General features: G+C 43.5%; 7 protein-coding genes across 8 annotated transcripts; 4 read left to right on the top strand and 3 right to left on the bottom strand.

Moving 5' to 3' along the window:
• Positions 1 to 58: 58 nt before the first annotated feature.
• LOC115457156 (olfactory receptor 5V1-like) lies at positions 59 to 994 on the bottom strand. The gene has a single exon (XM_030186580.1). The coding sequence runs from the start codon at positions 992 to 994 to the stop codon at positions 59 to 61; it is 936 nt and encodes a 311-aa protein (XP_030042440.1).
• Positions 995 to 4,361: 3,367 nt separating this feature from the next.
• On the top strand, positions 4,362 to 8,763 carry LOC115457985 (olfactory receptor 1102-like). 2 transcript variants are annotated; one of them, XM_030187724.1, is made up of 2 exons: positions 4,362 to 4,395; positions 7,841 to 8,763. In XM_030187724.1, exon 2 carries the CDS (start codon positions 7,963 to 7,965, stop codon positions 8,761 to 8,763), a length of 801 nt encoding a protein of 266 aa, XP_030043584.1. In that variant the 5' UTR covers positions 4,362 to 4,395; positions 7,841 to 7,962. The 2 variants fall into 2 exon arrangements, with proteins under 2 accessions (XP_030043584.1, XP_030043585.1); XM_030187725.1 differs by lacking the exon at positions 4,362 to 4,395 and having other exon boundaries at positions 7,819 to 8,763.
• Positions 8,764 to 16,225: 7,462 nt separating this feature from the next.
• Positions 16,226 to 17,158, top strand: LOC115458154 (olfactory receptor 1020-like). Its single transcript, XM_030188006.1, has one exon. The coding sequence runs from the start codon at positions 16,358 to 16,360 to the stop codon at positions 17,156 to 17,158; it is 801 nt and encodes a 266-aa protein (XP_030043866.1). The 5' UTR covers positions 16,226 to 16,357.
• A 6,963-nt stretch (positions 17,159 to 24,121) lies between these two features.
• Positions 24,122 to 25,054, top strand: LOC115458155 (olfactory receptor 1020-like). Its single transcript, XM_030188007.1, has one exon. It carries the CDS (start codon positions 24,254 to 24,256, stop codon positions 25,052 to 25,054), a length of 801 nt encoding a protein of 266 aa, XP_030043867.1. The 5' UTR covers positions 24,122 to 24,253.
• Positions 25,055 to 32,770: 7,716 nt separating this feature from the next.
• Positions 32,771 to 33,703, top strand: LOC115457864 (olfactory receptor 5I1-like). The gene has a single exon (XM_030187527.1). The coding sequence runs from the start codon at positions 32,903 to 32,905 to the stop codon at positions 33,701 to 33,703; it is 801 nt and encodes a 266-aa protein (XP_030043387.1). The 5' UTR covers positions 32,771 to 32,902.
• A 2,145-nt stretch (positions 33,704 to 35,848) lies between these two features.
• Positions 35,849 to 47,953, bottom strand: LOC115457715 (E3 ubiquitin-protein ligase TRIM39-like). Its single transcript, XM_030187274.1, has 6 exons — positions 47,537 to 47,953; positions 46,187 to 46,282; positions 44,668 to 44,898; positions 41,723 to 41,745; positions 39,527 to 39,642; positions 35,849 to 37,200 (listed from the first exon to the last, which is right to left on the bottom strand). The coding sequence occupies exons 1-6, from the start codon at positions 47,945 to 47,947 to the stop codon at positions 36,593 to 36,595; spliced, it is 1,485 nt and encodes a 494-aa protein (XP_030043134.1). The 5' UTR covers positions 47,948 to 47,953; the 3' UTR covers positions 35,849 to 36,592.
• A 5,469-nt stretch (positions 47,954 to 53,422) lies between these two features.
• LOC115457817 (E3 ubiquitin-protein ligase TRIM39-like) lies at positions 53,423 to 70,094 on the bottom strand. The gene is made up of 7 exons (XM_030187438.1): positions 70,054 to 70,094; positions 67,233 to 67,648; positions 63,840 to 63,935; positions 59,315 to 59,545; positions 58,377 to 58,399; positions 56,642 to 56,757; positions 53,423 to 54,913 (listed from the first exon to the last, which is right to left on the bottom strand). The coding sequence occupies exons 2-7, from the start codon at positions 67,644 to 67,646 to the stop codon at positions 54,141 to 54,143; spliced, it is 1,653 nt and encodes a 550-aa protein (XP_030043298.1). The 5' UTR covers positions 67,647 to 67,648; positions 70,054 to 70,094; the 3' UTR covers positions 53,423 to 54,140.
• Between the last annotated feature and the right edge of the window lie 388 nt (positions 70,095 to 70,482).

Genomic DNA, 70,482 nt, shown 5'->3' with positions numbered 1-70,482 from the left:
CCTGATGGTTCACAATGCATCAGAATCCTACAATGCGCCTTGTTGTATGCTTTTATTATTATTTTGTCCATACTCTTCTCCAAGATATCTTGAGTGCTCTTTTTACTTCATTATTTCTCAGAGTATAAATGATGGGATTCAGTGCTGGTGTCATCACAGCATAGAAAACAGACACCATTTTGTCCTGCTCCATGGAGTAGTTAGATGTTGGACGCATGTACATGAAGCTTAGGCTACCAAAGAATAAAGTTACTACTGTGAGATGGGAGGCACAGGTGGAGAAGGTTTTTTTCCTTCTATCCACTGAACGAATCATGAGTATGGTGGAGATGATGTGAGCATAAGAGACGAGGGTTAGAAGAAAAGAGCCGAGTCCTATGGACCCACCAACTGTTAGAACCAGTATCTCATTAAGAAAAGTGTCACCACAGGCCAGCTTCAGTATTGGTGGAATGTCACAAAAGAAATGTCTGATCACATGGGAAGCACAGAAAGACAACTGAGCTGCAAAGATTACGTGAATGATGGATGTTAGGAAACCAGTGACCCATATACATACCGTCATCTGTAGGCAAACTCTATTTTCCATGATGATGGTGTAGCGAAGAGGGTTACATACGGCTACATAGCGGTCAAACCCCATGGTGGATAGAAGAAGACACTCAGTACCACAGAAGGACAAATAAAAATATAGTTGAGTAAGGCATCCAACATAAGAGATTGTACTGGTCTCTGTAAGTAAGCTAGAAAGCATTTTGGGAACTGTAACAGAAGAATAGCAGATATCTAGGAAGGACAGGTTTCCAAGGAAAAAATACATAGGATTGTGAAGATGGTGGTCAACCCATGCAACAAAGATTATTATAATGTTCCCCAGCAGTGAAACGAAGTACAAGAAAAGAACCACCAAAAACAAAAGAACTTTAGTATTTGCATCCTGAGATAGTCCAAGGAGAATGAACTCTGTCACTACGGTCTGGTTTCCCATTTTCATGCATTAAAACCTCAATTTCTAGAAAGAAAGGAAAGGAAAGTAAGTCCTTATTTGTTCAAATATTGAAGATGTTGAACAGTTTCAATATCGGGAATGCTAATGTCATGGAAAAAAAATAATACTTAGGTAGGTAATGGCAGGAAAAGACCAATGTGCACAGTCACTGTCCAGCTTGACCATTTGTCAGTTATCACTGCTTATAAAAGTCAATGACATCCATGTATGATGTTATACTTAATCTATTATGAAATGGGGGGTGGTTGAAGACAGGGAAGTAAATTGCAGAGGGGTGGAATTAAAACAAAACTGGATTATCAGTTTAAGATTTTATTATATTTATGTTTTTGACATGTTCATCATAATTTACCTTGCACACACATCTTGGAATTAAAAGATCTATCTATCATTTCTTTTCTCCAAATGTTATAATAATCCATGCATAATCCATACAACCACCAAAACTAGTGATTTTTGTGGCCTACATGTCATGCCTTCTTGACCCATCTAGGTGGCCAGCACACTGTCATTAAGAACCTGCTAACATTGACCTGATTGATTCCTGGAGAGTTGCAGCCTGCTGGTAACGATGTAGCTATGTCATGGCCTGTAGTGTCTTTTATGTTGGGCTTCCCTTGTTGTATATTAATTTAATTTAATTCAGTAATTTATATTCTGTATTTCTGATCAAACAAGCAAAGCATATCTGTTTCGTCCTTATCATCTCTGCCCAAAGTGGAACGGAACGTGGATTGTTTGTAAAACCACAACCTCCCAATCCTCTTCCTAACCCTGACAACCACCAAGGGTCTCCGAGCGGGAAGCGGTTGTTAAAGACTGGGCTATTGGTTTGGACTGGCAGGCTGGAGAGGCCGTAAGATATTTTTCTGCCATCATTTTCTATATTTCTGATATCTAGAAAGGCTTTCTCTCCATTTTATGACTAAAAGAATTGCTCTCTTTAAATTAATCCACTTCCAATTCTGTTCTGACTTAGATACCGACCTCCCATCTTTCTCTTCTCCATCTCTCCTTACTTCTATCTCTCCTTACCCCTTTTCTCCCAAATCATACTATCCTATCTTGTCTAACCTCTCTTTTCCTAGTCATATATTATCAAGCTCAACTTATCATACACTACCAAGCCCAACTTTACATTGTTTCACTACTGTTTTTGAAATTTCTATTCTATAACTTTGTATTGCAAATTACTATGTAAGTCGCATTGAGCCTGCATTGTGTGGGAAAGCGCGGGGTACAAATGTAATAAATGAATAACACCCTACATGTTTATTTGAGTTTACTCACACTTCTGAACACCAGGTCATACTCACAGCTGTTACTGCACTGGAGAAAGAGAACAGACCTTGCAGAATAAAAATTAAATCCAATAATACGGAAAGATGTATCAAACTGCTTTTTTTATACAGTACATCAATATCCGAAGAGCTGCCGCTTTGCATCCCCAGAGTGCTCTTGCTAATACATTATGATGTGATAATTGAGATGTGCAGAACACCTTGGTAAATTGTTTTGGTTGAACAGTTTGCAACTTCCCTAGTCAGAAATTTAATGACAGACCTCTGAGGATCTTTATCTATTCATTTACTTATTTATTAATGTATGGAAGTATGTATGCATCCATTCATTTATTTATTTAGAGACCCTTTTGCTGAAACTTAGGGGTCCTTTTACTAAGGTGCACTTAAAAAATGGCCTACGGTAGTATATACGTGTGTTTTGGGTGCACGCAGAATTATTTTTCAGCGCATCTACAAAAAAAATGCCGAAAATGGACATGCGGCAAAAATGAAAATTTCTGCGAGTCCATTTTGGGTCTGAGACCTTACCACAAGCCATTGACCTAGTGGTAAAGTCTCACGCGGTAACCGGGCGGTAATGGTCTACGTGCATCAAATGCCACTTGATGCGCGTAGCTGCCGCGCATCAGAAAATGAAAAATATTTTTGGGATGCAAGTGGCAGATGCGCTCCAAAGTTGAAATTACTCCAAGGGCCATGAGGTAACCAGGCAGTAGCCATGAGGTAAATGGGCGGTAACTCTAATTTGGCGCATGTTGGGTGCGCGTAGACACCTATCCAGCTCATTTTCGAAAGAGAAGGGCACCCATCTTCCGACACAAATTACCGCAAGAGCCACACGGTAGTCGGGAGGTAACTCCATTTTGGCGCACGTTGAGTGAGCATAGATTTTATTTATTTCTTGCATTTGTATCCCACATTTTCCCACCTATTTGCAGGCTCAATGTGGCTTAAATGATACCGTGATGGCGATCGCCAATTCCGGTATGAGAAATACAGAGTAGTTCTTGCATTTAGGATCAATAAGTGAAAGGGTACATTGGGTAGTCAAGGAGGAAGGGTTAAGGTTTGTCCAGTTCTTGTATGAGTTTCATTGTGTTGTGTGGTTCCGGTGTTTAGGTTGGGTCATTGTTACGTCTGTGCTTTCCTCGCCCTCTGGTGGCCAGTACAGGTGGCTGCTATGTACCATCACCCGTTCCAGATTTTAGCTGAGTCCGGTCCGGATCTTCCAGGCTGCCAGGTTTGCTTGCTTGGATTGAGCCTGCACAGCCACCATAGCTTCCTGGTGATTGCTGCAGCTGAGTCTTTCCTGTCTGGGCTTATTAGCCATTTTGAAACTCTCTGGCTTTGCCTTTGCATTGCGTCTTAGGCTCTGGTCGTGGGTGCTTGTGCACTTCTGCCTGAGAGACTTTGTCTGGACCTGTTTCTGTGTTTGCTGGTTTCCTGCCTTTTGAACCTTGCCTGATCCTGGACTTTGTTTTTGCTTGCAGCCTGCCTTTTGAACCTTTGCCTGGACCTGGACTTTGTTTTTGCTTGCAGCCTGCCTTTTGAACCTTTGCCTGGACCTGGACTTTGTTTTTGCTTGCAGCCTGCCTTTTGAACCTTTGCCTGGACCTGGACTTTGTTTTTGCTTGCAGCCTGCCTTTTGAACCTTTGCCTGGACCTGGACTTTGTTTTTGCTTGCAGCCTGCCTTTTGAACCTTTGCCTGGACCTGGACTTTGTTTTGCTTGCCGCCTGCTTTGTGAACCTTGGCCTGGACCTGTCTTCTGCTTGCTGGCTGACCGCCAGAGACCTAGCCTGGATTTGCCGGTACGTCTGTTCTGCCTTGCTTCTGGTGTGGGGTGGTTTTGCCTGCCACTGCTGCTCCTCAGCAGTGGCCCAAGGGCTCACAAACCCAGTTCCTGTTTAGTGAACGTGACAGTCATTATGGTATGCCTTTTTGAGCAAATTGGTTTTTAATAATTTCCGAAAGATTGTTAGGTCGTGCTTTGTTTTCATGATGTTTGGTAGTGCGTTCCGTAGTTGAGTTCTTATGTAGGAGAAGCTGGATGCATAAGTTGATTTATATTTTAGTCCTTTGCAGCTGGGGTAGTGGAGATTTAGGTGTGTGCGTGATGACCTTTTTGCATTTCTGGTTGGTAGGTCTATGAGGTCTGCCATGTAGATCGGGGCCTCGCCGTGAATGATTTTGTGAACCAGGGTGCAGATTTTGAACGCAATTCATTCTTTGATTGGGAGCCAATGTAGATTTTCACTTAGGGGTTTGGCCCTTTCATATCTCGTTTTTCCAAATATGAGTCTGGCTGCGGTGTTTTGGGCAGTTTGTAGTTTCTTAATAATTTGTTCTTTGCATATATTGCATTGCAGTAGTCTAGGTGTTGCTTACACAGCTTAGTAAAAGGGGCCCTCAGTGAGGTAATGAAATAACAAAAATACTATAACACATGCCCCTCTCAAGTTCTGTCTACCCCCCCCCCCCCCATTTACTAATGCTGACACAGCTCATTCAGTTTGAATTGGTTGCATCGGCATGGCCACGTGGCTTAGTAAACAAGTGTATTCCCCTTTGCATTTCCACACTAAGAGCTTCTTTTACTGAGGTGTGCTAACAGATTTAGGGCCCTGTTTTCTAAGGTGCGCTAGTGTTTTTAGCGCGCGCTAATTTTTAGCACATGCTCAAAGTGCTTGCACACCTACAGCGTGTCTTAAAACAGGGTCTTTAGTGCATGCACTAGCATGCACTAAAGGGTGAATTCTATATATCACGCCAAAAAAATCAGCCATGCTTAAAGTTAGGCGCAGTTTACAGAATATTCTCAGGACTTGCACCTAACTTTAGGAGCCAACTGAAACATGATGCAAATGTACGTGCCTACATTAGACGTGTATCCCTTGTATTCTATAACAATGCACGTAAATGCCTCCGTTCTTCCTAGGACCCTCCCATTACCACACACCATTTTTTTTTTTTTTTTACTTTTGTGAAATTTAGGTGTGGATCCTGCACTTCAATTTATTTATTTATTTTTGAACATTGATACCCCACTTTTTTCCACAGTCGTGCGGACTCAAAGTGGCTTACAATGTGCAGAATAGGCCAAATTACATCGGGAGAATTACAAATCTCAAAAGAATAATAGACGGAAGAGGGATGAAGAAAAGGGGGAAGGGCTAGAAAGACGGAAAGTAAGATGAGGTGATATAGAAGTAGGCGATCCAAGACAGGCCAGTCAAAGGTGGAGTCCAGGCGCTGAAACGACACTGAGTGTCTAGAACAGCTTCCAGCAAGGCAATCCAAAAGAGGGCAGATGAGATATCCAAGATCGACCAAGAAAAAGAAGCAGCATGTGTAAGTCCCAATTAAATCTAATAAGTGGTAATAATTGCTTGTTAAAAAGCCAATTATTGATGCTAATTAGCTCACTGTTCAATCAAATTGTGTGCACAATTCTTGGGGACTTTTATAGAATTAGAGGGTAAATCCATTAGCGCACCTTTGGAAAAGGACCCCTAAAGCACTTACGTGCTACCTTCTAGAATAGCATATAGTACAATCGTGCGTGCAAGGGTTAATTATCTTGGCACTTACACAAGGTGGATGTAACTGCTGGTACCCAGGTATAGAATGACCTTGCCAATGTCTGTGTTTATAATCTAAGTAGAAATCAGGTTTATTAAGTTCAGCAAATGATCACATCCTGAGACCTCAAATGTAGCAATTACCTCAATTATGCCTGACGACTACATGAAATAACTAGAAGGCATTCCCTTGCTGATATCCATCGTCCCTGGATTCAAAAGCATCTAGACTTTACAGTGTGTTTCTCTTATATAAGCCGCAAAATGCCCCAACTACGAACACAGTTGCTTCAAAATCCCTAACAAAAGGACGATACCACACCTGAATTAAGTAGGAAATTGGAACATTTCTCCTTGACGCACTTTTGGCTTTCCGGAGCATCCAGAAAAGGATAAAGAGAAGCTATGTAAAGAGAAAGAAATATATCCCATTACTATTATAAGGTGAGCTCTCTGTCATGCCTAGCCTCTGGCAAGATAAGGGGTCCTTTTTCTAAGCCACGGCAAAAAGTGGCCTGCAGTAGTGTGGGCACGTTTTTGGCATGCGCTGGGCCAATTTTTACTGCGTTTGAGAAAAAGAACTTTTTTTCAATGGGCCGGGAAAAGGGCCCGCGGTAAAACTGAAACCAGTGCTTGCCCGAGCCCTTAACATCACCCATTGATCTAGCAGCAAGGGATCACGCGCTACACATGCGGTGACCAATTGGCATTCGCCAACTGCCGAAGAATGCCGGAAATACCACGCAGGGTAGGAAATAAAAAATATAAATTGTCCCAGCGGTTGGGGCAGGTGCCAAATCTGAAATTACTGTCGGGGAGATGTGCTATCCTGTCAGTAGTCTCGTTTTGTGGTTCTTTCACTAAGCTGACTTTCATTGACGCAAACTACCTGATTAGCACAGTAGCCCATACTAACTACAAAATAGGCGGCAGTGAGGGCTCATGTGGTAATCTTTTTTAATGGCCGGGTGCTAACGAAACATTAGCGTGTGGCCATTCAAACAAAAATTCAAAAATCGGCCATTTTACTGCTGCGTTAAAGATGACCTTAGTGCGTGGGAAAGACCCGTGTAAGGACACGCTTTGGTCACTTTTTAGTGATGCTTGTAAAAGGGACCCTTCGTATGTAGCTAAAAGTGTCTGCAGAATGCAAGAGCCCATGGTTATTATAACCTTTTTGCCAAAGGAAACACAAGTTATTAAGGCTTACATTCTGTTATTTTCTGTGGGATATTTTAGACCTTCTAGAATTGAAAATTAAAGTTTGTATTCCATGTATTATGAGCTCTGTACCTCCCAGCAGGTGACTCATGTTCACTTGGGATTTCTTATGATGTGACAGTAAATTACGAATTAGTTTCAAGCCTTTAACTGTAGAATTCTATGTATCGAGCCTTGCATTCTGTGTCAAAGTCCAAGCGTATTCTATAACACTGTGTATTAATTAATTGGCTTAACAAGCCAATCGGCATTGATAATAGCACTTAACAAGCAGTTAAGAGCACTAATTGGCAATAATTGGAATGTATGTACATAACTCACTAAGCGTATTCCTTAATGCACCACGCCTAAAGCGCCTAAATTCTACTGCACAGATTCAAAAAGGGGCATAGTTATGGGTAGGGAAATGGGCATTATGAATGTTCCAAAAAGTTATGCCCCTCTGTGCCTAAATCTATGCAACGGAATTTACACCACATTTTCCTAGGTGTAAATGGATGCGTGTAATTTTGGGCGCAGTAATAACACCTAAGCATATTCTATCAACTGCTTAGGTATATTCTATATACAGCGCCTAAATTTAGAATAAGCTTAGGCGGAAAGTTTTTCAGCGCATTTTTGTCACCATATGTAAAATCTAGTCCGTAGTGTGTTATGGCTTTTGGCGTCTTTTCTGCTACTTATATCTTCGTTTTTCTATCAGCAGGGAGGGAGATATGGAGCCTGGAAATCACTCCGTGGTGAACGAATTTCTTCTTTTGGGATTCACTGACGTTCCAGAACAAAGGGTTGTCCTTTTCCTTCTATTTCTAGCAATCTACAGTCTAACTCTTCTAGGCAACCTGGGTATGATTTTACTAATCAGGCTCGTTCCTCGTCTTCACACACCTATGTACTTTTTCCTCAGCAGTTTATCAGTTGTAGATACCTGTTACTCGTCTGTCATTTATCCCAAAATGCTTGTTGATTTCTTTGTTGAAAGGACAGCCATTTCCTTCTCCGGTTGTGCCACTCAAATGTATTTCTTCGTGACCTTTGGGACTACGGAGTGTTTTCTTCTTGCAGCAATGGCTTACGATCGATATGTTGCCATATGTAACCCATTGCTTTATGTAGTCATCATGTCCAAGAGACTGTGCTTGCAGTTGGTAGTGTCATCATATATCGGTGGACTCCTCCATTCCATGATCCATGTAGTTGCTACATTCCATTTGCCCTTCTGTAAATCCAATGAACTCAGTCATTTCTTCTGCGACATCCCACCCCTTTTAAAGATTTCTTGTGTCAGTACCGAAATTAATGAAATTCTACTCTTCACCTTCACCGGCTCTATTTCTTTGGGTTGCTTGTTAATAATTCTTGTTTCGTATCTATATATTTTGTCAAGTATTCTGAAAATGAGTTCCGGGGAGGGCCGGCAGAAGACGTTTTCGACTTGTGCTTCCCACATCACTGCTGTCATCTTATTCTACGGGACAATTTCATTCATGTACTTACGCCCTAGCTCAAGTTATTCAGTGGAACAGGACAAAGTGGTGTCTGTATTTTACACTCTCATAATCCCCATGTTGAACCCACTGATCTACAGTGTGAGAAACAAAGAAGTAAAGGCTTCAGTAAGGAATATTTTAACAAAAACCCTGTTTTAGTCTTCGGGATGAAGAAGAGAGATTATATTTTTGAATTTCTTTAATAACAGTACTATTATTTATCCTGTATTTTTATGGTATAACTCCTTTTCTGACTTTTCCTCATTGCTTCCCAATTACACTTTGGATTAAAATGAAATACTTCTTTTTTCGGAATACTTTTCATGCTGGTCATATGGGTCTTCCTACATATTTCTTGGATCTTCTCATGCCAAATTCTGCTGGCATAACGTCAGCTCTTTCCAACTTAGAGGGGAAGTTATCAATGTGGGCTACTGTTATGATGGGTGATTTTACCACAGAACCCATCCTATATAATAATTCTCACCTCCAACGTTCTGTCTTGCTGCCTGGGACCGTGACTCCTTCCGAGTTGGTCTGCTAGGCTCCGTAGATCAGGCTGACATCACCATAGCCATTATGATGTCAACTTCAGAACCCAGGAAAAAAAACATGCCTCACAGCTGATCCATGTCCATAGGATGGTCGCTGGACATGGGTGGCTGGAGGGAGGGCAGGGGAGAGAGGAGGGTCGCTGGACATGGGTGGCTGCAGGGGGGGCAGGGGGTCGCTGGACATGGGTGGCTGCAGGGGGGCAGGGGAGAGAGGAGGGTCGCTGGGCATGGGTGGCAGGAGGGGGGCAGGGGAGAGAGGAGGTTCGCTGGACATGGGTGGCTGCAGTGGGCGCAGGGGGAGAGGAGGGTCGCTGGACATGGGTGGCTGCAGGGGAGCCGAAGAAAACCTTGCCAGCGCCCATTTCATTTGTGTCAGAAACGGGCCTTTTTTACTAGTTTTATATAATGAGACCTGGGTACTAATAACCCAGTTTTACAGTAAAATAACCCATTTTAACGGTAGCCCATGTTGATAACATATCCCCTTAATCTCCCAGCTTAACCTCAGCTGTAGAGTATGGCTAAAGGTCTCTCAACATTGGGGATGGACTGTTGTTTGCAGTGACTTGGAAACGTCAAAAAATATTCCATGTTATTAGCAAATGAAAACAAGCAGAAACAATACACCATGTTGTAGAGGTGTTTTGGATGCTGATAACAGAGCACACACCTTGCAAAAAGTGTGAAATTATTTCCAAAAAGCTCTTTCCTGGTAGTACATGCACGTGCATAGTAATTCACATATTTGTGGTGGTTCATGCAAGCGTGCATTATTTGGAAAAGGTACACACTCTTTCGGAAAGAATGCACCCTCTTTGCAAATAATACATTACTAATTTCAAAGAGGGCAAACTCTTAACCACGTTGCTCCCGTTGGGTTCCTTTTACAAAGGCGCATTAGCGTTTTTAGTGCATGCTAATTATTAGCGTGCCTTTATAAAAGGTCCCCATAATGACAAATTAATATTAAAAAAGCTGAATAAAGCAAACATTTCTGCAAGTGTCACAAAATGATAATTTTCTGGTTGCCCACCCCTATTATGAATTTAGCTACATATTGCCTAACTTTTGAAACACCAGAGTCAGACATAACATCCTTTAAATCTAATCTCAAAACAACATTCTATTGCCAAACATTCTACAATAAATGTCTACCCATGTTTCTCAGATTGACTATCTGAATGTTACCTATTAATAGATTATAGGGATGTGCACAGACCAAAAATATTCATTTTATGGGTGTTTTTTTTAAAAATTAGCTTCAAACATTTGTTTCAATGTAAACTTTCAGATTTAGATGTGAAGCGTCTGTTTATGCTTTCCAAAAATACTCGGACTAGGGGGCATGCAATGAAGCTACAATGTAGTAAATTTAAAACGAATCGGAGAAAATTTTTCTTCACTCAACGTTGTTGTTACATTTGTACCCCACGCTTTCCCACTCATGGCAGGCTCAATGCGGCTTACATGGGGCAATGGAGGGTTAAGTGACTTGCCCAGAGTCACAAGGAGCTGCCTGTGCTGGGAATCGAACTCAGTTCCCCAGGACCAAAGTCCACCACCCTAACCACTAGGCCACTCTGGAATTCGTTGCCAGGGAATGTGGTAAAGGCGGTTAACTTAGCGGAGTTTTAAAAAGGTTTGGACGGCTTCCTAAAGGAAAAGTCCATAAACCGTTATTAAATGGACTTGGGGAAAATCCACTATTTCTGGGGTAAGCAGTATAAAATGTTTTGTACATTTTTGGGATCTTGCCGGGTATTTGTGACCTGGATTGGCCACTGTTGGAAACAGGATGCTGGGCTTGATGGACCTTCGGTCTGTCCCAGTATGGCAACACTTATGTACTTGGGATTCTGAATGGAATCTTGCTACTCTTTGGGGTTCTACATGGAATGTTGCTACTCTTTGGGTTTCTGCCAGGTACTTGTGAGCTGGATTGGCCACTGTTGGAAACAGGATGCTGGGCTTGATGGACCTTTGGTCTTTCCCAGTATGGCAATACTTATGTACTTATGGTTCTCTTCAGCTGGGTCCAAGAGCTGACTGATCTCTTCTCCAGTAAGCTCAAGCAAGGGTCCAGTTCTGAAGTCAAAGAGGGAGTAGGGGACCTGGTTTGGTCATTGTTAGAAACAGGAGAGTAGGCTTGATGGACCTTCGGTCATTCCCAGTATGGCAATACTTATGTACTTATGTATATACTATTAAATTATAAGCCACTTTAACATGAGCTCGAAAAGGCTGTATAGTAAATTAACTGCACTAAACTGAATAGGGCTGATATTTAGGGGTAGATCCTACATATGCCCCTGGATTCCATATACCGTGCTGAGATTTCTGCTCAGAAATCAAAGTGTATTCCATATCAATGTGTACAACGTAATTGGTAAACAAGCCAATCGGTGCTTATAATTGGATGTTAATAACCAGTTATCAGCACTAATTGGCATTAATTAGAATGTATGCACACTACTTAGTAAACGTATTCTATAACGCGGTATGCGTGAATTCTAAGTCACATGAGTTGAAAAGGGGGCTTAGTAAAAGGACCCCTAAGTTTGTACCTGGGACAATGGAGGGTTAAATGACTATCACAGGGTCGCAAGGAGCTGCAGTGGGAAACAAACCCGGTTCCCCCTATTCTCAGTCCTCTGCGTTAAATATTAAGGTCTACTCCTCCGCTCCACTTACAGCACTTAATTCATTTCAGATAGCCTGCTCTTCAGTGGCCTAACTTAGATCCCCTTTTATCAAGCTGCAGCGAAAGGGGGCGGGTGCTGGTATCGGCACGTGTTTTACATGCCGTGCTGCCATTTCAGGGGGAGCCCTTACTGCCACCCATTGAGGTGGCGGTAAGGGCTTCCGCATTAACCTGTCGGTAACCGGATTACCGCCGGGTACACTCCGGCGCTACAAAAATAATACATTTTTGTATTAATAATGAATATGACACTTACCTGTTTACAAAGCCAAACTAGAGGCTGCCAAGTGGGAATGCCGACACAGCCCATTTAAAGAATGGGCTGTGTTGACATTATTTGTTTGTTTGTTTGTGACATTTATATCCCACCTTATCCCGTGTTCAATGTGACTTACAGTAAACAGCAAAGCATTGTGATAAAGTCACATCCAGGATAGTTGGGTTAAGGCAGTGTCAGTTTGAAATACAAGTCCCAGAAGGCATTGCAGGCAAGGAGCCAGGGGGTGAGATGATGAACTCGGACTGGACTTCTAGCTGCAATAGGGGAAGACATGGGTGTAAGCTGGCAGGATGTGTAGATTGGCTGCCACTAGGGGGAAAGAGAGATAGGAAACCCTGTGTGCAGGAGCTCATCATTAGTCTAATGCTTAACTCAGCTGGTGTGGTGGAAGCTAATGGAAGGAGAATGATTGGTTGTGAGAGCAGAAGCCAGGGATTGATTAGGCAGGTGGGAAGGAGTCCCAGGAGAGTTCAGTTCAGGAGGAGAGAAGCAGTTGCAGGCTGAAAATCCTTGGGCAAGAGAGGTCCCTAAAGTACTGAAGCAGGCTAAAATCCCTTGGGTGTGAGGAAGTCCCTAAAGTATTGAAACCTCCTGAAAGTAAAGGCTGCTTCATGATTTAACTGGGATGATGAACTGATTGAACTGTTTGTCTTGGGAATTGAACTACTGTTTACTGTGCACTGGATAAAGAGCCCAGACGGCCTCCAAAACTGAACACAATACTCCAGGTGGGGCCTCGCCAACGACTTATGCAGGGGCATCGCTGCTTCCTTCTTAATTTTCAAATGTGCTTTACTACTGGTCACTGCCTCAAAGGCTGAAGCAGATGCAGTAATAACATGTTGTTGCTAAGCATGTTGACACATGTTATTTTGCACATAACAACTCTCTAAGAACAGCCTCTAAGGATATAAACTCCCCTTTTGCATATGTCCAATCTTATAATCTCAGTAGAAATTAGGTTTTGTATTATGTAGAGCAAATAGAAACATCCCAAGACTGCAAGAGAAAATTACATAAATTATGCTTAATGAGAGGCAATCCCTTGTTGCTGTTTGCTCTCTATGGAGAAGACTTTACAACATCTTTCGATATATAATAAAGCACTGGGCTACATCTTCTCAGCCAAAAAAACCCCCATAAAAATCCCCAACTCACCTGCATCATTAAGTGCTGCTGAATCAATATAATAAGAACTTCACTCCTGAATTAAGGGGGATTGGAATATTTCCCTACGATGCATTTTTTGGTCTTCTAGAAAATCTTGGAAAGGATCATGAGGAGCAAAGTAAAGAGAGAGAAATAAATCCCATCCCCAAGAATATATGAGAAGTCCACTATGAGGTGAGATCTCTCTCATGCTTAGATTTCCAATGTCTTTCCATATCAATCATAAATGCGTAGCTCGGAGACACAATAAGATTGGGGGAATATATTTTCAAAAGCACATGATGAGTTCAAAGTAATTAGACCAAGAACAGATCTTGTGGAATTGCAGAAAGCCCTCACAAGACAGGGAGTGTGTCTGAATGGCAGATGAAATTTAAAGTGGGCAGATGAAATTTAAAGTGGGTACGTACAAAGTCATGCACTTAGAATCGTATGTCCATACTTGGGGGATTCTGTTTTCCTGTTTCCGTTTTAGGAGTCACACTGCCAAGACATCAATAAAGATAAAACATTGATTTTCATCTCTTAATGTGCCATGATGGTCAAAAAAGTAAACAGAATAGTATATCTTAATAGGAAAAAAGTAGAGAATTTTTTAGAAAGCCTAATATGTGGACCATAACTTGAGTATTGATATTCACCTCATCTGACAAAAGATGTAGTCAATCTATGAAAGGATGAAAGAAGGGAGAAGAAAATGATACAGGAAATAGAGCTCTTCTATCTGGAGAAGAGATGCCTGAGAGGAGATAATGATAGAGGTCTACAAAATACACTTTTGGTAGCACTATAAATAATATTAGGAAATATTTTTTTTTACCAGACAAAGCTGTTGAATTTGTTGCCGGATGGGAATATGGTAGATTTAAAACAAATAGGAGAAAACAAAACAAATAGGAGAACGTTTGTCTTTACTCAGCGTGTAGTTGGACTCTGGAACTCGTTGCCGGAAAATGTAGTGACAGCAGCTGGCCTTACGGAGTTTAAAGGGGGTTTGGACATAGTGTAAGGAGGTTGCAGGGTCTAAGCAGCTCAGGAGGAGGTATGGGGCCAGACTACATTCCCCACAAGGCCCTGAGAGAAGGGATCGGGGTGGTAGGTCCCAAAACCCGGTATGGCCCCCACGTGGAAGGGAGGGGGGAAAGGACTGGAAAGAGCAGCTGCTATGGCAGGCGAGGGCCAGAAGGGGGAGCAGGGATGACAAAGCTCAATACCCTTGGGTTAGAAATCAATACAAGATTCCTTCCACCTGGGAGGGGGAGGAGGTCTCCAACCAACAGCCTAGCAGAGAAGCAGAGTTAATGGAGTGCTTGGAGGAAGGAGAGGGTGGAGAGACCAACACACCAGGTTTGGAGGAGCCAGTTGACATGGACTGTAATTGTACTTTGGGGCAGAGTTGCAGGGACTGAAGGCAGTGAGTGGTCACAGGAGTCAATTAGCTGTGTTGTGGGCGGTGTACTGCCATTCTGCAACCACCCAAGCGGAAAGACTTTTAAAACTGAAACCCAGGCTGTTGAACTGGGGGAGAACTTGGATTTAAAGGGAAGTTTTTTTCTTGTTGCTTTATTTTGGGAAACCGAATGGGACTTTAACCCCCTGGAACTGAGATTTGTGGAGGAGGGGAAATAAACTGTTTGGAACTAAAAGCTGTGTTGTCTGGAAGGACTTTGTTTGTGGACTGCTGAAGGGAGCCTACCACCCCTGAAGGTTTGCTACCGGGGTTACAGATATTACAATAGGTGAGCAAAAACATTCTTAATCATAATATAAAATGCCACACTATAAAAACTCATCAATTACCCAAAATGATATAAAAAAATAAAAATTAAGGGGACATTTCTATATGCTCATGCCTAGACATTCAAGTTAGGCTTGTTGAGTATTAATGGTATGATACCCCATTCATGTTTCAGTTTATAAGTTTTGACCAAATTACACTGGTGTTTTATATTTATGATAAAAATTTTTTTATTATCTATACAGTAGTAGGAAAACTCATAAACCATGATTAACTAGGCAGCCTTGGGAAAGTCACTTGGCTGTAAGAAGGAACACATCTATTTTTTTCAGATCTGTTGGATATTTATGACTTGGATGATGGCTTCATTACCTGTGATAAATCCAAATCCCTTTCCTTTAGTATGAACCAATAGGGTATTTTTTTAAATACTTATTTATCCATTTGGTCCCAACAAAAAGAACAGAAAAAAAGTGTACAGGCACCTACAATCAAAGGGAAATTTATACCGATTTTCAAAGATATTACACAAACACGTTTTCTAAAAATTTGCAAAAGACACATTTGTAAAAGAGTACTACTATATATAAGTGTGTGATCCATAATAAAATACCCCACCCCTAACCACTGTTCCCTCTAAGATGAGCGGGTACCCCCAACTGCATTGCAACCAGTAGGGGGTGGTGCTTCAATTTTGTGCTTTTCAATCTCTAGGGACAGACAGGTTCTCTGGAGTCTGCAGAACTTGACTGTCCCTTACCATTGAAAACATGATAATGAAACAGCACCCCCCACCACCACCACCAATGGAAGGACTGTAGATGAAGGACTCCTGATCAGTTTACAGGGAACAGTGCCCCTAATTTCCCACCTCTTCTCCCCTTTTAGGAAATAAAAGTAAAAGAGTGTAAAATTGGGCTTCACTGTTATGTTCTGAGGGATATTGGAGGCAGTCCAGAAAAAACAAAATTTGTGTTCTATGTATAATGAGCCTTGAACCTCTCAACTAGCGAGTCATCCTTAATTGAATTTTTTTTAATCATACCACACAGTCAATTGCACATTTGAATTTCAAGGTTGTTTCTGATTAATCTGCAATGATTAAAACTGTTGATGTATTATAACATTGGTGTCCATTCTTCTGCTTACATCTTCATTCTTCTTCCAGTGAGCAAGATACAGAAATTGGAAATCAGACTTTGGTAACTGAGTTCATCCTTCTAGGATTCACTAATGTCCCAGACGAAAAGCTTACACTGTTCCTGGTGTTTCTAGCAATCTACATTCTAACCCTCGCAGGAAACATTGGCATGATTCTAGTTATTAGATTCATACCTCACCTTCACACACCCATGTACTTTTTCATCAGTAATTTGTCATTTGTAGACACCTGTTATACATCTGTCATTGCTCCCCAAATGCTTGTCAACTTCCTTGTTGAAAACCCAACAATTTCCTTCTCTGGTTGTGCCACCCAACTGTATTTCTATGTCGCACTTGGGACTACTGAATGTCTTCTTCTTGCAGTGATGGCTTACGATCGGTATGCTGCCATATACAATCCATTGCTTTATTCAACCAAAATGTCAAAGCGATTGTGCCTACAGCTGGTGGTGTTATCATACATCGGTGGATTTCTGCACTCCAGCATCTATATAATTACAACATTTCAGTTACCCTTCTGCAAATCCAATGAAATCAGTCATTTCTTCTGTGATATCCTACCACTCTTAAAGCTTTCTTGCATCAGTACCAAGACCATAGAAATACTACTATATACATTTACTGGCTCTATTTCTATGAGTTGCTTAATAATCATACTTGTTTCTTACCTCTGTATTTTGTCAACAATATTGAAAATTAGTTCTGGGGAAGGAAGGAAGAAAGCATTCTCTACCTGTGCTTCCCATGTCACTGCCGTCACCTTATTCTATGGGACAATTTCTTTCATGTACCTACGACCTAGCTCAAGTTATTCAGAGGAACAGGACAAAGTGGTGGCTGTAATTTACACTGTTATCATCCCCATGTTGAACCCTGTGATCTACAGTGTGAGAAACAAGGAAGTAAAGGCAGCCTTGAGGAAAATGTTACAGAAATCCATCCTATAGAGAAAAGATAATGCGGCCTAGTGATAGGGAAGAGAAAATAGACTAGATTCTGTAAATGGCGCCCATATATGAATGCTGAACAAAATAAAATAAGTGAGTGTTATTCTATAAACAGTGCTCCGAGCTACTCTTCTTACTGATCATTAATTTTTTAAATGATTAAATATAAAACAAAGATCAATATTAATGTCATTTCTCAGATATCTGCTTCTGCTTGTTCTTGAATTCAACAGCTTTATTCTGCAATAGATAAGCCTCTAATGCTCTATATCATGAGTTTTGCTGCTAATTTAAGGGCCCTTTTACTAAGGCAAGGGAAGGCTAATGTGTGTGTAGCCTTGCGTCTGGCAGTAATGCTGAGTTTGGGGGGGGGGGGGGGGGCGTTCCCTCCGGTAATCAGCAGTTGGTGTCCGCTGCATGGTTACCTTGCAGGTAGCGTGTGAGCCCTTACCGCTAGCTCAATGGGTGATGGTAAAGGACCAGGCCGTAAACAGGCACGCACTAGTTTTAATTTCAGCGCATGACCATTTCCCGGCCCATTAAAAAAAAGCCCTATTTCCCAGCCACGGTAAAAAAAATGGCCCAGCATGCACCTAAACGATTTGCCCACACTACCGCAGAACACTTTTTATAGAGGCCATATAAAAGGACCCCCTTATTGCTATAACTCTTACTGTGATTCATGTGATATATACAAAACCAAGAAAAAGGTAATGAGGGTGTCTATATAAAAACCAAATACTAAAAAAGTACGCAAATAAGTAAAAATTCCCCCCCCCCCCCCCCCCCCCCAGGATTTTTAAAGGATTTAAACAAGCAGTAAAGGCCACTCTGGCCACTTCATAAAATTAAAAATTAATATGGAATAAGAACAGATCTTCACTGCCTATTGTCAATAGCAGCTGCAGGCAATGAAAACGTATTTGTGTAAACAATGGCGCTATGCTTTTAAGTTGTACTCCTGAATATACACTTCTTTTTCTCTGGTAACCACTTATATATTTGAAATTGCCAGCTGCTATAATTTTAGGAAGTCGCTTGTGTGTATGTGGCCACATATGGATATAATTGGCCTCTGATAAAATATCGATCAGCTTGAAAATATGTGCCATGACATGATGTCATCTCATTGCGCCAATATTGAGCCTCTTGCTATATATATCATCCTTTCTCTCTTCCCTTCCTCTCCATGGACACCATCTCCCTCTCCTCCCCTTCATTGTTCACCATCTCATCTCCTCCCTTACCCTATCCTCCCCTCCATGGACACCATCTCATCCCCTGACTTACAATTCCTTCACCTCCTTGGGCACCATCTCTTCTCTTCATCCATTATCACCATTGTCTACCTACTCTTTCCTCTCATCCCCATTCTTTGATCCTTCCATCCCCTATTTCCAACATCTGTCCCTCTAACACCCCCTTCTCCACATCTCTCTCTGTTTCCTCTTTCTCCCATGCTCCTGTGCCTCCCCCCTGCATTGTCCGCATCTTTCTCTCTGTCTTTTTCTTCCTGCTTCCTCTTTCTCCTGCAGCCCCGGCTCACGCCCACACTCCCACTGTGGTCCGCATCTTTCTTTCTGTCTACCTTTTTTCAGCAAGCACATTCCAGCAGGCACCTCTTCTTACCTTTCCTGGCACGGCACTTCAGTGGTCCCCTTCATTTCTGCATGCACATTCTCCCTGCCCCACACCACTACAGTGAAAAAAGTGCTGCTTTCACCCGGCCCAAAGCAGCTCTCTGTAACAGGAAGTTTTGAGGCAGAACTTCCTGTTACAGAGAGGCGCTTCAGACTGGGTGAGAAACAGCACTGTTTTCACTGCAGCGGTAAGGAGCAGGGGCTTCTGGAATGCTCTGCCGTGCCATGCTGCGAGGGGTAAGAACAGGTGTTGGCTGGCAGGGGAGAGATGATGATAGCATTTAACATTTAACGCATTAATCATTTTATTAACGCATTAAATGTGCAGCTCTAGTTAAAACATGCACTGATGAGTCTTAATTTTAAAATGTGCTTTACTACTGGTTGCGGCCTCCAAGTTTGACACTGATACAGTAGTGATGAACAATTAGAAATTGCTGATTAGCATACCAACTTATTTTGTTTTGCCCTTAACTACTCTCTAATAAGAACCTCTGAAGATATAAAATCTACTTTCTTATGTGTATAACCTTATAATCTCAGTAGAAATTAGAATAAATGATTACATCCAGAGACTGAAGTGAAAATTAAATGCCTTCTGCATTAAGACTACATACAATAATTCCCTTGCTACTGTTTGTTCTCACTGGACTTTGCAATATCATTCACTATATAATGAAGTGTTGAGCTAAATTTTCTTAGCTAAGAAATACCCCAACTGATCTGATCACCAACATCAAGCGAATCTGTATCTGACATAACAAGACATAAATATCACAGCTGAATTAAACGGGGATGGAAATATTTCTCTTTGCCGCACTTTCGGTATTCTAGAAAATCTAGGAAAGGATAATGAGAAGTTAATTAAAGAGAGATAAATACATTTCACCACCAAGAATATACCAGTAGCCTGCTATGAGGTGAGATATTCATCATGCTTAGATTTCCCATAACGAATGATTTTCTAGATCAATTGTATAGCTTGGAAACGCAATAAGACTGAGGAAGAAAGTTCTCAAAAGCACATGAGGAGTTCAAAGTTATTAGGTCAAGAACAGGTTTTGTGGACTTGCAGAAGGACCTTGCAAGACTCAGAGGCGTTTAACTGGCAGATAAAATTTAAAGAGGACAAGTGCAAAGTGATTCACTTAGGAGAACATAAACCCAAACTATAGGGGCAAGATGTTCTTTCCATATGAGGAGTTACTGCCTAGGCATCATTGTATGATATTGAAAGTTGACCATTTTGAACTTTGCTGTGGTCATAAAAGCAATACGTTTCTGCAGCCAAGAAATGTAGTATTCTGCTGATTCTTGTGTCATTGCTGGAAATGTTCATTTTTTTTTGTTGGGAGCAGTTTTTTAAAATTTTGTCATTAAGGGAGCAATGCCGTTAAGAGTACACTGTTTGTAAAACATATGAGGAGAGACTTGCGGACCTGAACATGTATACCCTGGAGGAAAGGAGGAACAGGGGTGATATGATACAGACGTTCAAATATTTGAAAGGTATTAATCCGCAAACAAACCTTTTCCGGAGATGGGAAGGCGGTAGAACGAGAGGACATGAAATGAGATTGAAGGAGGGCAGACTCAAGAAAAATGTCAGGAAGTATTTTTTCACGGAGAGGGTGGTGGATGCTTGGAATGCCCTCCCGCGGGAGGTGGTGGAAATGAAAACGGTAACGGAATTCAAACATGTGTGGGATAAACATAAAGGAATCCTGTGCAGAAGGAAGGGATCCTCAGGAGCTTAGCCTAGAATGGGTGGCAGAGCTGGTGGTTGGGAGGCGGGGCTAGTGCTGGGCAGACTTATACGGTCTGTGCCAGAGCCGGTGGTGGGAGGCAGGGATAGTGCTGGGCAGACTTATATGGTCTGTGCCAGAGCTGGTGGTGGGAGGCGGGACTGGTAGTTGGGAGGCGAGGTTAGTGCTGGCCAGACTTATACGGTCTGTGCCAGAGCTGGTGGTGGGAGGCGGGACTGGTAGTTGGGAGGCGAGGATAGTGCTGGGCAGACTTATACAGTCTGTGCCAGAGCTGGTGGTGGGAGGCGGGGCTGGTAGTTGGGAGGCGGGGCTAGTGCTGGGCAGACTTATACGGTCTGTGCCGGGGCTGGTGGTTGGGAGGCGGGACTAGTGCTGGGCAGACTTATACGGTCTGTGCCGGGGCTGGTGGTTGGGCGGCGGGGATAGTGCTGGGCAGACTTATACGGTCTGTGCCAGAGCCGGTGGTGGGAGGCAGGGATAGTGCTGGGCAGACTTATACGGTCTGTGCCAGAGCTGGTGGTGGGAGGCGGGACTGGTAGTTGGGAGGCGGGGATAGTGCTGGGCAGACTTATACGGTCTGTGCCGGGGCTGGTGGTTGGGAGGCGGGACTAGTGCTGGGCAGACTTATACGGTCTGTGCCGGGGCTGGGCGGCGGGGATAGTGCTGGGCAGACTTATACGGTCTGTGCCAGAGCCGGTGGTGGGTGGCAGGGATAGTGCTGGGCAGACTTATACGGTCTGTGCCAGAGCTGGTGGTTGGGAGGCGGGGATAGTGCTGGGCAGACTTATAAGGTCTGTGCCAGAGCCGGTGGTTGGGAGGCGGGGCTGGTGGTTGGGAGGTGGGGATAGCGCTGGGCAGACTTATACAGTCTGTGCCAGAGCTGGTGGTGGGAGGCGGGGTTGGTGGTTAGGAGGCGGGGATAAGGCTGGCCAGACTTATACGGTCTGTGCCCTGAAGAGGACAGTACAAATAAAAAAAGTAGCACATATGAATTTATCTTCTTGGGCAGACTGGATGGACCGTGCAGATCTTTTTCTGCCGTCATCTACTATGTTACTATGTAGTATTGATGAAGAGTGTGTCCTATTTGTGAACTTTTTCCTGGTAGTGCCATGTATGCATGCCCTATTAACACATAAGAGTAAACAGTGGAAAAGTATGCACTCTTTCTGAAAGAAAACATGTCATGAATAGTCTGTACTCATGGCAAAGAGTGCACATGCTTTTGAAAGAATGAGCACTTTTTGGAAAAGAGTCTGCTGTTGATGGCACATTTCATGTTTTTTTTCTGCTAATTTTCAGTTGCCAATGACATGAAATAAAATGGGAAATTTTGTTGGCTTTACAAAGCCAGGGTATTGATTAGAAACTGAATGGGCTTTCTCGTATTTGCCTCTAATCTCTAGCCTTGGTTTTGTAAAAGAAGCCCTAGGTCTTCTCAAATGAATACACATTCCTGAAAATTAAACAACTAAAAAGCATTAATAGGAAAAGAAAGGAGAAAAAAACCCCCAAAGGATATTAATAGGCTTCTACATCACTCCGTTGTGTGACCACACCTTGATCTGATAGGGGTCTATCATGAGTGGGATTGAAAGATTAATTAGGGACTGGTCAATTTGCCTTTTAAATATTACTAAGACTAGGGAACAGTTCATGAAGCTACTAAGTAACACTTAAGATGGCCAAATAGATTGAAAGAGCAATGGCAAAAGCCAGAGAGATGTTTGAGTGCATAGGGAGAGGAATGACCAGCAGGAAAATGGAGGTGATGATGCCTTTATATAAGTCTTTGGCGAGATCTTACGTAGGGGGTTGTTTACTAAAGCTTAGCTTGAGTTATCGGCAGCAGGGCCCATAGGAATAAAATGGACCCTGGTGCACTCGAGCTAAGCCTTAGGAAACAGGGGTTAGAGTACTGTTCTGGAGAACACAACTTCAAAAAGATATGAACATGATGGAGTCAGTTAAGAAAGTAGGCTGAAAATGATTAAAACATTTGAATACCTTCATGGCATAAATGTACAGGAGTAGAGTCTCTTTCAATTGAAAGGAAGATCTGGAACCAGTGGTGTGCTGGAGCAGGCTCTCACAGGCTCGCAAGAGCCGGTTGTTTTTAAGAATTTTGGGAGCCGGTTTTTAAAGCAGGGCCCTCCATGGCTTCTTTAACAACTGGCTCCCAAAATGGGGGCTTGGGCCCCCTGCTGAATTCTCTTTTACTTTGCTGGTGGGGATGCTGAGCCCTGCCAGCCAAGTAAATAGACTACTGCCGCTCCCCGCTCCTTGTTTCCAGCTCTGGGCAGCAGGCTGGGACTTCTCGAGCATGTGAGAGAAGTTCCAGCATGCTGCTCAGAGCAAGACGTTGGGAGTGGTGGCAGTCCATTTATCGGCTGCCAGCAAAGGTATGCCTAGCGTGCCCGCACGAAGAGAGGGAGGAGAGAGAGGCAAGTGTTGCTCCCCCCCCCCTCCCGGCCAGCCCTGGCCCTTCCAACTGCAGAGCTGGCTACATCCGGAGACAGAGCCTGTTGTTACAAATTTACCAGCACACCCCTGTCTGGAACCGACTCCCCATACCACCCTCCCTTTACTTACTTATTTATTTATTTATTTCAATTATTTACCAAGTATTACACTTGAACAGAAAAAGGTACATCATCTGAAAGTTTTACTTAATATAAGTAAAGAAACGTTTTTTTTAGATTAAGTACTCTCAAGTCCTCAATTTCGATCCAAGATTAACTTGTATGGAGATATACTATTAAAACAATTTAAGGAAATTGAACCTGCCTGTTGATAGTAATCCATTATCACTTTGAGCTCTTTACATGTTAACACAGACCTTAACACTTTTCACCCCAAAGACCTTTTGGCTGCAATAAATTCTGTAAGTTGCAAAGATTCGAAGAATACATACTTGACCGACTGATAATAAACAATACATTTACAGGGGTAACTTAGATAGAAGGTAGCACCCAGCTGGAGTACCCCTGGTTTTAACAACAAAAACTGTCTACGTTTTTTTTGTGTCTCTTTCGAGACATCAGGAAATATACGAACTTTAAGACCCAAAAACTCTTTATCTTTATTTTTGAAGAATTTTTTCATAATCAATATTTTATCCATAGTTAAGGCTAGAGTTACTAATAATGTTACTGAAGTTACTAGGTCCATAGTTGAAGCTTCTAGTATTGCTGAAACATCTAATGGTTGGTCAAGTTGTTGTGTAGAAGCTTCTATTATCCGACTTGGTAAATAATAAACTTGAGTCAGAGGAGGAATAATATCATCACCCTCCCTTTACTTTGTTAGTTTCTGAGGAATATTTCAGGCAGTCCTGAAATGAAAACCAAAATTTGTATTCTATATATCATGACTGTTGAATCTTCCAAGTAGTGAGTCTTGCTTAAATGGGTTAATTGTCATAATACCCAGTGAATTGCAGATTAGAATTCCAAGTTCTCTCTGCTTAACACGTAATGATTAAAACTGTTGATGTGTTATAACATTGGTGTCCATTCTTCTGCTTACATCTTCATTCTTCTTCCAGTGAGCAAGATACAGAAATTGGAAATCAGACTTTGGTAACTGGGTTCATCCTTCTAGGATTCACTGATGTCCCAGAGGAAAAGCTTATACTGTTCGTGGTGTTTCTAACAATCCACATTCTAACCCTCATAGGAAACATTGGTATGATTCTAGTTATTAGATTAATACCTCACCTTCACACACCCATGTACTTTTTCATCAGCAATTTGTCATTTTTAGACACCTGTTATTCATGTGTCATTGCTCCCAAAATGCTTGTCAATTTTCTTGTTGAAAACCCAACAATTTCCATCTCTGGTTGTGCCACTCAACTGTATTTCTATGTTGCACTTGGGACTACTGAATGCTTTCTTCTTGCAGTGATGGCTTACGATCGGTATGCTGCCATATACAATCCATTGCTTTATTCAACCAAAATGTCAAAGAGATTGTGCCTACAGCTGGTGGTGTTATCATACATCGGTGGATTTCTGCACTCCAGCATCTATATAATTACAACATTTCAGTTACCCTTCTGCAAATCCAATGAAATCAGTCATTTCTTCTGTGATATCCTACCACTCTTAAAGCTTTCTTGCGTCAGTACCAAGACCATAGAAATACTGCTATATACCTTTACTGGCTCTATTTCTATGAGTTGCTTAATAATCATACTTGTTTCCTACCTCTGTATTTTGTCAACAATATTGAAAATTAGTTCTGGGGAAGGAAGGAAGAAAGCATTCTCTACCTGTGCTTCCCATGTCACTGCCGTCACCTTATTCTATGGGACAATTTCTTTCATGTACCTGCGACCTAGCTCAAGTTATTCAGAGGAACAGGACAAAGTGGTGGCTGTGATTTACACTTTTATCACTCCCATGTTGAACCCTCTGATCTACAGTGTAAGAAACAAGGAAGTAAAGGCAGCTTTTTCGAAAATTTTACAGAAATCCTTTCTATAGAGAAAAAAACAATGTGGCCTAGTGCCTAGTGATAGGAAAGACAAAATGGACTAGATTCTGTAAACGATGCCCAAAATGCTGAGTGTTATTCTATAAACAGTGCTCTGAGTTATTTATTTATTTATTTGTTACGTTTGTATCCCACATTTTCCCACATATTGTAGGCTCAATGTGGCTTACATAGTACCGGAGAGGCGTTTGCCGACTCCGGTGAGAACAAATACAAAGTGATGTTGTGGTAGGATAAAGTTCATGTGGCACAGCCACAATTAGGGGATCGTACAACGGAAGAGTTGAGTTATGTCCATTACGAACTTTAGTTTTGTGTGTCACAGAGATCAGGCATTTAGGTTGGATTGGCAGGGTATGCCTTTTAGTGATTTCCGGAAGTGTAGGTTCAAAGAAGGGTGACCAAAATAATAAAGGGGATGGAACTCCTCCCATACTAGAAAAGGCTAAAGAGGTTAGGGGCTCTTCAGCGTGGAAAAGAGATGGTGAGGAAAGATATGACAGATTTGTACAAAACCTTGAGTGGTGTATAATGGGTAAAAGTGAATCGATTTTGTTACTTTTTAAAAAGTACAAAGACTACTAGACACTCAATGAAGTTACACGGTAATACTTTTAAAAGAAATAGGAGGAAATATCCTTCTTACTGACCATTTCAGAGGAGAATTTACTCACTCCCTACCATGAATTGTTAAAATCTGTGGTTAAATATAATACAAAGATCAATATTAACGTCATTTCTCAGATTCTGTTTGCTCTTGAATACCTTATATCAATTTCATTCTGTAATATATCGGCCTCTAGTGTTCTATACAATGAGGTTTGTTGATAGTTTATTGTTATGATACAGACGTTCAAATATTTGAAATATAATGAGATATAGTAGGAGTAATATCACCCCTGTTCCTCCTTTCCTCCAGAGTATACATATTCAGGTCAGCAAGTCTCTCTTCATACGTCTTGGAACGCAACTCCCATAGACGTATGAAGAGAGACTTGCTGACTTGAACATGTATACTCTGGAGGAAAGAAGGAACAAGGGTGATATGATACAGACGTTCAAATATTTGAAAGGTATTAATCCGCAAACGAATCTTTTCCGGAGATGGGAAGGCGGTAGAACGAGAGGACATGAAATGAGATTGAAGGGGGGCAGACTCAGGAAAGATGTCAGGAAGTATTTCTTCACGGAGAGGGTGGTGGACGCTTGGAATGCCCTCCCGCGGGAGGTGGTGGACATGAAAACGGTAACGGAATTCAAACATGCATGGGATAGGCATAAAGGAATCCTGTGCAGAAGGAATGGATCCACAGAAGCTTAGCTGAAATTGGGTGGCGGGGGGAAGAGGGGTTGGTGGTTGAGAGGCTAGGATAGGGGAGGGCAGACTTATACGGGGTCTGTGCCAGAGCCGGTGATGGGAGGCGGGACTGGTGGTTGGGAGGCGGGAAATACTGCTGGACAGACTTATACGGTCTGCGCCCTGAAAAAGACAGGTACAAATCAAGGTAAGGTATACACATATGAGTTTATCGTGGGCAGACTAGATGGACCGTGCAGGTCTTTTTCTGCCGTCATCTACTATGTTACTATGATATATATAAAAGCAAGATAAAAGAATCGAGCATTGCTATACAATAAAAACACAAAAAATGTTTGCAAATAAGTAAAAATATACCCCACCTAATGTTCAAAAGGATTTAACCAGGCAGTAGAGCCCCCCCCCCCCCCCCCCACTGAAAAAAAAGTCCTTCCCTGAGTCTCCCAACTCTATCCCCTCTGAAGGCTCCCAGTGGAGGAGTGGCCTAGTGGTTAGGGTGGTGGACTTTGGTCCTGAGGAACTGAGTTCAATTCCAGGCACAGGCAGCTCCTTGTGACTCTGGGCAAGTCACTTAACCCTCCATTGCCCCATTTAAGCCTAAGCCGCATTGAGCCTGCCATGAGTGGGAAAGCGCGGGGTACAAATGTAACAAAAAAAAAAATCCAATGTGATCCAGTGGAGATTCTATGGGTAAGAGTGATGCCTACTAACTCCTGCCTATTATTGATCTGGCCACAAAATGGCTACCGTGACTCCTAGCTGAACACCATGGGATGAATATTGAGCAAATAATGCATGTTAAAATAAGAGAAAAGGCTGTCCTAACTTGGTTGGATAGCTATATCAGTACCAGTGTTCAATATTGAAGGACACTGATACCTGTATATTAAATGTCATTACCCAGGTGTGGCTCAATGTTAAATATTCAGGTTATGATAAAGTCCCCTCCAGGATAGTTGGGTTAAGGCAGTTTCAGTCTGAAATACAAGTCCCAGAAGGCACTGCAGGCAAGGAGCCAGAGGGGGAGATGAAGAACCCGGACTGGACTCCTAGCTGCAATCAGGGAAGACATGGGTGTAGGCTGGCAGGTTGTGTAGAGTGGCTGCCACTAGGCGGAAAGAGAGTTAGGAAACCTTGTGTGCAGGAGCTCATCATTGGTCTCATTAGTCTAATGCTTAACTCAGCTGGTTTGGGTGTGAGGAAGCTAGTGGAAGGAGAATGATTGGTGGTGGTAGCTAAAGCCAGGGATTGATTAGGCAGGTGGGAAGAAGTCCCAGCAATGGAGTTCAGTTCAGGAGAGAGAAGCAGAAGGAGAGAAGTATTTGCAGGCTGAAAATCCTTGGGCAGGGAGGTCCCTAAAGTATTTGCAGGCTGAAAACCCTTGGGCAGGGAGGTCCCTAAAGTACTGAAGCAGGCTGAAATTCCTTGGGTGAGAGGAAGTCCCAGAAGTATTGAATTCACTGTGAAGCTGATGCAGGGGAAAACCCTTGGGTAGAAGGAGTCCCTAAAATATTGAACTCTCCTGAAGGTAAAGAGGATAGAAGGTAGAAACTGCTACTGGGTGACTGAATTGTGATGATGAACTGAAAGAACTGTTTGTCTTGGGAATTGAATTACTGTTTATTGTGCACTGGATAAAGAGCCCAGACTGGAGCCTGTATTGAATCCTGGTATGTGCTATGCTGCTGTTGGAACTGTGTACTAGAAACCTGCATGGAATAAAAGTCCTTAAGATTGAAGTTACTGGTGGACATCTATTTCTTCATTGTACCGGGAGCCTGTGGCTGGAGGAGATTGTTCTATCCTTGGCTGCACAAGAGAGGTACCTGGTTACAAGGTATAGAAAAACCTATCATGGCAAGAGTTTTGAAAAATAGTGACAACCTCAGGTTTAATATTTGTGGTTGAGGGTTATTTTGATAGGAGTGAAGTTTCCTTTGAGAATTAATAATATTAATTTAAAAAGTATGGAATAAGAGCAGATCTTTACTGCCTATTAACAGTAGCAGCTTCAGGCAATCTTACATTATTTGTATAAACAATGACGCTATACACTTAAGTTGTACTCCTGAATATACATTTACGATTTTGCTGGTAGACACTTATTTATTTGAAATTGTCTGCTCTTTGCTGGCGTAACTTAGATAAATGATCTGTTTTGAAGCTGATTTTGTAAAAAAAGAATATAATTTTAGGAAGTCAGTTTTGTGGCCACATGTTTTTAATACCTTTTCAGTAGTAGCTCAAGGTGAGTTACATTCAGGTACTCTGGATATTTCTCTGTCCCAGGAGGGCTCACAATCTAAGTTTGTACCTGAGGCAATGGAGGGTTAAGTGACTTGCCCAAGGTCAGAAGGAGGAACAGGGGATTTGAACCGGCCACCTCTGGATTGCAAGACCAGTGCTCTAACCACTAGGCCACTCCTCCACTTGTTATTCTTTAGGGTTCTACATAGAATGTTGCTACTGTTTGAGATTCTGCATGGAATCTTGTCACTCTTTAGGATTCCAGAATCTTGATATTCTTTGGGGTTCTACATGGAATGTTGCTATTCTTTGAGATTCTGAATGGAATCTTTATTTATTTATTTAGATTTTGCTCACACCTTTTTCAGTTGTAGCTCAAGGTGAGTTACATTCAGGCACTCTGGATATTTCTCTGTCCCAGGAGGGCTCACAATCTAAGTTTGTACCTAAGGCAATGGAGGGTTAAGTGACTTGCCCAAGATCACAAGGAGCAGCAGTGGGATTTGAACTGGCCACCTCTGGATTGCAAGACCAGTGCTCTAACCACTAGGCCACTCCTCCACTTGTTATTCTTTAGGGTTCTACATAGAATGTTGCTACTGTTTGAAATTCTGCATGGAATCTTGTCACTCTTTAGGATTCCAGAATCTTGATATTCTTTGGGGTTCTACGTGGAATGTTGCTATTCTTTGAGATTCTGAATGGAATCTTTATTTATTTAGATTTTGCTCACAGCTTTTTCAGTAGTAGCTCAAGGTGAGTTACATTCAGGTACTCTGGATATTTCTCTGTCCCAGGAGGGCTCACAATCTAAGTTTGTACCTGAGGCAATGGAGGGTTAAGTAACTTGCCCAAGATCACAAGCAGCAGCAGTGGGATTTGAATCGGCCACCTCTGGAGGTCAAGAGGTGCTCTAACCACTGGGCCACTTCTCCACTCTATATGGATCTAAATGGCCTCTGATCAAATATCAATCACCATGAAAGTATTTGTGATGACACGATGTCACCTGATTTGCAGGTAGGGCATAGTCTGAGCAGATCATGGATAGAGCACCAATTTTTGAGCCTCTTGCTATACAGGCCATAAGTCCCAGCTCTGTGGATACTGTGAGTGCTTGAGCACCAGCAATACTGAACAAATTCTTTTACCCCCCCCCCCCTCCAATTTATTAATACGGTGTGCTAATGCTGACACAGCCCATTCACTTTGAATAGTCTGTGTCGGTATTGCCGTGCGGCAGCCACTAGTAAACATGGGGGTTAGTGAGATGAGGGAAATTCGCTCATGTTAAGTTTAGCACCCCATTGTAGGAAACAACATTTCTGAATGAAAGTTTTTTAGGTGCCTAATATAGACTCTGGCCCTTTAGGGCTTAATATCCTCTATTTAGTAAAAGATCCCTTTAATTTGGCTTACCCTACCGACCCTACATCCGGCAACACAGCTAAACCAATGATCGGACTGGACAATATACAACCTCCCCTCTTTTCAACCCCATTGTGCCTGAATCGCACCTACCTATTCAACCTCAACATAACCTTGTATTTCTTTCCCTACCAGACTTGGCGAACGCTTTTACGGTATTATGTAAGCCACATTAAGCCTGCAAATTGGTGGGAAAATGTGGGATATAAACGTAACAAATAAATAGTCTTATCTAAAAGGATATGGCAATCAAGATCAAATGGTTAAAACATCCACTGATATTAATGTTGCTGATTCTTCATTTTAAAATGACATCTAGCTTCAGCATTAACACAGCAATCACTTTACTTGTTATATCATAGGACTACCTGGACACCAAATAAACTTTATAATGCAGGCTTATCAAAGACCAATAACTGTTGGCATTGTAATGCCTCGGTTGTAATATCTCTCACTTAGACTATTGCAACTTGCTTCTCACAGGTCTCCCACTTAGCCATCTCTCTTCTCTTCAATCTGTTCAAACTTCTGCTGCACGACTAATATTCCGCCAGTGTCGTTATGCTCATATTAGCCCTCTCCTCAAGTCACTTCACTGGCTTCCTATCCATTTCTGCATACAGTTCAAACTCCTCTTATTGACCTATAAGTGCATTCACTCTGCAGCTCCTCAGTACCTCTCCACTCTCATCTCTCCCTACATTCCTCCCTGGGAATGCCGTTCACTGGGTAAATCTCTCTTATCTGCACCCTTCTCCTCCACCGCTAACTCTAGACTCCGTTCCTTTTATCTTGCTGCACCATATGCCTGGAATAGACTTCCTGAGCCGGTACGTCAAAATCCATCTCTGGCCGTCTTCAAATCTAAGCTAAAAGCCCACTTTTTTGATGCTGCTTTTAACTCCTAACCCTTATTTTATCATCCTCACTTTAATATTCCCTTATCTTTTGTTTGTCCTGTTTGTCCTAATTAGATTGTAAGCTCTGCCGAGCAGGGACTGTCTCTTCATGTTCAAGTGTACAGCGCTGCATATGTCTAGTAGCGCTTTAGAAATGATAAGTAGTAGTAGTAGTGTTGGAACTTTGATACATATGCTCTATGAATGTGACTGTGTTCATTCATTTTGGTCAAATATATGAAAAATAATTCAATCAATATTCCATTTAACTATGGACTACTCTTCTATAGTTATTTTCAAATCACAATCTCCTTATGTATCCCTGCCTGATCATCATAAGAAACTCTTTGATGCTCTCATCACCCTTGCCCAGAATATTATCTTGGCTAACTGGAAGTTGGCCAGGTTATTAAATGTACATTTTTGGTGGAACTCTGTAATTCAACATTAAAATTTTGAAATTGCTATTTGTTTTCTACTTAACTGCTCTCTAATAATAATCTCTGAAGATATAAAATCAACTTTCTTATATGTATAACCTTATAATCTCAGTAGAAATTCGAGCAAATGATTCCATCCAGAGACGGAAGTGAAAATGATATGCATTCTGCATTAAGACTACATACAATAATGAGCAGACATTCCCTTGCTACTGTTTGTTCCCACTGGAGTTTACAATATCATTCACTATATAATGAAGAGTTGAGCTAAATACCCCAACTGATCACCAACATCAAGTGAATCTGCATCTGACATAACAAGACGTAAATATCACAGCTGAATTAAACGAGGATGGAAATATTTCTCTTTGCTACACTTTCGGTATTCTAGAACATTTAGGAAAGGATAATGAGTTGTTAATGAAAGAGAGAGAAATACATTTACCGCCAAGAATATACCAGTAGTCTGCTATGAGGTGAGATCTCCATCATGCTTAGATTTCCCATACCGAATGTCTTTCTAGATCAATTGTAAATGCGTAGCTTGGAAACACAAAAAGAATGAAGAAGAACATTCTTTATGAGGATTTCAAAGTTATTAGGTCAAGAACAGATTTTGTGGACTTGCAGAAGGACCTTGCAAGACTCAGAGGTGTTTAATTGGCAGATAGAATTTAAAATGGACAAGTGCAAAATGATGCACGTAGGACAACATAATCCCATACTAAAGGTGCACAATGCACGTTCCATTTTATTTATTTATAACATTTATACCCCACATTTTCCCACCTACCAGCAGGCTCAATGTGGCTAACATCAGACCGTAAAGTCAATGGCCACCTCAAACGTCACTGCCTAGGTATCATTGAAATTTGAACACTTTGTCTTAGTGTGCTGTGGTGGTCATAAAACCAATAAGTGTGTGCACCAGGAAATGTTGGTATTTTGCTGTTTTCCTTGTCATTTCCAGGAATGTTCTGTTTTTGTGTGGATATAGCAAAGAGAGGGAACAAAGTAGAAACAAAAGTCCAAGAAACAAAAGCAAAAAGTACCAGGGGCCCCCCCAAAAAAGGTCAAAAAAACTTTTAATCATATGCTTGGATAAAACAATCCTTAAATGGATCCAACACAAACAGCAGATAGACTTTAAATTAGATGTACTGTAAACTGACTTTGAGAGATATGCAGGCAAATTCTCATCGCTTTGTGCCGAGTCTTTCTTAACTAGGCTAATTATCATAGCACCCAGTGAATTGCAGATTAGAGTTCCAAGTTGTCTCTGCTTAATACGTAAGGATTAAAACTGTTGATGTGCCATAACATTGGTGTCCATTCTTCTGCTTGCATCTTCATTTTTCTTCCAGTGAGCAAGATACAGAAATTGGAAATCAGACTTTGGTAACTGGGTTCCTTCTTCTAGGATTCACTGATGTCCCAGAGGAAAAGCTTACACTGTTCCTGGTGTTTCTAACAATCTACATCCTAACCCTCGTAGGAAACATTGGCATGATTCTAGTTATTAGATTCATACCTCACCTTCACACACCCATGTACTTTTTCATCAGCAATTTGTCATTTGTAGACACCTGTCATTCATCTGTCATTGCTCCCCAAATGCTTGTCAATTTCCTTGTTGCAAACCCAACAATTTCCTTTTCTGGTTGTGCCACCCAACTGTATTTCTATGCAGCACTTGGAACTACTGAATGTCTTCTTCTTGCAGTGATGGCTTACGATCGGTATGCTGCCATATACAATCCATTGCTTTATTCAACCAAAATGTCAAAGAGATTGTGCCTACAGCTGGTGGTGTTATCGTACATTGGTGGATTTCTACACTCTTGCATCTACGTTATATCAGCAGTACATTTACCCTACTGTAAATCTAATGAAATCAACCACTTTTTCTGTGATCTCCCACCGCTCTTAAAGCTTTCTTGCGTCAGTACCAAAACCATTGAAACACTTTTAAATACCTTTACTGGTTCTATTTCTATGTGTTGCTTGTTAATAATATTTGTTTCTTACTTCTGTATTTTGTCAACCATACTGAAAATCAGTTCTGGGGAAGGAAGGAAGAAAGCATTCTCTACCTGTGCTTCCCACATCACTGCCGTCACCTTATTCTATGGGACAATTTCCTTCATGTATGTACGTCCCAGCTCAAGTTATTCCATGGAACAAGACAAAGTGGTGGCTGTAATTTACACTGTTATCATCCCGATGTTGAACCCTCTGATCTACAGCATAAGAAACAAGGAAGTAAAGATAGCCCTGAGGAAATTTTTAAAGAAACCCTTGTTCTAATATTTTTGAGAGAAGAGACAATATGGCTTTTTTATTTACCTGAATTGTTACAGCAATGCGTTGGAATTTTATCTCCTTATTCGATAAGTTGGTGCCTAATATTAGGAGTCAAGATCACATGAGAATTCTATAAATCGTGCTGAAAGTTGGACGCTAAGCAAATTTAGTGCCAAGTGCTATTCTGTAAAGGGCATTTGCCTAATATAGAATAACACTTCTGCATGCATTTCGGGCTAGATTCAATATATCACACCTAAAAAATCAGCCCAAAAATGAAAAAAAAAAAGCCTTGAATTAGATGTACTTTATAGAATAAGCCAAACTTCTGTGAGGTTTATTGAATACATGAGCACTCGTTGACGTAACTAAAATTTAGTCAATGTCCATGTAAGTCACATTTTACTTGTTGTAAATGTTGACGCTTAAATTACATGTGGACCGGGTGTATTCTATAACAATAGGCCAGAGCTAGCAAAAAGAGGTGCCCATGGTTGAAGGAGAGGCAGACACAGAGGAGTTGAGGATGTGCCTACTAGGAAAAAGCGTTGACTGATTCCAATTCCATGTTGAAGGTGCATGCTTTGTATTGGAGCTGATTTCTGAACATTAAGAAGGGCAAATGCTGGAGTGGAGGAGTAGCCTAAGGGTTAGTGCAGTGATCAGTTCCTGGAGGACAAACACATAGTCTGCTATTAAGATAGACATGGAAAAGCCACTGGTTGCCCTGGGATTGGTAACATGGAATATTGCTACTATTTGGGTTTCTGCCAGATACTTGTGACCTGGATTGGCCACTGTTGGAAGCAGAATACTGGGTTAGATGGACCATTGGTCTTACCCAGTATTGCTATTCTTATTTATTTTATTTATTTGTTGCATTTGTATCCCACCTTATCCCACCTCTTTGCAGGCTCAAAGTGGCTTACAATACATCATGAGTAGTGGAAGAATGTTAGTAATATAAACATTTAGTATTGCATGATCTTGGTCAGCATGATGAGAAACGCAAAGTAGTCGTATACGAGCAGATTTTAGGAGACAGTTCTAAAATTAAATAGGCGTGCATATTCAATTGGGTTGATCTTTTTGGTATGCTCTTTCAAAGAGATGGGTCTTCAGTAGTACGCGGAGGTTCGTTATTTCGTGTATCGATTTCAAGTTGTGCTGAAGTAGGTGAAGTTTGACACATGCATTAGTTTGTATTTCATTCCTTTGCAACTGGGGAAGTGCAGATCAAGGAATTTGCGGGATGATCTTTTGCCATATTAATAAATAGTGTAAGCAAATCAAACATACACTAAAACACACACACACACACACAAACAATAAAGAAAGAAATCAGAAAAGCCTGTTGTGGTGAAGCTTTCGCTTTTTCTTTTTTCTTGAAGCACTTTATTCAGAAAGAAGCAAACTGCAACGCATGTATTCGGACAACAGTAATAATAATATTAATTACACGAAAAGAAATAAAAGTTTTGTGCAGGAATACAGCAGGGTACAATCTATATCCACTTTGCAGGAACAAATCTTTTCACCCAATGTTTGCAACACTTTTGCATTCATTTGAACTGTTTGCGTATTAATATTAAATCCCCGTTTACTAAGCTGTGCTAACGGCCTGCCGCACGGCAACACCAACACAGCCCATTCAAAGTGAATGGGCTGCGTCAGCACTAGAGCGGCTTAGTAAACAAGGGGGTTATTTAGAAATAAAGAGCTAAACTTACAAGATAATGTTGGTATTCTGTTGGGGCTGATACCATTGCACAGAAGAACCAACAAGAAACTAGTTTCTTTAGATAATCACTGAAGGAGTGGAGGAGTGGCCTAATGGTTAGGGTGGTGAACTCTGGTCCTGGGGAACTGAGTTCGATTCCCACTTCAGGCACAGCTCCTTGTGACTCTGGGCAAGTCACTTAACCCTCCATTGCCCCAGGTACAAATAAGTACCTGTATATAATATGTTCGCCGCATTGAGCCTGCCATGAGTGGGAAAGCGCGGGGTACAAATGTAACAACAACATGGAATGTTGCTAGTGGAGGAGTGGCCTAGTGGTTGGTGGACTCTGGTCCTGGGGAACTGAGTTCAATTCCCACTTCAGGCACAGCTCCTAGTGACTCTGGGCAAGTCCCTTAACCCTCCATTGCCTGCTGCATTGAGCCTGCCATGAGTGGGAAAGCATGGGGTACAAATGTAACTTTAAAAAAAAATTGTTGAATTTTATTCATCAGTGACACAGAAAGCAAGAAACACGCCATGAGGTAAGAAGGACCCTCACTTTTAAAGATAAAAACATGGGGTTTTCTAGTACATTAATGAACTCATAAATGGATAAACTAAAAACAGCCTGACCTATTACATTACACAGAGTTTATCAGTCACTAGTTAAAGAATGTGCGAGCAATTAAACATTCCTGAATATTCTTGGTCTGCATGATATAACTGGCTATCTGTAAATATTCATTGCGTCATTGAAATATCCAGTCTCACCGCCAACCAAGGGAGTTAGGCTGCCTCCCGCGGTCTGAATACTGGCTCCACTGTGCTTAAAATATTGGCACATTGTTAGAAGATTGCCTTTTATGTCAGCTTTGGCAGTATTTGAGACTTAAGATAATGCAGATAATATGTGAGGACTTCCTAAGAAGAATAAAGCAATTACTGTTGAATGTATTTATTTGAAAAGTCTATTCCGCACAATCCTGCATTCTTGGTGGATTACAAAGTAATAAAATACATCACAAACTTCATATCTACAAACAAAACAATAAAAATTGTTTCCATAGCCATGTACTTCCCCTCCACCTCATAAACCCATGAAACCTCCCACTGACTCAAAAGCTTTTGAAAAGAAAAATGGTTTTAACTGGTTTCTGAAGCTGAGAAGATCAAAAGATCTTTAGAGTTCCACTCCATACACAGAAGTACGGGAAGATTCTCTCAGTAAATGAGGCAGTAAAAGTATAAATGTGCTCTTCGGTATCTGCATTGTAAAAGGACAGCTCTCCTCCATCATAATCCAGATACATTCCCAGGATCTGGGGTTTGATCAGGCTCAGAGGGGTCACAGGGTTGCTGAGAGCTTGGTACTGGCCTTTCCAATGCTCCAGAGCCCAGATTCCTCTCTCAGGTGATTCTTCCATATCCCCTTTCTGGGGGGCTCTCTTTATAGGAATGCTTTCATGCAAAATAGTTCTGAACCCATCATATGTTTGTACAAAATATGGCTGGTTAGTCCTTTTGTCAAGCTTCCTGCTCACAGACATGTTGGCAACTCCCATAGACCAGTTTATCCCTTTATTCACCTGGACTACCCAGTAATGTTTCCCAGAGGTGAAGCCTTCAGAGCCCAGAACACACGGGTAATCATCAAATCTCTTGGGATTCATTTGCAGTGCCTGTTCAGTGTTTCCCCAGCTCACAATTTTCTGATCACCAGAAAGGAAGAGATAAGGATTAACCGTTTGTGGATCCAGACTCAAAGATACTTCAGAGACTGGGAAAGAAAAGAGGCATTTCATTACTAGACAATCTGAAATAAGCCTGCAGTTCATGGATACTAGCTGGGTGAATACTTTAGCGCCCCCTGCAGTGCAAAAAGACATACAGTACGGACATTAGTGATCAAATTGCTACAAATATATTGGTATTGTCTGATCTGTATACCACTCACACTGCAAGCACTAATGCGTTACACTATCAGTCTCTGACACATATACTCTAATTACCCCCTCCAGACACACAGTCTGAAACCTAATCACACCATCATACACATCCACTTCTTACTGCGGACATACAGTCTGACCTCCAGTCACCTTATGTCTTATTTTGGATAGAAAAGTTCACATTTTCTACTTTTTTTAAAATTTTATGTAAAATTTGTTTTCCCCAATGATTTTAAGTCATTTCATTTTCAAAAGGTATCACTTTTCATATGATTCATCACATAAACAACAATATTACAAATTTCCAAGAGCTTAGTTACATCTTAAGTAAGAAAAAGAGAGATGCAGTAGCCATGTTAGTCCACGTTTAAAAGTAATCAATAGAAATAAAATAAAATATGGAAAAGAAAATAAGATGATACCTTTTTTATTGGACATAACTTAGTACATTTCTTGATTAGCTCTCGAAGGTTGGCCCTTCTTCGTCAGATCAGAAATAAGCAAACGTTGGTAGATGACAGTTGTGAAGAGCAAAGAAACTACAAGCCCCAGAAGGCAGTGCAGCACCAGAGAGATTCAGAACCAAGGAACTACAAAGCCCAGAAGGCAGGGCAGTGTCAGAGAAGCCAGGAGCTAAGAAACTACAAGCCCCAGAAGGCAGTGCAGCACCAGCAGACAGATCAGGTGAAGGGAGAAGAATCTATGCAAGGGAGGGAGGAGCCGGGGTGTGATTGGGAGATGGAATCAGATGGGGGAATGGAGGAGCCCCTAGACCAGGAGGAAGGGGAGGAGAGAATGGAACTGGAGGAGGTGGAAGGAGGGGAGAATGAGGAGGAAATGGAGGTGCTGGTGGAGGGCTCTTAAAGTGAGTTATGAACTGAACTGGAGAGAGTGAATGAAGCCTTGGTGAATTGACCCAGTGGGTGGATGTCAGGCGGTTTTGTGCTGACAAACGAGGGAGGTGGGTCATTAGGTCTAAGAGTGAGAAAGTGACTTAGACCATATTGCCACTGAATTGAACTGTTTAATTTCATTTCTAAGATGAACTGTGTTTGAAGGCAATGCTAAACTAAACTGTGTTTGAAAGCAGTGCTAAAACTGAATTGAGGAGGAAAACATTGCTAACTGAACTGAATTGTGAGCAGTGCTCATTAACTGTGGGAAAGAGCAGTGCTACTAAGTACTGGATTAGAAGCAGTGCTGGGGAAAACCATATTGAAAGCAGGGCCAAAGTGAACTGTGTGGAAAGCAGGCCCAAGCTGAACTGTATTGCAAGCAGGGCTCCAATGAACTGTGTTTAAAAGTGGAGCTACGCTGAGGAGAGGGAAAGGCCTGTGAAGCCTTAAAGCAGAGTAAATGTACTCAGGAGATAATAAAGCACTTCTGGTGATTTGCCTGTTGTCCGGAGACCCTGATTGCAGACTGTCGACTCGGGAGTGAAGGGCGTGCTTGGTAAAGAAAGGAAGAGACTGAGAAAGAGTGGTGCGGATCTGGCGGCTGAGCATGACACAGTGTATATGAGTGAAACATCAAAGCATTTCAGTGACAGTCTAACAGGATGAGGGTGGGTTACGTGAGGGATAAGGAGGGCCGGGTGGATGAGGGACAAGGAGATTGTACTGCTTTGTCACCCTTTTATCACCATGCATATCTCCCTGTCCTTCATCTCACTTTTCTTTTTAAACACACCAGGGGATTTTTAAGGTGCAGGGGGCAGCGGGGAGATGACAGCTCAGGCCTTAACGACAGGTCTGAGCTCACGTTAAATTTCGGACAGTAGATGATTCGTTGCAATCGTCGGTATGGTTAGTGCATTCCGAACTGTCCACATTTCAATGATAGTTTCTCGTTTGCATTCCGTTTTCGTTAGCTGCTAGCGTGGTCGGAAAGTGGCCTTTGATGCATGCTACGGTTGAAAATTTCTTCGTTAAGGGTCAGTAAAGGGTCGTTAAGGTTTAGTGCATCTGGGCCATATTGTACCTGGCAGAAAGACAGATTTTTGAGATGGGATTCCTTTTTTGTGAGAGGATACTGTATGCAAAGAAAAATAGCGAAGGAAAATTGTTGCACTCAGATGGCCCTCTATGAAAATATTTACTTTCGTGCATGAAAATATTTCATACTGAACAAACATAGAAACGGCTGTGTTGTTCTTACCTTTTAGTTTCTTTTTTATATTATTCAGAGCAATGTTTTGGCACATGACACCACTGCTGGTCTTTTTAAGCCCACAATGAACGACTTCTGGCTGTGGAAAATTCATGGAGCTGCCCCTACAAGAAGAACACATTCTCAGTGGTTTAATCTAGCCACCAATTCTATGTGGCAAGACATTGAAGAAATGCCAGTTAGTCGAGAGAGATGCAGGTGAAAACAGGTCGACTGAACATACAGCAGAAAAGATGCTAGGCTAAAGCGGCAGCTCCTAAAGAAGGTATGTTTAGTGAAACGGAGGGGGCTCCATTAAGCGATTGTTGTATTTAAGCCGCTAGTTTGGACAGCTGAGAAGCGAACACTGTCAGTCAGAAGAGATGAGGAGTGGCCTAGTGGTTAGGGTGGTGGACTTTGGTCCTGAGGAACTGAGTTGGATTCCCACTTCAGGCACAGGCAGCTCCTTGTGACTCTGGGCAAGTCACTTAACCCTCCATTGCCCCATGTAAGCCGCATTGAGCCTGCCATGAGTGGGAAAGCGCAGGGTACAAATGTAGCAAAAATAAAATAGATACTACTGGAGATTCTACATGGAATGTTGCTACTATTGGAGATTCTACATGGAATGTTGCTATTCCACTAGCAACATTCCATGTAGAAGGCTGCGCAGGCTTCTGTTTCTGTGAGTCTGACGTCCTGCACGTACGTGCAGGACGTCAGACTCACAGAAGCAGAATCCTGCACGGCCACATTGGTGGAATAGCAACATTCCATGTAGAATCTCAAATAGTAGCAACAGTGGAGGAGTGGCCTAGTGGTTAGGGTGGTGGACTTTGGTCCTGGGGAACTGAGGAACTGAGTTTGATTCCCACTTCAGGCACAGGCAGCTCCTTGTGACTCTGGGCAAGTCACTTAACCCTCCATTGCCCCATGTAAGCCGCATTGAGCCTGCCATGAGTGGGAAAGCGCAGGGTACAAATGTAGCAAAAATAAAATAGATACTACTGGAGATTCTACATGGAATGTTGCTACTATTGGAGATTCTACATGGAATGTTGCTATTCCACTAGCAACATTCCATGTAGAAGGCTGCGCAGGCTTCTGTTTCTGTGAGTCTGACGTCCTGCACGTACGTGCAGGACGTCAGACTCACAGAAGCAGAATCCTGCGCGGCCACATTGGTGGAATAGCAACATTCCATGTAGAATCTCAAATAGTAGCAACAGTGGAGGAGTGGCCTAGTGGTTAGGGTGGTGGACTTTGGTCCTGGGGAACTGAATTCGATTCCCACTTCAGGCACAGGCAGCTCCTTGTGACTCTGGGCAAGTCACTTAACCCTCCATTGCCCCATGTAAGCCGCATTGAGCCTGCCATGAGTGGGAAAGCGCAGGGTACAAATATAGCAAAAATAAAATAGATACTACTGGAGATTCTAGATGGAATGTTGCTACTATTGGAGATTCTAGATGGAATGTTGCTATTCCACTAGCAACATTCCATGTAGAAGGCTGCGCAGGCTTCTGTTTCTGTGAGTCTGACGTCCTGCACGTACGTGCAGGACGTCAGACTCACAGAAGCAGAAGCCTGCGCGGCCACATTGGTGGAATAGCAACATTCCATGTAGAATCTCAAATAGTAGCAACAGTGGAGGAGTGGCCTAGTGGTTAGGGTGGTGGACTTTGGTCCTGGGGAACTGAGGAACTGAGTTCGATTCCCACTTCAGGCACAGGCAGCTCCTTGTGACTCTGGGCAAGTCACTTAACCCTCCATTGCCCCATGTAAGCCGCATTGAGCCTGCCATGAGTGGGAAAGCGCGGGATACAAATGTAACTAAAATAAATTAAAGCTAAGTTTAACCTTTTGATCTACTTCAGAGAAAAGAGTGAACTATTTAATTAAAAAAGTGAACAATTTAAGTAAAAATTTAGATAAGTATGGGAAAAGGGAGGTTTTTGACTGATGATGGTTGGTTGTAGTAGCTACTAAGAAAGAAAGGAAGAAGGTAGCACTACTTTACTGAAGTCTTTTCCTATTTTATAATAATAAAATATATATTGCGTGCCAATAAACAGACTATTGGTGGTATTTTATGTGGAGTCTGTGAGCCTAGTTCTTCAGAGTTTATTGAATAACTTCGAACTTCCATCTCAAACAGGGAACTCAGAGAACTATCCCATAGCATAGAAAGTAACAAATTCATACCTGTGTAATACGTCTATCACCCTCTGCAGAGAAAAAGAACAGTGTTCAGTAACACTCAAAAGATATATTAATAACAGATTTTCTTATTAATCCCATGTACTCAATAATTGATGTATTTAAAATCACTAAAATACTGGGCATGCCACTTAACACCAGCTCGGTGTTGGTTAAATGAAGGCTATCACATGATAGAACTACAAAATCAAAACATTTTGTATAGTTGCCTGCTATAAAGAAGTGGTACTAAAGATTGCATTATGTTATTCTAATGGAAAGATTGACCACCATGAAATCTGTCAAAATGAAACCACTTTTTGAAAGCTGTTGGGAGCTGTAATCAGTGGTGTGCTGGAGCAGGCTCTCGAGAGCCGTTTGTTAAGTTTTTAAGAATTTTGGGAGCCGGTTCTCCATGGCTACTTTAACAAATGGATTCCAAAATGTGGGCTTGGGCCCCACCTGAATTCTCTTTTACTTTGCTGGCGAGAGAGAGCCCCCTGTTAACAATTTACCAGCACACCCCTGGCAGCTGTTACAAATTTATCTTGCTGTGGTACTTGCGGATGTAAACCACTCCCTCCCACCCCCGCAAAAAAAAAAAAAAAAAAAAAGAGGAGGGCTTGGGGGAGGTGAGGAAATGTTTTCATGAGTTTTGATTTGTTGAACATATAGTTGTTATTCCTAGTCTGTAGAAGACAAAAAGGGGCATTTTTGATATGACATCTAAATCCTATTTTTGGCAAACATAGCAATTTATGAACCTGAAAAGTGTCTATCTTGTTAAGTACATAAGTATTGCCATACTAGGAAAGACCAAAGGTCCATCAAGCCCAGCATCCTGTTTCCAACAGTGGCCAATCCGTTATATCGCTCCATGGTGTGACCGCACCTTGAGTATTGTGTTCAATTCTGGTCGCCGCATCTCAAGAAAGATATAGTAGAATTGGAAAAGGTGCAGCGAAGGGCGACTAAAATGATAGTGGGGATGGGACAACTTCCCTATGAGGAAAGACTAAGGAGGCTAGGGCTTTTCAGCTTGGAGAAGAGACGACTGAGGGGAGACATGATAGAGGTATATAAAATAATGAGTGGAGTGGAACAGGTGGATGTGAAGCGTCTGTTCACGCTTTCCAAAAATACTAGGACTAGGGGGCATGCGATGAAACTACAGTGTAGTAAATTTAAAACAAATCGGAGAAAATGTTTCTTCACCCAACGCATAATTAAACTCTGGAATTCGTTGCCAGAGAATGTGGTGAAGGCTGTTAGCTTGGCAGAGTTTAAAAAGGGGTTAGACGGTTTCCTAAAGGACAAGTCTATAAACCACTACAAAATGGACTTGTGAAAAATCCACAATTCCAGGAATAACATATATAGAATGTTTGTATGTTTGGGAAGCTTGCCAGGTGCCCTTGGCTTGGATTGGCCGCTGTCGTGGACAGGATGCTGGGCTCGATGGACTCTTGGTCTTTTCCCAGTGTGGCATTACTTATGTACTTATGTACCTGGCAAGATCCCAAAAAAGTACAAAACATTCTATACTGCTTATCCCAGAAATAGTGGATTTTCCCCAAGTCCATTTAATAACGGTCTATGGACTTTTCCTTTAGGAAGCTATCCAAACCATTTTTAAACTCCACTAAGCTAACCGCCTTTACCACATTCTCTGGCAATGAATTTCAGAGTTTAATTACATGTTGAGTGAAGAAAACTTTTCTCCGATTTGTTTTAAATTTACTACATTGTAGCTTCATCGCATGTCCCCTAGTCCTAGTATTTTTGGAAAGCGTAAACAGACGCTTCACAACTACCCGTTCAACTCCACTCATTATTTTATAGACCTCTATCATATCTCCCCTCAGCAGCCTTTTCTCCAAGCTGAAGAGCCCTAGCTGCTTTAGCCTTTCCTCATAGGAAAATCTTCCCATCCCCTTTATCATTTTCGTCGCTCTTCTCTGTACCTTTTCTAATTCCACTATATCTTTTTTGAGATGCGGCGACCAGAATTGAACACAATAGTCAAGGTGCCATGGAGCGATACAAAGGCATTATAACATCCTCATACTACGCCTCCTACCTTTCAATGGGACGTCATCTCTCTGTAGAAAAGGCACTTCCAACGTGTCAAATAGGGTAAGCGATGCGATTGGGTGTCATTGCTCCGCCCTCGACGTGGGCGTGGCAGACACTCATTCATCCATTTTGATACAGAAAGTGAAAGTGCCTTGGTGCTTTGTAGCTTTTACTACATGAGACGTGGGGTAAGGAATATTGTAGATGAAAATATTCGAGTTATTCCCCAAGTTTTCCACGTCATCACTGTGACCCCTGACGCAGGTGCTAGTCACCGAAACACGGCCCGTGTCGGGTCAAGGCTCATTCATTAAAGAACTTTGTTCCATTTTAAAGGCCCGTGGTGCTGTTTTTTTGTTTGGACTTTAGTTTGTACTTTGTTCCCTCTCTTTTGTTATACCCAAGACACTCATGTAGCAAAATTGATCTTAGCCACTTCACTTTTAGAACGTTGGGAGAGTATGGCTTCATTAGAATGTTGGAGGTGTGTTTTATATAGAGAGATGCGTGCACAAATTTTTTAGTGTGGAACTGAAAAGGGGGTGTGACCCACCATAGGTGGGCCAGGGGTGTTCACCAAGGATATGTGCAGTATTAGAGAATTTGGGAGACCTGAGCCTAATTTACGTGCAAGGATTTACACCAGGTTTCAGTTGGTGTAAATCCTCACGCCCAACTATGGGTGAGGATCCCAGCACTACTTGCTTGTCAAAAAATGCAATCGGGCGATCATACCCTTAAGGAACGGAACATACGGGCCCATGAAAAACCTGCCTTCCTCCTTATCCATCCCATTCCAGCCTCCCACCCTCTTCAGTTCAATAAATGCACTATATTTATACAACAGATTCAAATGATTCATAAACATTTCTCACATTCAGGAATTCTATTGCTGGCTGCTGACACTTCTCCTCGATCTCTGCTATCTGTTCCTTCAAGGATGAGCTTTGTTCTTTAAGTTGGCTGATGTTTGCATTCAGTGTCTGTAGAATCTCCTTCTCCTCCTGTTTCAGTTTAGCGAGGAAGACCTGCTCCTCCACATTCAGAAACTGGCGCATCTCCTCAAACTCAGAAGTGATTCTCTTCCTCTGAGTCTCTTCTTGTATCTTCAAAAAAAAAAAACCCCAATGTCAACAGGAAACAAAGAGGTGCAACTATACCATGAATCACAGCATGAATCTCAAATAGTAGCAAGAGTGGAGGAGTGGCCTAGTGGTTAGGGTGGTGGACTTTGGTCCTGGGGAACTGGGTTGGATTCCCACTTCAGGCACAGGCAGCTCCTTGTGACTCTGGGCAAGTCACTTAACCCTCCATTGCCCCATGTAAGCCGCATTGAGCCTGCCATGAGTGGGAAAGCGCAGGGTACAAAGGTAACAAAAATAAAATAGATACTATTGGAGATTCTACATGGAATGTTGCTACTATTGGAGATTGTACGTGGAATGTGCTATTATTGGAGATTCTACATGGAATGTTGCTATTCCACTAGCAACATTCCATGTAGAAGGCTGCGCAGGCTTCTGTTTCTGTGAGTCTGACGTGCAGGACGTCAGACTCACAGAAGCAGAAGCCTGCGCGGCCACATTGGTGATCTGCAAGGGCCGACTTCTAGTGGAATAGCAACATTCCATGTAGAATCTCAAATAGTAGCAACAGTGGAGGAGTGGCCTAGTGGTTAGGGTGGTGGACTTTGGTCCTGAGGAACTGAGTTCGATTTCCACTTCAGGCACAGGCAGCTCTTTGTGACTCTGGGCAAGTCACTTAACCCTCCATTGCCCCATGTAAGCCGCATTGAGCCTGCCATGAGTGGGAAAGCACAGGGTACAAATGTAACAAAAATAAAATAGATACTATTGGAGATTCTACATGGAATATTGGAGATTCTACATGGAATGTTGCTATTCCACTAGCAACATTCCATGTAGAAGGCTGCGCAGGCTTCTGTTTCTGTGAGTCTGACGTCCTGCACGTACGTGCAGGACGTCAGACTCACAGAAGCAGAAGCCTGCGCGGCCACATTGGTGATGTACAAGGGCCGACTTCTACATGGAATGTTGGAATAGCAACATTCCATATAGAATCTCAAATAGTAGCAACAGTGGAGGAGTGGCCTAGTGGTTAGGGTGGTGGACTTTGGTCCTGAGGAACTGAGTTTGATTCCCACTTCAGGCACAGGCAGCTCCTTGTGACTCTGGGCAAGTCATTTAACACTCCATTGCCCCATGTAAGCCCTATTGAGCCTGCCATGAGTGAGAGCGCGGGGTACAAATGTAACAAAAATAAAATAGATACTATTGGAGATTCTACATGGAATGTTGCTATTCCACTAGAAGTTGGCCCTTGCAGATCACCAATGTGATCTAATGTGTGCTCTAAATTAAAACAAAAACAAACCTTCACTTTCACAATGTTTTCTTCTTCATTGGATTGCTGTGTTTGAATATCCGTCAGCTTGCTTCTCAGCTGCTGAAGACACTGCTCAAGATCTGCCTATGAAAGCAGAACATCCATTAATACAGACAGCACAATTTTCTTCTGAGGAGTAATGAGTTATCTGCAATTTATGAGCTTCGAAGCATTTAAGCTTTTTAGTACAGTTAGATAGCAATTTTATAACTGGTCACCTAGGTTTAGAGGGAGAAGGTATCTCTTTTTAACATAATTTATAAAGACACGTGAGGCACCTGTAAAATGTTAGTATAAATCCTGCAGAAATTGCTTTTAGATTAAAGGCAAGGATATTTATGCTTGCTTGGAAGCAGCTGTAAATGATAATGCCTAGTACATAACCAATGTGTTTATCTGCCTGACTAGGCGGTCTCCTAGGGCCAGATCTGTAAATGGTGCCCATATTTTAGCACCAGGGAAAATCCACGCTAAGTTTTATTCTATAAAAAGTGATCCAGGCTAAATGTCCTTTACAGAATAGCACATTAGCACAGTTCTCACACCTCACTTTGGGTGCCAAGACTTATGCTTGTTGGACTCTATTTGAGCGTGCTGCCACAATATTCTGTATTACCGGGCCCAAATTTTTTGAAACAACCCTGACCCACCCATGAGCCTTCCATGGCCACTACCTCTTTTGGGTTGCATGCAAGACAATTCGAGCACATATTTTCACAGAACAGTGGATAAGCAAAACATGTGAAAATCCAAATTTGTGCCAATGAACCTCAATAATTGGCTCATTAAGGGAAAGGGAATGTGATTTGATATGTCGCCTGTCTGTGGGAAGTGGAGGGTTGTGACTTGTCCAGAGTCTCAAGGAGCTGCAGTGGGAATTATCGCTCCTTCTCTCTTCCTTTCACACTTCCCTTACAGCCCAGTCTCTTTCCCCCCTCTCTTCCAATCCAGTCTCAGCCTCCCCCTGTCTCTCATATTTCAAGATTGCCCCCACCCCAGCTGGTCCAGCATCTATCCCTCTAAATCCTGGGTCCAGCATCTCTTCCTGTCTGTCCCTAACCCTCCCCCCAGGTCCAGCAGAGCAGCATCTCATGCATTTCCCCTCCTCCCCAGGTCCAGCACCTCTCTCTGCTTCCCTCTATCTGGCAGGCCCAGTGAAGCAGCATCTTCTGCACCTCTCTTTCCCCCTGCATCCTGCAGATCTTACACACCAATGTTCCTTTCTGTCCTGCTGTGCTTTACCGCATTTACCACGTTGTGTCACCCTGCATAGGGATCACGATATGAGACTGAGATGATCCCAGGACACCCTGTAATAATAAGGATCACGTCACCTACCTTGTATTTCTGCTCAGCTTCCTCTACAAGACACATGGCATGAGCTTTGTGCTCCTGAGAAAATCCACACACCACACAGATGGGTTTCTGATCATGCTCACAGAACAGTTTTAAAACCTCATTATGCTTCTCACAGCATGAATCCTTTCTCACTGTCTTCTGAAGTAGCTGCTTTGTTATCTCTGTCACATTGGCCAGCTTCCTGTTGGGAATGAGGACTCTTTGCTGGAAGGTTTCTCGGCACTGAGGGCAGGTAAAATTTGCATCCAAGCCCTCCCAGCACTGGGTAATGCAAGAACGACAGAAGTCGTGTCCGCATGCTGCCACGATCACTGGATCTTTAAAATAATCCAGGCAGACTGAGCAAGTAGCCTCCTCTTGGAGATTCTCTGCAGAGCTTGCAGCAGCCATGACAATAAGTAACTTGGGAAAGAGAGAGAGACAGTTTCACTTTCGTTTCTAGAGAAATCTGTCAGTGTTTTAGGAAGGGGGAGGGTGCTTACTAAAGCTTATCTCAAGTTACCTGCTGCAATAGAGCCCATAGGAATAAAATGGGCCCTGCTGCAGATTACTGGAGCTAAGCTTTAGTACACTGTGGGGGGGGGGGGGGGGGGGGGGGCTCCTGCTCCTCACTATATAATGCATGAGTTGTGGTTCCTGATGAAAAAGAAACCTCCTGGGAGCAGCACTAACAGTAAGCATCAGTTTCTTCTTATCCAGCTGACATGCACTTAGAGTTGAGGTTGCAGTAACAGGAGGAGACTGAGAGCCAGATGCACAAAACCTAAGGAGCCCACAACTTGCGTTTTAAACTGGTTCCAGGCAGTTTAAAACGCAAGTAGTTTACCGGGGCATGCACCAAGGGCATTCTTCCAGTCGCGGGTAGCAGGCAACGAAAACGGAATGCAAATTGTCTAAAGGCTATTATAATGAGATGCACTACCGTTTTTCCGATTCCCTTACCGTGGAAACCCTAACGTGAGGTCTGCACCTCTCGTTAGGGCTCCTGTGAGGGAATCGGAAAGGAAAAGAGCCCCCAAAAAATTAAAAAAGGAAGAAAAAAAAAAAGCAGCGAGCGCACGTGAGGGGCGTCCTTTATGGACGTACTCTGCCTGTGCTTGTGAGGGACGTCTTTTCGCCGTTTTTTTTAGTTTTGTCTCCCCTGCGCTGCTCACCTTCTGTAGCAGCGAGAAGGGATTAGGGAATCCGGGACCTGCGAGTTGATCCGGAGTTCGGGACGTCCCTTTCCATTATGCTCCTCTTCCAGGTCTCTTCAGCCAATCAGAGTGTGTGTAGCTGACACCAGCAAGCTAGATGCGCTTTGATTGGCTGAAGAGACCCAAGAAGAAGAGCATAACCGAAAGGGACGTCCCGATTCTCTGACTGGCTACTGAGGTAATGGTGAATGCAACGGAGCTACAACGAGTAGCTCATTTGCATTCCCTTTCCTTAGTGAATTCCCGTTCCCTACCGATTCGCTATAGAATCGGTAGGGAACGGGAATTACCGATGACTTTTAATGCATCTTCCTCTGAGAAACTATTATTCATCAGGGAAGGGGAAGAGAAAGAAGAGGTTGACCACCATGTGAAGGGAAACAAAGAGTTCAGATGGGAGGGGAGTTCTTAGTCCTGGTTAAACAGTTGGAGAATGTAGAGAGAGGCTACTGGCAGAAGGAAAAGAGGAAGAATTAGAAAATTATCCGTTAATAAGGCCACCTGTAAAGCTTCAGCGTTGAGAAGTTTGTTTCCCTGATCTAATGTTTTGCAATAGTTCCAGACAGTGGCGTAGGAGGGGCGGTCCGCCCCAGGTGCACGCTCTGGGGGGGGGGGGGGGGAGTCGGCCCCGCTGGTTCCCTGCTCCCTCTGCCCTGGAACAGGTTACTTCCTGTTCCGGGGTAGAGAGAGCAGGGAACCAGCGGAGCCGACGCAGCTCCCAGCGACGTGCACTCGGGGCGGATCGGCCTCCCGCTTATCCCCCGCAAGTAAGAATGCACTCCGGGGGAGGGGGTGTGCCGTGGAGGGGGGGTGCACAGCGGCGACCCGCCCCGGGTCTCAGCCGCCCTCACTTCGGCACTGGTTCCAGAAAAAGGTAGTTGATTAGGGTTACCATATGCCCGGTTTTACCTGGACATGTCCTTATTTTGAGGACACGGCTGAGCAACTGGGCGGGTTTTGCCAGCCTGCCCTTTTGTCAGGATTTGCGAACGGGCAGGTCAGCTGGCTGGCTGGCTGGCTAGCAGGCAGACAGGCCTAAGGTTGTCCTCTCCTCCCCTCCTTTATATTACTGTAGTGCCCTGGTGGTCTAGTGACCTCTTTGGGGCAGGAAAGAGCCCCCTCTTTCCTACCTGGCGTGGCTGCAGACTGTCTTGCTGCCTCCCATCCCGGCGCCGATTCAAAGTGGCTGCCGAGAGTTCAAGTGGCGGCCTCATGAGACTTCCACATCAGTCTTGCAAGGTCACTGCTTGAACTCTCAGCGGCCATTTTGAATTGGCACCGAGAGAAAGAGAGGTCTACAGCCTCGCCGGGGCTGGGTGGGTGTAACAGGAGGGTGTAGCACGTGTCATCTTTTTTTCTTAGGGCAAATATGGTAACCCTACCTGGAATCAAAGTTCAGGGTTTCACTGGGGCGCTGCATTTCTCAGGGGTCAGAGAGACTTCACATACTAATAGAGATCCTGACACTCTCGTTGGAATGTCTTTCAACAGTTGCCCAGCCAAGCCTGGCTACAGTGGTGTAATCTGCCCAAATTAGGGTTACCATTTTTTGTCCTCATAAAAAGAGGACACTTGCCCCGCCCCTTTCACATCCCCTGCCCCGTCACTGACGCATATTCCCCTCCCCCATCACCTTCCCTCCCCCGTCACCTCCCCTCCCCTTACTCTACTATCCCTGGTGGTCTAGAGGTACCTCTTCGGGGCAGTAAAGAGCCCCCTCTTTCCTGCCAGGAGCGCTGCTGCCAGATGCCCTGCATCCTGTGAGTCCGGCTCTCGGTGTTTCAAAATGGCCGCCGAGAGTTGAAGTCTCACGAGGCTGCTTCAACTCTCGGCGGCCATTTTGAAACGCTGAGAGCTGGACTCACAGTATGCAGGGCAGGTAGCAGCAGCGCTCCAGGCAGGAAAGAGGGGGCTCTTTCCTGCCCCAAAGACGAAGAGGTATCTCTAGACCACCAGGGATAGTAGAGTAGAATAGGGGAGAGGAGTCCCGCGCCCGCCAGCCAGCCCGTTTGTCCAGAAATCCAGACAAATAGGCAGGCTGGCCAAATCCGTCCAGATGCCCAGATATGTCCTCAAAAAGAGGACATGTCCGGGTAAATCCGGACGTATGGTAACCCTAGCCCAAATCATGCCAAAGATACCCTTCCTCTTCATTGTCATGTTGGAGTCAGGTAATAAATAGGTGAAGGTAAACTCTGTGACTCACTCCATCTACAAAGCTGTCACCATCTTACACCATGTTAGAATTCAACACACGCAAACAGGTTGTACCTGTGCTAATTAATAGGTTAACATGTTAATTTTGCACAGAGGACTCCCTTCTGTTCATGTGCTAATGGTATTCCAGCGCACCATTTGCCATTACTGCACATATGGCCATGGTGGCAGATAACATGTGCTGCTGTCCATTAGCGTTAAGTGGGTCTTTTAATAAGCCATGGTAGCGCTTTTAGCGCGCAGTAGAAATCAGCTACCACTAAACATCGAGATGCTCATAATATTCCTATGGGCGTCCCGGCATTTAATGCCAGCTGATTTCTACTGCGGCTTAGCAAAAAGATCCCCTTAGTAAAAGGGGCCCTACATTTTTTAAAGCTTGTTAATGAATGTGTGCTAACAAATGCGTAGCCAAGGGTGGGCTTGGGTGAGCTCAGGCCCACCAGTAGCAGCACACCTATGATGTGGCCGGCAGAGATTCCCAAGGTGAAAAGTCCCAACTCCTGCATACCTTATAAATAGCAGATCTTCGCCTGCAGGAAGTTTAGCTGAAATTGGGTGGCGGAGCAGGTGGGGGAAAGAGGGGTTGGTGGTTGGGAGGCTAGGATAGGGGAGGGCAGACTTATACGGTCTGTACCAGAGCCGATGATGGGAGGCGGGACTGGTGGTTGGGAGGCGGGAAATACTGCTGGGCAGACTTAAACGGTCTGTGCCCTGAAAAGGACAGGTACAAATTCAAGGTAAGGTATACACATATGAGTTTGTCTGGGGCAGACTGGATGGACCATGCAGGTCTTTTTCTGCCGTCATCTACTATGTTACTATGCTTACACCGGCCCCACAGCCTTCCCTCTGACGTGTTCTCGCCAATGCGGAAACAAGAAGCTGCATCAGCTGGAAGGATATGGGGCCTACATGAGTAGTGTGTATTAGATGCTCCTCACTGCCGGTGAAAATCTGAAATTTAAAAGGTGTGCAGGAGAGGAGGGATATTTGAGAGACCATATGGCATGCAGGCGAGAGGAGAGACCAAATCGCCTATGGGATGGGGTGGGGTTCTTCTGCCCACCCATCTTGGGCCCAGGCCCACCCAAAATTGGGTGTCTGGCTACGCCCCTGAAATGTGCATCCCTACGCAACATAGTAACATAGTAGATGACGGCAGAAAAAGACCTGCACGGTCCATCCAGTCTGCCCAACAAGATAACTCATATGTGCTACTTTTTGTGTATACCCTACTTTGATTTGTACCTGTCCTCTTCAGGGCACAGACTGTATAAGTCTGCCCAGCACTATCCCCGCCTCCCAACCACCGACTCTGGCACAGACCGTATAAGTCTGCCCAGCACTATCCTCGCCTCCCACCACCAGCTCTGGCACAGACCGTATAAGTCTGCCCAGCACTATCCCCGCCTCCCAACCACCTGCCCCTCCTCCCAACCACCGGCTCTGGCACAGACCGTACAAGTCTGTCCAGCACTATCCCCGCCTCCCAACCACCAGTCCCCCTGCCCATCACCGGCTCTGGCACAGACCGTATAAGTCTGCCCAGCACTATCCTCACCTCCCAACCACCAGCCCTGCCTCCCAACCACCGGCTCTGGCACAGACCGTATAAGTCTGCCCAGCACTATCCTCACCTCCCAACCACCTGCCCCTCCTCCCAACCACCGGCTCTGGCACAGACCGTACAAGTCTGTCCAGCACTATCCCCGCCTCCCAACCACCAGTCCCCCTGCCCATCACCGGCTCTGGCACAGACCGTATAAGTCTGCCCAGCACTATCCCCTCCTCCCAACCACCAGTCCCGCTTCCCGCCACCGGCTCTGGCACAGACCGTATACGTCTGCCCAGCACTATGCCCGCCTCCCAACCACCAGTCCCCCTGCCCATCACCGGCTCTGGCACAGACCGTATAAGTCTGCCCAGCACTATCCCCTCCTCCCAACCACCAGTCCCGCTTCCCGCCACCGGCTCTGGCACAGACCGTATACGTCTGCCCAGCACTATCCCCTCCTCCCAACCACCAGCCCCGCCTCCCGATCTTGACTAAGCTCCTGAGGATCCATTCCTCAGGATATATAAATATATAAGTATACTGTAACTGCAATCTTCAATCAATCTCATTAGACATCTGCTAATATAATCCTGGTGAGTGGGGAAAGCCTCAAAGAGCTCCAGGGTGAATCCTTCAGAGCTAAAAACTCTTCAAGACTGCCCAAAAAAAAAAAAAGAGAAAATAGCGCGTGCTAAAAAGTTAGCACGCCTACAGCACGGCTTAGTAATCAGGGCCCCTTGTGTGATTATTTCATCCTTCTACCCACATATTGCTTCATATTTATAATGTCAACATCAAGATCAGGAGGCAACTGGCTACTTGCAAGTAATTTGATTTATTGATTTGTATTAATTAGTGATACAGATATTAAGAAAATCAGAAGAGCCAGTGCTGGAGCTCCAATTATTATTATTATTTTATCTTGACGCACTTTATTCAGAAAGAAGCACACTGTAGTTAATATTATTATTATTACTATTATTATCTGAATACATTAATTACACCAGAAAAACTTTGTACAGGATACATCTAACCTGTTTTACAGGAATAATTTTTTTTTCCCCTTCAAAAGCCTGGTACATTTGCAACACCTTTTGCATACATTTGCATCGTGCACATATTAATGTTAATCTAATTTACATATTAATTAGAATTAATTTGCATACAAAACGTTTCCCCCACTCTTATTGAGAAAAAAAGGGCCCAAGTTCCTTCCTCTTTCACACAATCACCAAGTGACCAGTTCCTTCAGATAAATGGTATTTGTTGAATTTTATTCATTAGTGATACAGGGAAAAAAGGCATGCGTCAAGGAGGACTCTCACTTTTACGAAGTATAAACCACAGAATAACATGAAATTTCCTTGTGCATTTATGAACCCATAAATAGCAAGTTCCAAGTAAAGTGGCCTATCGTAGTGTTACAGTTACCAGCCTATGGTCGGCAAAGAAACAGTGCCAAGAATTAAACTACTTCTTGTAAACTTAGCTGACCTTTAAAAAAAAAACAAAAATACCATGCATACCGTCTAGGCCTTTTGTGTGTCAGTTTAGGCAGTATTTGACTCTTAAGTTAACAACTTGTAAAGATTTATTGAGAATAATACAGCGATTAATACACGTCGATCGTCTCTTCATTCCAGATACAGAAGTAGGGGAAGACTTTCTCGGTAAACGAGGCAGTGAAAGTGTACAGGTGCTCCGTCGTGTCTGCATCGTAGAAGGACAGCCGTCTGCCACCATAATCCAGATACACTGCCAGTTTCTGTGGTCTCTTTTGCAAGGTCAGAGGGGTCACAGGGTTGCTGAGAGCTCGGTACTGGCCGTTCCATTGCTCCAGAACCCAGATTCCTCTCTCGGGTGATTCTACCATATCCCCTTTCTGGGGGGGCTTCCTTTTAGGAGAGATATAGTTTACAGAAGCTTGGCAACGATTGAGATTAATTGGCTGGTGAAGTGCCCTCGTCCCACCACCTAGCTTTGCATCAGCGACAGCAGAGAACCTTCTTGGTTGGAGAAGCCAATCTTTGGCCCCATCCTTAAGCTCTATTTCTGATGCTGTCTTGGCGCAAACATTGGTAGAATTATGGTCCCAATGGCCCGTCTCATTCTTCTGTCTGTGCTCTGTAGCTACCCCCTTCCTACTCACCGACTCTTTAGCAACTCCTATTGACCAGTTTTTCCCATTTCTCACCCGCACTTCCCAGTAGTGTCTCCCAAAGCTGAACCCATCACAGCCCAGGACACAGGGGTAGGCATCAAATCTCTTAGGATTCCTCAGCAGAACCTGTTCTTTGAATCCCCATCTTGCAAATTTCCGATCATTAGAGATGATGAGATAAGGGTTGGCCGTTTCTGCATCTAGAGTCACGGCTACCATAGAGACTGGGAAAGAAAAGAGAAGTTTCATTAACACAGAGAAGAGGAAATAAACCCATAGTTGACAGACCTCATCTAGGTGCATAAATTAGCGACCTGTGCAGTTCAACAAACACACATTTGATCGTAAATGTTGGTACCTATCATTTGGAATTGACCTCAAGAAGGGGGAAGGAGTGGCAGGGTCAGGGATGTGTGCCTGGCATTCTGTTATTTTCAAAGATTGGTGTTGCCTGTGATATTGTTATGAGTTGCTATTGTTGTTTGCATTTTTGTCAGGGGTGGAGTGATCATTGAGGGACCCACCCTACAATAGCCAGGACCCCGGCAACTAGTCATAGAATCTATGACAAGGCATGTAGAACCTGAGCTCTTTCATTAAAATACGAGAACCGTGGGTCAATTGTAGCAGACAATGAAAAAGGTGCCGGTACTCAGTACCCCCAAGCAGCCCCTCAAAAAAAGCCCTGATTTGTTCACACCAGAGTCTGTAACCACCTCTCCGGAACTATGTAAGCCACTTTGAGCCTACTAATAAGTGGGAAAAGGTGGGATACAAATGTAACAAATAAATAAAATATTTCAGCGCACAGTCCTCAATCTAGGCACTAGCCAAACCTTACCCTGTCTAATTCTGTCCCAGCTTGTGGCTTATATATTGTCATTAGGCAGAGAGATCGAAAACATAATAGTAAAGTAAATTTTTTACCCACAGATGGCCTTTTTAAAAATACTCATGGGCCCTTTTACAAAAGGGTTGCCTCGCGGCAAGGCGGTTAACGTTGGGTTAGCGCAGGAGCCCTTACCGTCACCTAAATAAGTGGTGGTAAGGGATACCCCCCCCCCCCCCCACAGAAATGACCACGCGGCAAATAGTTCACTTACCGCATTGCCATTTCTTCCCCCACTAACCCCCCCCCCCAGCCTTTTACCCGCTAAAGTACAATGGGGCCTTGTCGTGCATCAAAAACACGCACTGCCACTAGCACACGCCCTCTTTTCCTGCATCCCTTAGATAACCATTTTCAGAAGGATTCTCAAATTGGAATTTGTTTGTCCGAGTCAGAACATATGATGTTTTATTAGTGTCTTAGAACAAGATTTGCTGACATAGACCCAATTCGAAAATTCATGATAAGATTGACATTCACGTAACAGTAACACGCAGCATGAACATCCATTTTAATAACTTAGATGTCTAAAATATCAATGGGGCATTATGGGAGCATAAATGACTGTGGCAGCATAGGAAAGTCTATATTATGAAATAGCATTATAGGCGTTTGAGTTGGAACATAAATGGATATGCCCACCATTTTAGAAACAGACATTTATTTCTCCCAGAACCTGGTATCCCTTGCCAGTTTCCCCTGGTAGGGGGGGGGGGGGCACTGCCCTGCAGTAGAGCTCATTCTGAAACCTGCATCTCCTGGGTGGCAGGCCTAACTCCTAACATCCCTCTTTTTAGATATGTATGTCCGATTCCCTACTGAGATGGGGAGTAAGCATCTCATTTCTGTCTCTGCTCTAGGCGCATCCCATGCTAAGCCATGCCCCTTCCCATTTGGATGCTCTTTGGTTTTAGACATTCATATACCAGCTTTGTAAAATCAGAAATTAGATGCCTATGCTTGATAGACATCTAAGTGTCAAGTCATGGATGTCCAAAACACCAAATGGTATGTCTCAAGTAAGCACCTTACTTTGATATAGAAGTACTTGAGTTGTTCTTACCTTTCAGTTTCTTTTTTATATTATTCAGAGCAAAGTTTTGGCGAAGAAATTCACTGCTGGTCTTTCTAAGTTCACAATGAACAACTTCTGACTGTGGAAAGGTCATGGATCCACTCCTTCAAGAACACATTTTAAATGGTTTAGTTTAGCCAACAGTCTTGGAGATGCTATCAATATTTCTGAGGCTCCACAAAAGATGATGAGTACCCTAATGATTAAAGCAATGGGCTGAGACCAAGGGAAACCAGGATTCATGTCCCCTTCTGACATTGGGCAAGTCAATTAATCCTCTATTTCCTCAGGTTCAAACTTAACATTGCAAACCATCAGGGGACAGAGGAATAAGTGGAGGGGCATAATCGAACGGGGATGACCATCTCTAAGGACGCCCATCTCTAAGGACGTCCCGGCGAAGAGGCGGGGAAACCCGTATTATCGAAACAAGATGGGCGTCCATCTTTTGTTTCGATAATACGGTCTGGGACGCCCAAATCTCAACATTTAGGTCGACCTTAGAGATGGTCGTCCCTGGTTTTTGGCGATAATGGAAACCGAGGACACCCTTCTCAAAAATGACGAAATCCAAGTCATTTGGTCGTGGGAGGAGCCAGCAATTGTAGTGCACTGGTCCCCTTCACATACCAGGACACCGACCGGGCACCCTAGGGGGCACTGCAGTGGACTTCAGAAATTGCTCCCAGGTGCATAGCTTCTTTACCTTCGGTGCTGAGCCTCCCAAAACCCACTCCCCACAACTGTACAACAATACCATAGCCCTAAGGGGTGAAGGGGGCACCTAGATGTGGGTACAGTGTGTTTCGGGTGGGTTTTGAAGGGCTCACATTTACCAGCACAAGTGTAACAGGTAATGGGGGGGGGGATGGGCCTGGGTCCGCCTGCCTGAAGTGCACTGCACCAGGGTCCTGCATACTGCTGTCATGGAGCTGGGTATGACATTTGAGGCTGGCAAAAATTTTTATTTTTTTTTTTAGTGTGGGAGGGGGTTAGTGACCACTGGGGGAGTAAGGGGAGGTCATTCCTGATTCCCTACAGTGGTCATCTGGTCAGTTTGGGCACCTTTTTGAGGCTTGGTCGACCTCCCCCCACCGCCAACTTTGACAACCCCTGCCGATGACCCTCTCGACCCCCTTCCCACCGCCAACCCTCCCCCGCGGGTTGGCGGCGGGAGGGGGGTCGAGAGGGTCGTCAGCAGGAGAAAAATCTGCTATTTCTCCAAGGATAGCATTGGTAGAGGAAAAGGCAAGAGAAGAGGGCACCCACTGGGAAACCGTCGGGAGAACAAGTGTGGAGGAGAGTTCTAAATCTTGGAACCATTACTTAGATTTTGCATCCATCCTGCGTTACACTTCATTTAAGACTATACATTTTTTTAGGGGGGGTGGGGGGGAATCACCTAATTAAGGTGTCTTTATGTAAAAATTCTGCTTTGCTCCTGTCCATTTAATGTACTTAATGTACACCCCAATCTGTACCTCCCCATCCAGATAATTTTAATTTTTTTTTTTTTTTTTAGAACCAAACCACCACTACCACCTACACCAACAAAGTCATAAGACTGGAAATAGAAGAAAATCACATTAGCAATGGAAATTGTTGACATTGCTTGCCAGGAGTGCGGAAACCCAATGCAATATTTCATTTAGTAGTGGAACTAAACAATTTCATAGGGAACCTAGAGATCTATCCCATAGAATATAACATAATAAATTCGTACCTGGATAGTATGGTTTTTACTCCCTGTAGAGAAAAAAAAAGTACAGGGTGTTCAGTAATCCTCAAAAGAAATAGAACCACTTTTCTTTTTAAATTAATTTCATGAATGGGTGGCAGAGCTGGTGGTTGGGAGGCGGGGCTACTGCTGGGCAGAATTATACGGTCTGTGCCGGGGCTGGTGGTTGGGAGGCGGGACTAGTGCTGGGCAGAATTATACGGTCTGTGCCGGGGCTGGTGGTTGGGCAGTGGGGATAGTGCTGGGCAGACTTATATGGTCTGTGCCAGAGCTGGTGGTTGGGAGGCGGGGATAGTGCTGGGCAGACTTATACGGTCTGTGCCCTGAAGAGGACAGTACAAATAAAAAAGTAGCACACATGAATTTATCTTCTTGGGCAGACTGGATGGACTGTGCAGGTCTTTTTGTGCTGTCATTTACTATGTTACACCTAATACTTGGCATGTTTAATAGAAGTATTTGCAAGTTTAAACATTATTTTAAATGGTCTCTTCCTTCCTTCCTTCCTTAAACCAACTTTGGGTTTCTCAATTTCAGTTTGAACATTCCTATTTATTCTATGTACCCTATTAGTTGCATTTCAAATATCCATTCTTTTCATTCCTCCTTATTTCTTATTTTCTTATGCATGGGTAGATATACACGCATTGCATGTGGGTATCTGCCCGTGTGCATTTCTGTGCATTTCCTCTTGTATGCAATGCGTGTATGTGTATATATATACACCAGCAATATTTTTCAAGACCACGAGCAGAAATACCCTTTCAGACCCACGGGAAGATCTGCCTTCATCTCCATCCATCTCTGTTCGTACCTAGTACAGTTATTTTCCCCCCGCCTCCCACTCCCGCACTCTTTTTTCCCTTTGATAAATGCTTTCTATTTATAAAAAGAGATTCAAGTGATTTATAAGCATTTCTCACATTCAGGAAATCTGTTGCTGGCTGCCGACATTTCTCCTTTATCTCCGCTATCTGTTTTTCTAGGGATGAGCTTTGTTCTTTAAGTTGACTGATGTTTGCGTTCAGTTTATGTTGAACCTCTAACTCCTCCTCTTTCAGTCTGGTGAGGAAGACCTGCTCCTCCTCATGCAACAACCTGCGCAGTTCCTCAAATTCCATCGTGATTACCATTCTCTGAACATTTACTTGCGTCTTGAAAAAAATGTAAACAGAAAGCAAAATGTGTAACTATACCATGAGCCATACACTGCTACTTATCATTTCTATAGCGCTACAAGGCATACGCAGCGCTGTACATCGTACATAAAAAGACAGTCTCTGCTCAAAGAGCTCACAATCTAAGTAGGACAGACAGACAGACAGAACAACTAAGAGGTAAGGGAATTAAAGAGGGGATAAAAGGGTACAGGGCAAGTGAGTAGTGGTTAGGAGTCAAAAGCAGCGTTAAAGAGGTGGGCTTTTAGCCTGGATTTGAAAACGGCCAAGGACGGTGCTAGACGTATACACACGGCAACCAATGCACCCATATTCAGAGTGGACCTCATAATAATTTGTTACAAGAGAGAAAAAAGGCCTGAAAAAATTAAAGAACATGGGGCCCATCTACTAAGCCGTGTAAGGGTCTACGCGCACCCAACGTGTGCCAAAATGAAGTTACCACCCGGCTACCGCATGGCTCTTGCAGTAATTTCATTTTTGTCGTGCGTCCGATATGCATGGCCGAAAAATCATTTTTATTATCAAGACGCATGCCAAGCGGCATTTGACGCACGTAGTTCATTACCACCCAGTTACCATGCGAGTCTTTACCACTAGGTCAGTGGCTGACAGTAAGGTCGCAGACCCAAAATGGATGCGCGGCAATTTTGATTTTGTCTCACATCCATTTTTGGCAAAAAAAATTTTTTAAAGGCCTTTTTTTATAGGCGCACTGAAAAATGGATCGGCGCCCGCCCAAAACCCGCAAGCCATTTTTCAGCGCACCGTAGTAAAAGGACCCCAATGCATTTTAAATGAGCTCTCCATAAAAGCTCAGCACCCTGGTGGCACATGGCCACAGAGGTATGCCCAAAAGGAGCCCCTTGGAGCACCAGGGAGCTCCAAAGATGTCAAGGGTCATTTAATAATTAGGAGGACATAAATTATCTGCTGCAGAGCCTGTACAATTAAAATGGATCCTGTAGCAGATAATTTGTGCTAACCTTTAGTAAAAGGTACTCCTAGTTTGGTGTTGGTGGTATTTTTAATTATGGGAAATTCCAAGGGTAAGCTTAAGATGTCTTCTCCGATCACTGCGAGACCAATGGACAGACATGTAGTTCCATCAGGGTCTAAGGAACCGTCTTGTACTCAAGTATTGTTTCCTATTGATGTCTCTTCTAAGCTCTCCTGATTTTACTGCTCTTCCCCAACGTTTTGGTCCCGGTTCAGCAGTGGAATCCCAAGTGGTTTCCCTGTCTCCTGATGGGATGCCAAACTGTACTTCAGCTAGTCCAGTAGTAACCGTCTCTAACATGCCTATTTTATTTCAAGTTGCAAAGATTCAGATGCCACCCCAATATCAGGAGCAGCTCAGGAAATGATGTAAAGGATTTATCGGACTTGAATTCTTGAATGGAAGGGTTGTTTCAAGGCAGTTATTTCTCAAAACGTTGCCTTTTCCTAGGAAGTAGTCGACAAATTTGTTACTGTAGACTCAAATATCACTCTCTCTCTATATAAAAAGCAACACCAACGTTCTATGAAGCCTCCAGCCGGAAGTGTGAAGGGGGCGAGATATCCGGTTTCCCTATGAGTGTCTGCCCCGCCCTCTCTGTAACACAGTCAGTGAAGGAAAACAGCAGAGCACGAAATCAAATCGCTGGCTCTGTAACAGTGAAGGACTCAGAGGGGGGAGGGGAGAGAGGCCAGAGGGCAGGGACACACACACTCCCACATGCACACAGAAGAAAACATTGCTAGCCCCCTGTTTCATTTGCATCAGAAACGGGGCTTTTTAGAGCACGAAATCAAATCGCTGGCTCTGTAACAGTGAAGGACTCAGAGGGGGGAGGGGAGAGAGGCCAGAGGGCAGGGACACACACACTCCCACATGCACACAGAAGAAAACATTGCTAGCCCCCGTTTCATTTGCATCAGAAACGGGGCTTTTTAGAGCACGAAATCAAATCGCTGGCTCTGTAACAGTGAAGGACTCAGAGGGGGGAGGGGAGAGAGGCCAGAGGGCAGGGACACACACACTCCCATATGCACACAGAAGAAAACATTGCTAGCCCCCCGTTTCATTTGCATCAGAAACGGGGCTTTTTAGAGCACGAAATCAAATCGCTGGCTCTGTAACAGTGAAGGACTCAGAGGGGGGAGGGGAGAGAGGCCAGAGGGCAGGGACACACACACTCCCACATGCACACAGAAGAAAACATTGCTAGCCCCCGTTTCATTTGCATCAGAAACGGGGCTTTTTTACTAGTTTTAGATAAGTGTGTTTCTGGGATTGAAATGCAGGTTGTATCACTACAGGCCAGGACTGTCACTACGATTAAAGATTTTCATGCTATACATTTAAAATTAGAAATGATGGAAAATGCCAACAGGGTGCATAATCTGTGCATTCTTAAAATTCCCCTCCATGCATGTATCATCACCTGAGATTCTTCTGAGGAACTACCTCAGAGAAGTCTTAGGTTTACCTAATGCCGAAACCATCATGTTACTAAATTATTTGCCTAGTATGGAAAACAGATCAACAGGAAGTAGGTCAGTTGGTGACAACCGAGGTAGATTTGGCTGCATTCTTACTACTACTACTACTACTTAACATTTCTAGAGCGCTACTAGGGTTACGCGGCGCTGTACAATTTAACAAAGAAGGATAGTCCCTGCTCAAAGAGCTTACAATCTAATAGACAAGAGTGAGACAAATATAGGACAATCAAGCCATTGTGACATCACTGATGAGGTTGGCTCTTAGGCATTGGTGGAATGAGGCATTATGACATCACAATCTCAGCTCTGGATACCAGAGACTGAAACTCTTCACACTAAGGGGGGAAGTGGGCCAAGTATAGGACAGTCGAGCCATTGTGACATCACTGATGAGGTTGGCTCTTAGGCATTGGTGGAATGAGGCATTATGACATCACAATCTCAGCTCTGGTTAAATCACTGCTATATGTAATACTACTACTACTACTTAACATTTCTAGAGCGCTACTAGGGTTACGCAGCGCTGTACAATTTAACATGGAAGGACAGTCCCTGCTCAAGGAGCTTACAATCTAAAAAGACAGGTGTACAATCTAAAGACAAGTGTAGAGTCCGTCTGGTAGGTAATACTATATTTCATGAGAGGTTAGGTGCCGAACGCGGCATTGAAGAGGTGAGTTTTAAGCAGAGATTTGAAAATGGGTAGGGAGGGAGCTTGGCGTAGGGGTTGAGGAAGATTGTTCCAGGCAAAGGGTGAGGCAAGGCAGAATGAGCGGAGCCTGGAGTTGGCAGTGGTGGAGAAGGGAACTGACAGGAGGGATTTGTCCTGACAGGGCTTATTCTTAGAGGACACTCAAGACATTGTTAATACAAGAGTTACCTTTGTTGGTTATATTAGCTAATGAGTGTGTTAAGTCATTGATTATGACACTTTTCATTCAGAAAAAAAAAGAGATTTTGTGCTGCAAAATTCAATATTTTTCCAGACATTTCTAGAGCTATTCAACTGGGTTGCAACTTGTTTTTCTCTTAAATAACCATGTAAAGGTCTAACTACTTTGCTGTATCATTTTTTGGGATTCTTATCAGTTAGAACATTTTCTACAATGAGATGAGAAACGATGTTGTCAGAATTTGGACCAAACAAACAATCTGATCCCATATAAATATTAAGTGATGTGCCTAAATCGATTTCTTTATAGTTATCTTTTTCAAAATTAGTAACGTCTTCCTTGCATGACGTGGGCTAGCTGGCTGTGAATTTGTTTCCCAAGTGCCATTTTCTGTATTTCTTTCCAGTGCTGGAAATATATTAAAAGATGTCCAAGAATGGAAAATAAATAAATAAAATAAAATGCACACAAACTTCCTTTGCCGTGAGCCCCCCCCCCCTTAAAATTGGTTCCAAATCCTTACTTCAACTTAGAAAGCTAAAACGTTCATAGTGTTAGGTAGAAATTCTGCTTTCAGGTGGCCTTTTACAATTGCACGCTAGCGTTTTTAAGCGTGCGCTAAACGCTAGAGACACCCATAGGAATATGCAAGCATCTCTAGTGTTTAGCGAATGCTTATTTTTATCGCATGCTAGAAGCGCTAGCGTCCTTTGTGAAAGGGGCCCTGACTGTTCAAAATATTGTAAGGCAAGCAGAAACCCCTTACAACCCAAGCTTATACAACTGGGATAGAATCCCGTCAGCCGTTTTAGCCTTGACGTTTTTGTAAAGTTCTATAACATAAAGAAAGGTAAGATGTAAATAAACATTAAAAAAAACAAGCAAACCTTTATTTTTCCAATTTTCAATGCTTCATTTAATTGCTGCGTTTGAATATCTCTCAGCTGAGAAGTAAGCTGGGAAAGACACTGCTGCAGTTTTGCCTTTGGAAGCAGAAAAAAAAAATACAGACAGTAAAAAGGAGATTCTGCAATCTTTTGAAAGCGCCAAACCCCTCCCAGAAAAACTGCACTGGCTCCCAATCAAAGAACGTGTCGCTTTTAAAATTTGCACCCTGGTTCATAAAATTATCTACGGCAAAGCCCCGGGATACGTGACAGACCTCATTGACCTGCCAACCAGAAACACAGCAAGATCGGCACGAGCGTACCTAAATCTTCATTACCCAAGCAGCAAAGGACTCAAATACAAATCAACGTATGCATCCAGCTTTTCCTATTTAAGCGCACAACTATTCCTATTTAAGCGCTGCCAAAAATAGTATAAACAACGTACGACCACCTAAATTTCCGGAAAGAACTAAAAACACACCTGTTCAGAAAAGCATATCCCACCGACCCAACATAAAAGCCTGAGGACCTGCAACACAACAAAACCTAAGAGCGGAATGGTCACACCCCAACTTCCCTCTTCCTCCCTAAATTCCCCATTATACCTACCTTACGTGAACCTTATTCTACCATAATAACACCTTGTATTTGTTCATGCCGGAACTGACGAACGCCACTACGGTATTAAGTAAGCCACATTGAGCCGGCAAATAGGTGGGAAAATGTGGGATACAAATGTAAAAAATAAAATAGTCGGGGACATTTACACACCCCTTGCATGTATAAATGTGTAGAACACTAGTGCTTGTGGGGGGGGGGGGGGGTCCTTTTACGAAGCTGCAGGAAATGTGGTGGGGGTCGTTTTTCCCATGCGCCAGGACCCTTTTTACTGCAGTGGGTAAAAGACCCCAGGCACACATGGTCATGCGGGAACAGAACTCTTAACGCATGGCCATGCGATAGGGAGCAATTATCGCCACCCGCTGAGGTGGTGATAAGGGCTCCCATGCTAACCCGGTGGTAACCAGGCATCGATCACTGCTGGGTTACCTCCAAGCAAGCCATTTTCACGGGTTTTCTTTTTCCCGTCATGCTTCTGTTTCCATTCCCAATAAACATCACTGCAGTTTTACTAAAATTAAAAACTAGTCTATTCGAACATATCCATCTTTTGACAGCTGCCATACATTCAGTTGATCGATCAATCCATCCAAACTCCCTTGCACTAGAAAAAACAAAATGTACAACATCAGCATAAATCCTGTATTCAACCTGCAATTCCCTAAACGCTATTCCTAAAGAGGCCATATAGATGTTAAAGAGCAGAGCAGAAAGGGCAGAGCCCTGCGGTACACCCCTTTAGATACTGGTAACACGGTAAAGACCTACCCCTACTAATAACCTGCATCTGACGTCCCTTCAGTTAAGAGGTAAACCAATTCCACACAACTCTAATTCCAAACAGTGATACTGGGTTACGTTATTTATTCTAGAACAAAATTTGTACCCGTAGGTGCCATTATAGAACAGACTCGTATTGTACTTCCTGAGCGCGCCTACGTGCAGGTACCCAATTGCACAAATGTCCCCCGAGATCCTCTTCTGCAAAGTGCCTGAAAGGGTGAAACAGATGAGCTACAATGTGCTCAAAATCTTCAAGTACAGTAAGCGGGTCAGTTTTATAACTGATCATCTTAGTTTGGAGATGGAGAAGGCATCTGCTTTAAGCCTAAGTTGTAAGGCGCATACTGCAGGTGCCTAGAAGTTGTCCCATGTGGTCTTAGATAACGTTGGTAGGTCACAGATGAGGTTGGCACTGCTCCAGTTCCCTCGTCAGACCACTAGGAAGTTGGAACTCAGGAGGGGGTCGGACTAGACACCTACTGATTGTCTTGGACCAGATTTATTTATTTTTTTGTTACATTTGTACCCCGCGCTTTCCCACTCATGGCAGGCTCTATGCGGCGGGCAATGGAGGGTTAAGTGACTTGCCCAGAGTCACAAGGAGCAGCCTGTGCCGGGACTTCAAGTTTTCTCAATATTGTGATAACTAAAAGGTAAAGGTGGTTAGCTTAGCGGAGTTTAAAAAAAAGGTTTGGCCGGCTTCCTAAAGGAAAAAGCCATAGACCATTATTAAATGGACTCGGGGAAAATCCACTATTTCTGGGATAAGCAATATAAAATGTTTTGTATATTTTTGGGATCTTGCCAGGTATTTGTGACCTGGATTGGCCACTGTTGGAAACAGGATGCTGGGCTCAATGGACCTTTGGTCTTTCCCCAGTATGGCAACACTTATGTTCTTAAGAGCAGAACCTTCAGCCTAAGTTCCATATGTTCCTGTAGAGTCTCTTCTATAGGATTCAATCATAGGGTGAAGTCTGTGGCTTAGGGCACACCAAGATTTATAAACAAAAATAAAATAAAAACATTAAAACCCCGCAAATTCACCCCTTGTACTCTACCATAGACTCCTCTATGGGGACAGGAGTGGAGCCAGAAATTCTGACACCTCCCCCTCTACAAACTGAAATTGGTGCCCCTCCCCCAGAGATGCCAGTTCTTACCACCCCGAAGAGCTGCAGCTGCTTCTAAAGCCACCTCAGACCACCACCACACTACCTCCACTGGCCATGGTGCAGGAAAAAAACTCCAGTACAGCTTAAATCTTAAGAACTGCTGAGTTGTGAAAAAATAAATATATAACATAGTAACATAGTAGATGACGGCAGAAAAAGACCTGCACGGTCCATCCAGTCTGCCCAACAAGATAAACTCATATGTGTATACCTTACCTTGATTTGTACCTGCCTTTTTCAGGGCACAGACCGTACAAGTCTGCCCAGCAGTATTTCCCGCCTCCCAAGCACCAGTCCCGCCTCCCATCTCCAGCTCTGGCAGACCGTATAAGTCTGCCCTCCACTATCCTCGCCTCCCAACTACCAACCTCTCTTCCCCCACCTGCTCCGCCACCCAATTTCGGCTAAGCTGCTGAGGATCCAATCCTACTGCACAGGATTCCTTTATGCATATCCCACGCATGTTTGAATTCCGTTACCGTTTCCATCTCCACCACCTCCCGCGGGAGGGCATTCCAAGCATCCACCACCCTCTCTGTGAAAAAATACTTCCTGACATCTTTCCTGAGTCTGCCCCCCTTCAATCTCATTTCATGTCCTCTCGTTCTACCGCCTTCCCATCTCCGGAAAAGATTTGTTTGCGGATTAATACCTTTCAAATATTTGATCCGCAAACAAATCTTTTCTGGATGCCGTAGAGGTTAGAGCAGTGTTTCTGGCACCCCCTGATGTGTTTACTGCCTTACATTTATGGGGATCACCGTATGAGATCTGAAAGCCCAGGACACACCATTACCACAGTGTCATATACCTTGTATTCCTGCTCGGCTTCCTCTACGGGACACATGGCGTGAGCTTTGTGATCTCGAGACAATCCGCACACCACACAAATGGGCTTCTCATCCTCCTCGCAGAACAGTTTTAAAGCTTCATTGTGCTTCTGGCAGAAAATAGTCCCAGGTTTTCTCATTTTCTTCTGAAGAAGCTGCTGGGTTATCTCTGTCATGTTTGCAAGCTGCCAGTTGGGAATGAGGATCTTTTGCTGAGAAGTGTCTCTGCATTGAGGACAGGGAAAATTTTTGTCTAAGCCCTTCCAGCACTGGGTAATACATGAGCGGCAGAAGTTGTGTCCGCAGGCTGCGATCACTGGATCTTTAAAATATTCCAAACAGACTGAGCAAGTAGTCTCCTCTTGGAGATTCTCTGTAGGGCTCAGAGCAGCCATGACTGAGTGGGAAAAAAAAGGAAAAATGAAGTGTCATGAAGCTTCCTAGATTGGTAGCACAATATACATGACTGATAATAATAGAAGAGGTAGGTAGGACTCTAAAGCTTGTCTCTGCTTCATGGAGCTTACAAAACAATCAACACTACTACTACTACTTAACATTTCTAGAGCGCTACTAGGGTTACGCTGTACAAATTAACGAATAAGGACGGTCCCTGCTCAGAAGAGCTTACAATCTAAAGGACGAAATGTCAAGTTGGGGTACTTGAGATTTCCTGAGAAGAGGTGTAGTGATTAGGTGCCGAAGGCGACATTGAAGAGGTGGGCTTTGAGCAATGATTTGAAGATGGGTAGGGAGGGGGCCCGGCGTATGGGCTCAGGGAGTTTGTTCCAAGCATGGGGAGAGTCGAGGCAGAAGGGGCGAAGCCTAGAGTTGGCGGTGGTGGAGAAGAGTACTGAAAGGAAGGATTTGTCTTGAGAGCGGAGGTTACAGGTAGGGATGTAAGGGAAGATGAGGGTAGAGAGGTAAGGAGGGGCTGCAGATCGAGTGCATTTGTAGGTGAGTAGGAGAAGCTTGAACTGTATGCGGTATCTGATCGGAAGCCGGTGAAGTGACTTGAGGAGACACAGACAGAAGCTGCCCTCTTGAGTGTACCACACCACTAGCCACACTGCCTCCTACTGGTCACCGACTAAAGATCTGTTCGCAGTTGCATTCTTAAGGAGGGTGTTCCCCTTCCCCCACCTGCATCAAAGGCTGTTTACCAGACAAGAATTAAGCTTTGAACAAAAATCAGTTTACTAATGCAAATGAAAAAGGGCTTCACTTTAACTGTTTAGCAAAAAAAAAAAAACCCCAAACTTCTCATTGCCTAACGCAATAAGTACTTTTAAATGCACAGGCAAATTTCTACCCCCTCCATTAGCTTCTCCTCAGCCTAGTGGTTAAAGCAGCAGACTATAAACCAGAAAGACCAGGGTTGAATTCCCAATGACACTCCTTGTGGCCTGGGGCAAGTCACTTAAGTGTCCTTTACCTCAGGTATAAACTTTAGATTGTGAAACTGCAGGGAGTGGGGACAGAGAAACAGCTGCTTTTAAACACTAGGATACTTTTACAGTACATGGAAGCTAGGGTAGAAGGCAGAACTTGAAGCAGGGACAATGGGACCAGGTCTTGCTTGAAAGCTGAGGAGAAGCTACTGGAGGGGATAGGAATTTGCCTGTGCATTACCCACCCCCCTCCTCCCACCCTGTCAGACTGTCATAGTAATGCTTGAATGTTTTCACTTATATACACTGTCAGCTAGCACATTTGCTTATTTCCGATCTGACGAAGAAGGGCAACCTTCGAAAGCTAATCAAGAAATGTATTAAGTTATGTCCAATAAAAAAAGGTATCATCTTATTTTCTTTTCCATGCTTTATTTTGTTTGATTTCTATTGATAACCTTAAGAGTGGACTAACACGGCTACAACACTCCTGTGCATTTAAAAGTATTTATTGCCTTAGGCAATGAAAAGTCTGGTTTTGACTGAATGGACTGTTTTTTTTTTTTTTTGCAAAACAACTACAATTAAGTCCTTTTTCACCTGTCAGAAAGGCTGAAGCTATGGAGTCCAGAGCTTCCTAGCTGGTGGAGCCTGGGGGAGAGGAAAAGGTATTAGCTGTCACAACTATGAGAGATAAGGCCACAGAGTGGCCTAGTGGTTAGGGTGGTGGACTTTGGTCCTGAGGAACTGAGTTCAATTCCCACTTCAGGCACAGGCAGCTCCTTGTGACTCTGGGCAAGTCACTTAACCCTCCATTGCCACATTGAGCCTGCCATGAGTGGGGAAAGCGTGGGGTATAAATGTAATAAAAAAAATTCCTCCAGCCAAGAAAGAAGTAAGAGCTAGTTGTATTTTTTCAGCGCCTATTTCTCTGTCCCCACTCCCCACAGTTTCATAATCTAAGGTTTATACCTGAGGTAACGGACACTTAAGTGACTTGCCCCAGGCCACAAGGAGTGCCATTGGGATTTGAACCCTGGTCTTTCTGGTTTGTATTTTGTGATCCAACCTACTACACTAACACCACAACTGCTTAAGAACATATGAGGCTTACAGAGACACTTTTGAATTCCTCACAGGCACTCAGGACTATCCTTCACTTCTTACTTGACACAACAACATGCAATCCCCCCCCCCCCCCTCTCCTCCTAGGGAACTGGGAGTGCACTGCCAAACTTCATTACTGACAATGGCCAATTCTGAACCTTCATTGCCCTTCCCAAAGTGTACTGTTCTTTTCTCCCCTGCCATTTCAACCAGAACAACGCCTCAGGCTTGGCACAGCTTTTGAAAAACAAGAATTAACACTGAACGCTTTCTCTCATGCTCCTGCCAATTTTGTTCCTCCTACCTTCATGGGGGTGGGGGTGGGGGGCTTGGTATGCCCGAGAAAGTTTGATAACAGGAGATGGCATGAGCCTAACCTGGCCCATTATATGGGCTGAAACCAGTAGGCAGGGCTTGTCACCCTATCAAGTTTATTGTTTTGGGTGTACCAAGATGGTGGCAGTTGCATGGGGAAAATTTGAAACCTCCTTGGGTGACGTAGTGGAGGCTGGCTTCAGCCATGTGACATCATGCCAACTCCTATTATCATACCTCGTTGGGTACACCCTTGCTGATGCTAGATCAGTCTCAGCTGCTAAAGCTCCTCCCCTTCTTAGAAAGTCTTGCAATATATTTTCTCTAACTTCAAAGGAACTGACGGAACTCCTTTTCTCAGCTGCCTTAAAGCAGTGTTAGATTAAGTTGAAGTCAGTACAATGAGCCTGGTAGACTA

The sequence above is a fragment of the Microcaecilia unicolor genome, chromosome 14 (genome assembly GCF_901765095.1).
Source record: "Microcaecilia unicolor chromosome 14, aMicUni1.1, whole genome shotgun sequence".
NCBI lineage: Eukaryota > Metazoa > Chordata > Amphibia > Gymnophiona > Siphonopidae > Microcaecilia > Microcaecilia unicolor.
The sequence above is the reverse complement of the archived record's forward strand: the minus strand, read 5'-3'. Positions and strand labels throughout refer to the sequence as shown.

Bases quoted from the DNA above. Each gene is read 5' to 3' on its own strand.
- LOC115457156 (XM_030186580.1), bottom strand. From the start codon at position 994: ATGAAAATGGGAAACCAGACCGTAGTGACAGAGTTCATTCTCCTTGGA.
- LOC115457985 (XM_030187725.1), top strand. From the start codon at position 7,831: ATGGAGCCTGGAAATCACTCCGTGGTGAACGAATTTCTTCTTTTGGGA.
- LOC115458154 (XM_030188006.1), top strand. From the start codon at position 16,358: ATGATTCTAGTTATTAGATTCATACCTCACCTTCACACACCCATGTAC.
- LOC115458155 (XM_030188007.1), top strand. From the start codon at position 24,254: ATGATTCTAGTTATTAGATTAATACCTCACCTTCACACACCCATGTAC.
- LOC115457864 (XM_030187527.1), top strand. From the start codon at position 32,903: ATGATTCTAGTTATTAGATTCATACCTCACCTTCACACACCCATGTAC.
- LOC115457715 (XM_030187274.1), bottom strand. From the start codon at position 47,947: ATGGCTGCTGCAAGCTCTGCAGAGAATCTCCAAGAGGAGGCTACTTGC. The intron at 46,283-47,536 runs GTAGGTGACGTG...CTGCTTTCATAG, and splicing joins AAGCTGAGCAGAAATACAAG to GCAGATCTTGAGCAGTGTCT. The intron at 41,746-44,667 runs GTGAGAAATGTT...TTTTCTCTGCAG, and splicing joins CAGCAATAGAATTCCTGAAT to AGGGTGATAGACGTATTACA.
- LOC115457817 (XM_030187438.1), bottom strand. From the start codon at position 67,646: ATGGCTGCTCTGAGCCCTACAGAGAATCTCCAAGAGGAGACTACTTGC. The intron at 56,758-58,376 runs GTACGAATTTAT...GTGTTCTTGAAG, and splicing joins GTAAAAACCATACTATCCAG to GAGTGGATCCATGACCTTTC. The intron at 54,914-56,641 runs GTAAGAACAACT...TTTCTTTCCCAG, and splicing joins TATAAAAAAGAAACTGAAAG to TCTCTATGGTAGCCGTGACT.